At 48.0% G+C, this 72,089-nt stretch overlaps 1 pseudogene; it reads left to right on the plus strand.

The window, feature by feature from the left end:
• The first annotated feature begins 957 nt into the window (after window positions 1-957).
• Window positions 958-41,716, plus strand: LOC146186891 (sperm-specific sodium:proton exchanger-like; annotated as a pseudogene).
• The last annotated feature ends 30,373 nt before the right edge of the window (window positions 41,717-72,089 follow it).

Consider the following 72,089-nt stretch of genomic DNA (forward strand, 5'->3'; position numbering starts at 1 on the left):
GGCGCCCCGATTATCCCTAGCGAGCGCCCTCACGCGGCGGGCCGAGGAGGCCGTCACGTGGTAGCTGCCGTGCCGAGCGAAGGAACGACTACGGCCAAAGAGACGAGTTGGGGCCCCTGCTCTCCTCTGTTCGTGACGTCACGCTGTCACGTGGTAGCCGGAGCGAAGGAACGACCTCAACCGACAGCAGAAAAGTGCTAGCAGTATAGCTCTGGCAATAAAACCAAACCACATAAAGGCGTTCAGCCCCGCCGGGTGGTGCAGTGGTAAGACGCCCGACTACAGTACCGGAGTTCCCGGGTTCGAACCCGACCACGGTGGCGGCGTTTCAATGGAGGTGAAACGAAGTGGAGTCCATGTGCTGTGCGATGTCAGCGCACGTTAAGATCCCCAGATGGTCGAAATTACTCCGTAGCCCTCCACTACAGCACCCCTTTCTATGTTTCCACTTTCATTCCCACCTTCCTCCCTTTCCTTACGGCGCGGTTCAGGTGTCCACAGAGCAAGTGGGACAGATACTGCGCCTTTCCCTTCCTGTGAAGCAATTACTTACTAAAGGCGTTCAGCACTTTGCCAAACTTCGTGCAGCCGCTCAGTGCTTCATTAGTTTAAGGTTAAGTTAACCATGGCGAAGTTTACCTTTGCGCACAGCGTAAAAGCCTCTCGTTTTATTCGCGATGAAGTCATGCTGTCTACGCAAAGCGCCTGCAAAACGTGTGGCCCTTCCATTACTCAGCATGGCTTCACACCATCTCTAACTCGGCCGATATAACACTATACATAACCTTTCTGCCCAAGGACAACAGTGCTGAGCTGTGTTGATCGCTGACAAAGCCGAAGGGTGTATGATGAGCATCGAGTGTGTGCATTTTTTGCGCAGGCATCACGCTGGCCGTCTCCTTCATGTACGTAACGAACAAAGTCGCCGACGACACGTGGTCGATCCGCCAGACCTTGCTGTTCAGTCTATACATGGCCTGCGTCGAGCGACTGCCCATGACCGATGAACTCTTCGAAGAAGGTTAGCAGTCACCAACATCCGATTCTTCCCTCTCATGTATAACATATTTCTTCAATCACGACTACAGTTCTTAAAAAGTTAAAGCACGATGATGTAGGCGAATTAAATGGGAGAATTAGTTCAGGGTCTCGGAGGACCATTCTATCATATCGTGGTTCTCATTCAAATTTCCCCTGGCCACTTCCTAGGTAGTCAAAGCAGAAAAATGGCTAGTTGGTGTGTCATCATAAATAAAAAGACTAGTGCAAATAACACAGACACAGACAAGCGTTTGTGTTATTCGCTGAAGTGTTTTGCAAAAAACACATCGGCGGCTAATAAAAAGGACTTGAAAATTTTCTTCACCGCTCGGTTTAAACTCATGTCGTTTATACTGTCGACGCCAGGTTTCCGCCGTTTTGAATTGAATGGTGTTTTTACATGGCCTCCGAGATCCGTCCGAGATGTTGGGCGTCGACCATACCATTTACTTGCGAAATGCCCCACGTCTGGCGACACGCGTATTTCGAAATATTTTACTTCTCTGTTTTACAAAAACTTCGTTTTAAATTGGAGAGCTTAACTTCACGTCGTCTTCAAGGTCCTTCTAAGTACCTTACGCCAATGCGTGAGTTTTCTCAGAACACAAACGAAGCAAGAATAATTTGGTTAAAGCGCTTGAACCCTGAACGAAGATATGCGGTTTCGATCCTCACCGCGGCGTCGAGTTTTACATGGTGGCGAAACGTAAAGCGTCCACGTACTGTGCGATGCAAGTGTAAGTATAAAGCTCCGTGGTAGTCTAAATTATCCTGAGCCCTCCAATGCGGGCTATCTCATAGTCTTAGTCGTTCTGGGACGCTATACCCTATAAACCAAAACAAACTGCGTAGCGATTGCAGATAAGGTAAAGTTTGTAAAGGTTCACTGCATAACACGTATTCTAAGCATTCCTGAGGAAGTTTCCAGAACGGTTTGAAATCATTCCGGAAAAATAAGAAACGTGAAATGGTGTACGGGAGTGGCGGAAGCAAAGTTTTGGGGGGAAAGCAGCCATGCAGCTTACTTGTAGTCACCGAAGGCAAAACATTACCTATTGAAATGGGACAAGATTATGAATCTTGATATAGACAGTGAAGCCTAATTTCGACGTTATCAGTGGCCAGGAAGAGCAGCAGTTAGAGGATAAACTAAGACTTTTCGTACACAGGTAAAAGCTGAGACAAAACACCAAGACCTCGAATTAACATTCTCCTGATAAATAAGCAAATGAAGCTCAAAGCGCACAGCTTGAAGCAATGAATTGAAAGTTAGGAAAATTATACGCAGTTACTAGGTGGATATAGTAGCAAAAGTCCGCTGTACAGTAACCAAGACGATAGGTCGCACAAATTCCAGATGCCTTTAGCGGTAACCTCAGTTTTCTGTTGATAGAAATGCAATCTTTGAAGAACATACTGAGAGGTTATGAGGAGGAGCCTGGAGTACTAGGTAAATTGCAAAACTTCTTCATGAAGCGTGTTAGGTTAAATTTTCTCCGACTGTTTTTAGTCCTAGCTGGAATCGTTAGGGAGGAGAGGGTGCATTTCTGGACATTTAAAAGAGGTGTGACAACACTAAAAGCTCCCAGTGATGCGAAATTTTCACAGTAAGCATTGTGCCTGGCGAAAATGTATTATTTTAGAGCACAGCTTTATGGCGCCCGTTCCTGCGTTTCTTGGCGTCACCGTCGGCGTAGTCCCTCGTAAGCAGGTTCCGCACTGCGCATGCACGTGCTGCAGCGGAGAGCTGACCGAGTGGAGCAAGAAAGCCCGATATAGCGTTATGTCGTTGTTGCGACTGTAGGAAGATGAAAACAAAAATGCACGGGCCTGCTACTGGCTCTGCCGCTGAGCCACCTCACCTGCCTCATGCGGTCAGAGGAGAAAATAAAGAAGAAAGAAAAAGAAGAGAGAGAGAAAGAGACAGACAAGCTTCTCAACAGCCGTCGTCCGCGACCACAGTGGCGCAAGTGCAATGACGGCCTACGACAGGTACAAGCACTGGGGGCAGGCGAGCCATTCCCAGCCCCGTAGGGACAGAAGCCGGCATAAAAGTGGATTCTGTCTAGAACACCGATGAACTTTGATGCGTTCAACTGAACGTAGTTTTGTTCGATGCAACGCTAGGTAGCCCGCACCGCCCGAGCAAAACGCGTAGCCGCCGCCATTCGCCACTGCGAACCGCCTGCTTACATAAATCGTTTATTCTCTGCCAGTTCTTTCTAAGCCATGAGCGAGGCAGCCGGCTGAAATTCTTCATCTGCCGTGGCGTGCACAGTTACTCCGTCCAGCGCCACCGCCGCCTTTCCTGTTGTAGTGCAGGCCACATATGCGTTTCGATCAAGAATTGTTAGTGGAGTGTTTCTTGAAGAACCAATATGTGCGAAAAATAAGAAGTTGTCTGTAATTGTATATAGATATGTTGCTCGAATTCTTTGCTTCGATCTATCGAAAACCTGAAAAATCTGATGAGCTGCGCTCAGATTTCGCATTAGAAAGTAACGCAATCGTCGGCAATTTTTTAATGGTTTTCAAAACGACTTTAGTTATTTGATGGAAACAGAATGTCGCCAAGGACAGTGTTCTGTAATTCTGTAAAGGCATGCCTTCATTAAATGAATGTATAAGTTCGAGAGGAGGCAGTTCTCAACGTTTGCGTATTTTGTTAGTTCTCTGGGGAATCGAGCGTAATCTGCAGTTGTCTGCACCTCCAACAGCTGACGTTATTGCTCGCAGGTCGATACCCCGTGATGACCACCATGGTGCAATCCGAGTCGCTTATCAACGCAGTCTTGACATGGGGCATCTTCGGCTACTACCGCTGTCACGAAGGTATGGGCAAAGTATAGAATTACTTTATTCAACAAGCGCTAACTTTGTAAAGATCGATTGCCCGTGCTATGGCCTGCTCCTAAAGGGGAAATATTAATGTCTGTGAATGGAGTGCAATTCGTTGTTCTCTAACGCTCATTTTGTTGCAGCTTTTTTGAAGCGTCGAAGCAAGTGAATTTTATTCGGGTGTATCAGATTGTTTTGTGGTTATGCCGTCGTCATTGTAGAGAAGTATATTTTGCTATATCTCCCCGGCAGTGTGTCAGAAGATATAACAAGAAAACTATCCGTGGTCTTCAAATTGTGCCTTGCGTTTTTCCTGACTTCAGGAGGTGATACCGACCTGATGTTTCCCTTGCACAACCCATGCTCGGCGATAGCCGTGGGTTTCTTCACGGGCGCGGTCACCATCTTCCTCCTGAGCAACATGTCGGTCATCGGTGGAAACTCTGCTGTCACCGTAGTCGTAGCAGGCACCTACCTTACCTACTACATGCTGGAGAACATGAGCAGCTCTGGTGTTACCGGCGTTGTTGTCTACTCCATGGCGGTCAACTTACACCGTTCCGTCGCCTGTACCGAACTTGCCCGTGCCCTGGAGGAGTGAGCATCCGTGTTATTTCCGCTTAGACTTGCATTTCAGTTGTCCTCTGTTCGGCTCAAAACTGGCCGCGAATATTCGCTTGAAAAATACTTCCATCGCAAAATCTTCTGATATGTTGGGGTCATGATTGCGGATGCAGCTCACGCGCCCTTAACTATTTACCAAAGGGAGACGCACTATCACGTAGAATAAACTCTGCATGCTTTAGGGCACTAGATAAAAGGCACAATGTTGTGTTGGTCAAGAATATATTGTCCTCTCTTGCTGTCATTACCAGAATCCACGCACCGATAGATTGAGTAATATTGGACAGAAGGGAGCGCGGGGTTAGCTACATGGTCGCACCGCTAAACTAAGCTTGAGATAGGGGCAGCAGAACCAAAATAGCAATTGTCGCAGTTTGCAGTTCATAAATAAATGTTTTATCAAGCACAGTCATTGAAGCATCAAATTCGCCAGTGTAATTTATCTTCAAACAACAAACGCATCCTGGTATTTTTCTCAGTCTTTCGCTCCTTGGAACTATTAATATGTCATCTTAATATTACAAACCACAGAGGGCTATCCCGATAAAGCACTGTCCTTGCATCTGACCGCCCTATCGGGTTTCTTATTTCCCTTCGTTTCGCAGGTACTGGGACTTGATGTACGACGTGACGGAAACCTTGGCTTCTTGCCTGTCAGCCGCGTACACTGCTTTCCTGCTCATCCAGTACGCTTCCACCCTTGGCTGGAATCTCTTGTGGAACTGCTTCGTCGTCGAATGCGCCATAAGGTAAATGCATTTTGTTTGCTATGGCGCCGCTGAAACGTGTTTGCAATTTCGTATCGCTCGTGCTGTGTCACTGCCAAAACATACGACGAAATCCTTACCTGCTTACCTGTATAAGAAAGTAGCTAATGCTTCAAAGCATCTTACTATATTGGGGTCCATTTTCCCTAGATACGAGCCTGCTGCAAGCCAAACTATGTTTAAAAACCTCTCTGTGCGGGATGGAAGCTCTCCTTGTTAGGCGCACATTTCGGAGACTCCTTCCACCGCGTTATTCTTATGGCAGCACAAACCATCCTCCCAGTATCAGTATTGAATTGGCAATGTCTGACCCTGCATAGGTCAACACACTTGAAATTAATTAAATTGCGTTTGACTTAGTTCGGCTAAGACCGGTTATACTTGGTAATGCTGCGTTAAGCGAGGTTAGACTCATAGGCCTGAACTTAATTTAGAGAGTGGAAGCTCTTTTAAGCATGGTCAGGTACTGTTTGATGTGGTTTTTACTCCTCCATGATGGTCCGCGAAGCTGGACACCACAGCGGGATCCAGATGACACGAAGCTGTCGAGGGAATTTCGAAGGGTTAGGTCGCAGCAGGTGAGTCAGATGGGCAGCGATGAAGGTGGAGTGTAAGGGTAAGCAGAAGACTGGAAGGCTGTGGGCCACTGCGTCATTCAATGTTCTGTAATTGTGAAGATATCTGCCAGTACGAAAAACGTTGGTCAAGTGTTTGAATAATAAGCAACGTGTGTGCGAAGTAGAAGCGAAACAGAAGAAAAAGAAGCCAGTACAGCCAAAGACCTTCACTCAACGAGACAATATTCAATATTTCGCTTTTAAATAGCATGGTGTTTTCTTAAGTCTGGGCCACTTTTCGTTCGGGCGCCTATTGAAAAGCGGTAGCTTCAAAGCTCTATACGAAGTGCTGTATTGATTTTAGTTTTTCAGCTTGGTCACTTTTGAACCTCTTCTCTGTTCTCCGACCACAGGTGTATGGCGGTGGTGCTTCTATATCCCGCGATCGGGCACTTCGGCTACCAGGTCACTGTGCGCCAAGCGATGGTGCTCTCTTGGGCGGGCATTAAGGGAACCTACCTCAGTTCCCTCGCCACTGCTCAGTTCCTGAGGAACGAGAACATCTACACAGAGAGCATCACGAAGGTCTCCTTCTCGACCACTGAAGTGCTTAAAAAATTCAAGGGTTCAGATTTTTTTTTGCTGCTGAAGCCTGTATTGAATCGCTTCCTCGAAGAACTCGTATAGATTACGCGGGCAACCTTTGTATTAAGCAAAACTAAAAAAAAAACAAAGCATTTTGTAACGAGACGCCCTTTTCACAATAGTTTTGTAGTTTTTAACAAAGCAATGGAAATGTTTCATTCTCGAATAAAAGTTAAAATAATTTACATCTCGCGCTTAATAATTTGTTTTGGCCAGCTTTTCATTTTAATAACAAGGAAGGCTTTGAAGGCCTGATATTTTTGTCATCGGCTAAAACTATGTGAAAGTCATGAATGAAGTCACATTTTTGAGGGAACAAAAGTTATATTCCACAAACAATTCGTAGTGCGGCTTGCAGAATATAATTCCCAAGACAGCGCTCATTTCACGCTACGAAGACGAAGCGAGAATTACTAGTACGCATCGCACAAAGGAAAGCCGAAAGTTTGTCTGAATGTGTAATAATAGCGTCGATCACGTATGTATAAACGGCAGTCATTCTAAAATATCAGCCTATAGTACGAAAAATTTGACGCTTATTTATTTTTTTTTTATTCCAGTCGTACCTGTACGTCTTCGGCGACATGGTTCTCACGCAGCTCATTAACGTCACCCTATTGCAGGTGGTCCTCGGCAGCCTAGGTGCGTCCAGCAGAAGGCCTCTCCTTTTTAGCTCCTCCTAAGCCTCACCCTGTGCGCAGGCATGCTCGAGGTGTCGGACGTGGAGCTACGCGCCATGCGTGACGCGGTGCATCACCTCAAGGAGGCTGCGGACTCGGCTCGTGCCCTCTACATGAGGGATGACTCATTCTTGCTGGCAGACTGGCACTGGGTGGCACGGAACACGCTCATTCGGAACCCGCTCGAGGCCGGCTTCCGACTACAGACAGCCTTCGTGAGCCCTTTCCTTTCCCGCCAGACACTGGCAATTTTGTTTTTGAATCTGCTACCCTAAATGTAAATCATTCCGCTTCTAGACACCTTTTGTGATTCAGGTTATACCGGGAAAGCGCAAACGTACTATCGTAAATGCCGTTCAGCTTCCTACAGTAGCCTTGTCACAACATTCAAAGGATCTATAATCACAAATATGCGCTTTTACCTGGTTCGGTATGTTAGCATGCGCTTCAGCTTGCACCGACGCCACCTTGATGACGGTACCTTCTTTCTGTCTGCAGAGGGCTGGATGCATTGTACGACTTCGAAAGGTTTCCAGGCACATCGACACATTGGCAGTCGAAAACGTCCTCAGAATTGAGCAGGCACGTTACCGGGTCTTCAGTAATCATAAGCCAATTGACTTAGCCAGTTTGCAGAAACACGGTATTGAAAATTAGCTTTCCTACTTATAATTACGAAAGAAATCAAGATCTATAAAGGGACCACAGCGAATTGCATTAGCATGAAATATTGACCATTTTCTGTGTGCTATAACTAAAGTGTCCGTTTCGTTCATGTCCTCGGCCTTACTGCTGACACAGTAGGACGCAGAAAAATCAGTTTTTTCTCTCAGTCACGAAGTCTCTATGATAAAAAAACTTAATAACCTCATAATTACGGTTATACACAAAAACTATATCCCTCGCGTGCTCTCCCGCAGGATCGGTGGTCCTGCAAAAGCAAATGAAGTCACGATATAATAGAACAAGCATATTCTAAACACTCCATAACAACATAAGCAATAGACTACAGTGAGAGCTAGGTCTCCTGCACACTTTTTCTTTATTATTGCTCTGCGGAGGGAGCATTTAGCCCTTTGTAAAGCCGTGGTAGAGCTCTTTGTTAATATCTCCAGAACCCTTTAAGAAGCTTTGTAAAAATCTTTTTTTTTTTGAAGGTCAGCTATGCTCGTCAGTACCGCCAAGGAATAATTCAGCAAAGGACCAAAATGACGTTAATTGCTGCTTTTCAGTACCCATTTGACAAGAAAGTGTAAGTGGAACTTTGTCCTTCTTCCCAGACACGCTGTATATGTTTAAAGAACACTAAACGGGAATGTGAAGTCTAGCTAGAAAATGATATTTATGTCCAAATGTTGTTATTTCGGCATTTTTTCTGACAACTCTGCTATTGTGAGCCAAAACTTTCTGCACATGTTTAAGGCACACAGCTATACCCCCGCGTATTTCGGGTAGCTGACTTTTACACAACTTGCTATCGGTAAGATACCGGTTTAGGTTAAATGAAATTCCTATTACACAGCTTGAGCTCAAGCATGCTTAGGGTACCCGTAATCCTAAGGAGAAAGCGCCTGTTTCGTGTACGGAAACAATTTTGGAGGTTCGGGGTGCTTCTTCGTTATTTCAATTAACTTGCGCTGAGGTGGCTCATCCGGTTGGATAAAAGCGAGCTCCTTTGTCAGTGCTTCTATGCCTTAGATTGTTCCTTCCGGACCACCGGGAGAGTCTTGTTTGGTACTCTTTCATGTGTCAGAAACTCATGGATACACGTCAAAGCTCTGCAACATAATGGATTTAATTGATTCTCCAGCACCTCCGCAAAGTTTGCACTTCATGTCGTATTAGGTTATCTCCACCATCTGCAACACTATTTCGCCTGGCAGCTACCGCCTATACAGAACAAAGGCTGCGTCCAATCCTGACTGATTGCGAAGCAATGCTCCCTCCGCATACAGTCCGCTTTGTCTGTTCAAAGGCGACACGAGCAGCAATTCCGGAGCATTACAAAGCGTAAGCTGTCAGTTCAGGCCGAAAAATATGTGAAAAACAAAAATACTCGGACTATTAAACAGTAGCTCCATCTTTCCGAAATAGACGCACCTTACATACAGCTATTTGATCAGCGGTCAGGGGCAGTTTTTCCCCTAACGACCCGCCTAATCTGTCTCGGCCTTCCTGTAAGAGCAGTAAAAACCATGCTGTAAAACCCAAACGCAAATGGGGAAACAAAATGACTTCTATTCCGATTTTTCAGAAGCACGGTCATGATTTCAGCGTTGAAACCGACCAAATTGTTAACAGTCCCCGGAGGTGTAATTTTCCTCTTAGATAGCCTTGCATTACAGTTTCTCTTTAAAGTATCGTGTAAACACTTGACAATATCAGGTTCTAGGTCCCTCTGCTGAACCAACCTCATCATAAGATATTCCTTAATCATCGAAGTCACATTCCAGCCTGCACAGCGGAATATCAGCAGCCAATGCGCTTATTTCTTTTTCATACCACGCAACTTGTATTTCATATGTAGGCAAGAAATTGAAGACAGACGTACTCAGATCGTTATGACGAGGTTCTTTTTTGAATATAATTACCACCTAAAGGCTGCTTCAGTGGTACCAAAAAAATGCACCAGGCCGGCCAAGCTAGAAGCACATATTTTATAAATACACGCAAATGACGAGATGATAGTGAGACTAAAAAATAAGATGAAGACAAATAGTGAGAACTGACCAGGTGCTAGAGGATGAGAGAGGAGTCGGTGCAGACGCCCGATGTCTGGTGGACAAGATTGGCGAGGTACGCCCAGTGTCGAGGTGAATCTGGGTAAGTCCAGCATGCGGCTAGAGCGCTGGAGGGGGCCCGGTTCAGGCGAGAGGCTTCAAGCTGTCGTCCAACGGCAGAAGCGACAGGCATCCTGGGCGTCTGAGTCCAGCACGGCGCCGAATGCGTGCGTAGACTATATTCCCCAAATAGGGAGCAATGCACGAGTAGGCCGCTCGCAGGGCTGGAGACAGCAGGCAGGCCCCAGATCTGGTCACTGCATGGTGTAGCAAGTCTGGTGGAACGCAATTTGCCGTAGTTATGGGGCCGTCCGTCCTCCAGGTACGCTGCTCCCTCGTTCTGATTTCCTCGTTTCTCGCTCCTAGCGCCGTTCGAGCAGCCAGCCTGCACGTTCTCTTATAATTCCTCTTTTTCAGACGTAGCTTTTTTTCATCCTGGTTTCTTGGATGTTGGTTCTTGCACGCACTGGTTTTTCAATCACGTCTTTGAACTGTGTTTTCGAGAGGCAGCTTGTTGAAGATGATCCCAAATGGAAACGTATTTCGAGTTTCAACTGGCCACCTAGAGCAAGGAATTTTCATCAACAAACCGAGGAGCTGTTTCAGTGCGAGGTTTGAATTTGTATCTTGAATTATGATTGGACCACGCCGGTATGGTCCTTATACTTCCAAGGCTATTGCTGATACGCGGATATGGAGAGCCCTCAGGATGGTCGACAGAAGCTCATTACGTGGGGAATGTGCGAGCAATCTCAACCAGTTCAATCGGAGACCCAGAGCGCTCTCCCAATACGCAATAGTGCAAAATGTTGAGGAGAGAAATAGCTCACGATGAGATACAACTCATACATTGAAGTAGTTCTCCGGTGTCGTGAAATAACTAAAGTTGGTACAAGCCACCGATTGTGGTCGCCCTTTACTAGTATAATAGCTCTACCGAGCAAAGCAGGAAGCCGCCGCCATTATACCACCATTCACCACGAAAGAGAAAAGTAAGAAAATTTACTTCTATTATTCTCTCCGCAGCAGTCGCGCTAGGTTGACGCCATCTGTACAGCAATTTTATTTTCCACAAGCGTTTATTCCTAAAGCAGCGAAAATAAATAACTCCGAATGAAAAGCTACCGTTCGCGACATATTTACTTAAAGCTAATCGTAGTGCAGTTAAAAAATAACAAAAATGATAAAATGAAACGCAAAAATAGTCTGCGGAGTATCGCTAAAACATTGGTCTAAATAAGCCACAGAATACATCTGAAGGGAATTCAGCGTGTGCCTTGTAAAACACGGAAAAAGTTAGGTATGGACATTTAAGACTGCTTATTGTGAAAACGCGAAAGCATGAGCAATACCGTTAAAGCCACAGAAGCATCATCGCAGTAAAACCCACTGCGCCGCTGCCGCGACTCTCGTGCTCATGCAAGCACTCGTGCTCTGGAATCCACTCACACCCGTCGCGCTCGCGCAGATGTTAGAGCGCTCGACTACTGTGCCCAAGATGCGGGATTGAATTCCGACCACGGCGGCCGCTTTTCGATGGAGGCAATAAGAAAGGTATCAGTGGGCTGTGTGTGCGATTGGTGCAAGTTAAAGAACCTCAGGTGCTGAAATTTCCGGAGCTCTCCACTACTGCGTATCTCATAGTCTGATCGCCTTGGGACCAAACCAATCCACTCACAAAGCTTGTTCGCCGGCGCGTAACTCTGGCGTCACGTACTGCGAGCTGCCTCTAACTGAACACCCGCGGTTGCCGACGGAATTCAGACTTGTTCTAAGAACGCACACTTTTCTTTAAAACATGACACGTGTCGACCCGGCGTTGAGGCTATAGAGGACGCGCGCTCCGCGGATGAATTAACGCCACAGCCTCCAGAGAACGCGAGGGAAAGACGCCCGTCCACAAGCCTAGCAAATATGAGTGGGCCATTCTCTATTTATATACTGAAGCGTGAATGCGAGCAGCAACAAGTAAGCGCATAAAGGGTTCCTTGTCGCGACCTCCGGACAAAGCCCTTACACTCGTCACTAATCCCATCACACGCGTGTTTTTCATGGCCACATTTCTACCTTTCTGCATGCTCCTGCTCTGTTCATACTGATGCCGACAAACATATGGGTATTGGTGCCGATTAATATGGCTAGTAATAACAATTTAGCATTATATTCCAGCCCTCCTTATCTGTACTTCTGCGTGTAATACTCGCCTGCATTCTGTCCGTCTTAAAGCCTCAAGGCACTGACTTCCAGTTCCAGATTCTAGTAAACTTAATTTGATTCTACGAAGTGCCTGTAGGGAGATTCGGCGACGAAGTGAACACATGTCCTCATGTTATCATTACTAACGCCCGCATTGGATATTTTCAGATACTTGGACATGGACACCATTGGGTCGATACTGGCAATACCACAGTGGGTTATTTGGCTGGTAAGTTAGACCTTTTGACCCTTTAACACATTTTAAAATACAACCGGTGTATATACGACGGCTGGTACGCAACCAGTGAAGAAGTTAGTAACTCTGCTTCTACGTCCTCTCCAGAAGGAGAACGTCGGCAGCGCTCACGAGGAAGGACTCACGGAGGACAGCGCCATAGACGTGATCCAGAGGCCTTTACGCGAGCGTGTGGTCGAGCTGTTCGAGCACTCCTACTACGAGACGGTCGTCACAAGCTCTACTCTAGCCATAGTCTTCGTGCTGGCCGGGCTCTTGCGCATCTTGTTGGTGACGGCTCGCAGCAGCGCCTTCATCGCCGCAATCAGCGTCGAAGCCATCTACCTCACCATGTTCACCACATAGGTTACCGTCATGGTAAGTCACGTTTCTTTGATTTACTTTAGCTGTCGCAGGTAGGCGTCCTTCAACGTAATACTGTGAACTTTAATCAATGTTCAACGGTGAACTACAGTACTGCTGTTTCCTTAATAAAACATACTATACGAACAATTATATACTGGTTTCTGGTTTTGCGCATATATTAGCATGATAGAATATATTTGTACATATGCGCACACACACCCAAACTACACGTCTTCTACAAAACTTCATATTCTGTGCTGAAAATTGGTGCTTTTCACTAAATCTTCCGTACACCCAAGCGGCTGTCTGAATTTCTCGAACAGCGAACAGATCGAACAGATCGAACAGCGCCGTTTTCATTTCAATTTCAGATATCGGCGTATGGCCAGCGCATCGTGAATATGGACAACTACAACCGCCTAGATCTGGTGCTAGTGGCCGTGTGTATGCTAATATTCACCCTGCTGTGCGGCCTCTTCCTTATGCAGCAGAACGACCTGGTCAACAGCGCACTCATCGTGTGCTTCATCGCCGCCATCTCGCTGTGCTTCCTGCACGCCGCAAAGTACGCCGAGGTGGGTTTCCCTTTCTTTATTCGCGGTCATGTGTGCATAGTACGATAAAAGCCAGCTGTAGAATAGGTAGCATCCTTGGTTGCTATTAAGGTATCCTGTGCCGCATTGCCGTAACTGGTGGCAACGTAACTGCCCTAAGTACATTGGTTGAAGGAGAAGTATATTGTTAGGGTTTATTTACAGAGTGATTCTGCACCTTAGCCTGATGTGCTAACTAACAGATGGTGAGCTTCTTCTTCTTCTTCCTCTATTCCGGAGAGCCTCTTTTTGCACTTCCTTCTCCTCTTCTGTGCGCATGCCTGACATTTCCCCCTTCGCAGACGAAGCCCCTGGGCTGTCAGAGTCCCGAGCGAGAGTGGCAGTGCTTCATTCTTTCGATATGAACTACCTGTGTTTTCCGAGAGGACGACCGTGGGAACATTGGCGAGACACGACGTAGTTCAACTCATTGATGCGTTTGAGCACAATAAATGGGCCTGTGTAGTGCGACAACAGCTTCTGGGACAAACCACGCTTGTGGAGAGGTGTCCAGAGCAACACTAAGTCGCCGGGAAGGTAGGAGACATCCTGATGCCGACGATCGTAGTGCTGCTTGGAGCGGTCCTGCGAGGCCAGAGTGCGTAATCGGGTGACCCGACGAGCCTCTTCAGCGTGGCAGAGGTGCTCGAAACAGACGGCTCGGTGTCGAGAGAGAACGGCAAAATGGTGTCAAAAGAACGTCGAGGCGGACGGGCGTAGAGGAGGAAAAATGGAGTATAAGAAGTTGTCTCATGCTTCGAGGTGTTATAGGTGTAAGTAATGAAAGGAAGCACGTCATTCCAGTTCTTGTGCCACGAGTCATACATCGCAAGCATGTTTGTCAGTGTCCAGTTTGTACGTTCGACGAGGCCATTTGTCTGGGGATGGTACGGCTTAGAGTGACGCAACTGGCAAGTACAATAGCGCAGAAGCTGTTCCACAACATCTGCCGTAAACTGGCGGCATCGGTCACTGATAATTACACGAGGAGGCCCATGACGGAGGACGACAGCGTGAAGAAGAAAGAACGAGACGTCAGCGGCGGTGGCGGAAGGGATGGCGGCAGTTTCACAGTAACGCGTGAGATGATCAACGCACACGATGACCCAGCAATTGCATTTCGACGAGCGGGGAAACGGGCCTATGAGGTCAACACCCACTTTCTCATATGGTGTGGTCGGTGGTGTCACCGGATGTAAGTGGCCCGGCGGAGAAGTCGTGGGGAGCTTGAACCGCTGGCACTGCACGCAGGAGTTCACGTAACGCTGAGTCGTTCGATGCATATTTGGCCATTAGAAACGTTCCTTAATGCGCGTAAGAGTCCTGGCAAACACCAAGTGGCCAGCTCTAACGTCATCGTGCAGAGTGTAGAACAGAGGAGTAGAGGCTAGCCGGAACGACTAGCAGAAAGCGTGCACCGCCAGACGAGTAATTTGTTTGGATACAGCAAACCATCGCGAATGCAGAAAGGGTTCGAAGATGCCGGATCACGAGCTTTTTCAAAAAGTGATACCAAGTCTTGATCTTTTCGTTGTTCTCGCTGGAAAGTGGCAAGATGAGGAAATTGTACGGAAACGGCGGCGAAATAGTCGTCAAAGTTGTCATCGCAGAGGGTAGTTGCGAGAGGCAGCCGCGAGAGGCAGTCAGCGTCAGCGTGTTGGCGGCCACTTTTGTACGACACTGTAAAGGAAGGACACTGTAAAAGGAAGAACTCCTGAAGGCGTAATGCCCAGCGGGCCAACCGACTGCCGGGGTCGCGTAGATTCACCAGCCAGCAAAGTGAATGATGATAGGTGATGACTGTAAAGAAATGTCCATAAAGGTACCAGCGAAACCGCTGTACGCCAAAAGCGACGGCAAGGCACTCTTGCTCCGTCACGGTATAGTTGCGTTCAGACTTGCTGAGGGTGCACTTGCGTAGGCGACAACGTGTTGATTTCCGTCATGCCGTTGTATGAGCACAGCACCCACGCCGACGCCACTTGCGTCAGTGTGGAGTTCAGTGGGAGCTGTCGGGCTGAAATGACGCAGTATGGGCCGCGAGGTAAGAAGAAACTTGAGCTGGCGAAACGCAGAAACACATCCAGGAATCCATTTCACAGGAATATCTTTCTGCAAGAGGCATGTGAGGGCGTAAGCTACGTAAGCAAACTTAGGGATGAAGCGTCGATAGTAAGAGCAAAGTCACAGACTTGAGCTCTTTGACGCAGCTGACAGCTTCAATCTTCTGTGGGTCAGGCCTAACACCGTCTTTGTCAACCAAATGCCCAAGCACAACAATCTAGCGTTCACCGAAGCGGCACTTATTAGAGTTCAGCACGAGACCCGCTTTCTCCATGCAGTTAAAGACCACAGCTAAACGGCTGTTATGCTAGGCGAAGGTCCTCCCAAAAATCACTACGTCATCTAGGTAACACATGCAAATTTGCCACTTCAGACCACGCAAAAGATTGTCCATAAATCTTTCAAAGGTAGCTGGAGCGTTGCATAGGCCGAAAGGCATCACGCTAAATTCATATAACCAATCGGGAGTCACGAATGCCGTCTTCTCCTTGTCTTTCGGATGTATCGGTATCTGCCAGTATCCGGACCGTAAATCAACAGATGAAAAGTAGGAAGCTGAATAGAGGCAGTCAATGGCATCATCAACACGCGGGAGCGGGTAAACATCCTTCTTGGTCACAGTATTGAGGCGGCGATAGTCGACACAAAATCGCCAGGTGCCATCCTTCTTTTTCACAAGAATCACAGGGGCGGCCCATGGGCTTGATGATTCCTGAATGATTCCTCTTTGCATCATATCACGGACCTGTTCTTCAATTATCTTACGTTCTGAAGGAGAAACACGGTATGGTGTCTGTCTAATCGAGTATGCAGATCCAGTGTCAATCATGTGATGGGTGCGGGAAGGCGGAATCGGTGGTGGATGATTTCGAGCAAAGTCGAACACGTCCGCATGTTTCATAAGAACCTCCATCAATATTCGCCGGTCGTTGGTGGGCAGCGATTCATTTATCATAGACAAACTGGAAATCAGCATGATCGGGACGTCTAGTTGAACGAGCAACGCCGTCACTGAACGCGGCGATGTGCATAGAAAGGCGTTCTTCAAAGTCGGCGAGTTTCAAACCACGCGGCAATACGGCAGGTTCATTGGTATGGTTGGCAGTCCAAAGCGTGGCACGGCCCTCGTTGACTCGAACAACGCTGCGGGGCACCAACACACTCTTTTTGGCACCGGAAAGAGACGCGGATTCCACCAGAGCGTCGAAGGCATTGGGAACCGCACCCGAAGACACAACTGGGACGAAGATGGCGGACATCGCCGGAACGATGGTATCGTCGAAGACAGAGAATACTTGGACCGCCCGCGGCGATTCCTCCATGAGGGCCGATCGAAGGCTGGGGCTTATGGATATCTCGCCACTGTTGAAGTCGAAAGTTGCGCCACACTGCTGTAAAAAGTGAACTCCTAGCATAACGTCGTGCGTAGAGCAAGGGAGCACCGTAAATTCAGTTCTAAACTCGTGTCCAGCCATCGCTACATTTGCATAACAAATACCAAGCGGAACCAACGATTCTCCCCCTACACCTCGAAATATGACAGGTCTATCCCAGCCCAAATTAATTTTGCGGCCAAGACGGTTCTTAAAATCTAAGCTCATCACGGAAACTCTAGCACCCGTATCCACTAAGGCCATAACACGAACACCATCCACTAACACTTCCAAGCGGTTCTTCAGCATAACGACCCGTAGAGGAATTGGCAAAATCGATGACCTGGCGACCGCACCTCTATCGGCTGCACACGCTAGTTTCCCGGTGGCGGAGAAGAACGGTGGGGAGAAGGCGATTGTCGGGAGCGGCGGGCAGGAGGAGTCAGGCTGCGATCAGAAACTGGTGAGTCGTTGCGTGGTGGTACGTGGCGGTAGGAGCCCGAAGGAGGGGGATAGGTCGGGTCACGGACTTCTGGACTCACGGTAGAACGGCGATTTGTCCATTGGCGCTGGTAGCGTGGTGCCGGGTTCCGGCGGCGGCAGCATCTGGATATGTGGCCAAGCATACCACAGCGGTAACAGACGGGTGGTTCGCGAGCACGGTCCAAATAATAGTCCTCGGTAACAAGATCGCAGCGATCAGCAAAGTCCAGCCGCTGGGGTTGTTGCGGAGGAGGTGGCGTCCTGTAGTGGGAACGAGCTAGGGGAGCAGGGCCATATGAGTCGTTTCGGTGGTCACGGACGGGAGGAGGAGCGGTAGAACACCAGAAAGCGCGCTGGATGGGAGCCGCCTGCAGGGAGCAGCTATCACAGGGGATTGCACTGCGGTTCACATCTTGATGGCGGGAGAGCTCATCACGGAAAGTTGGGCGAATCATGTCGGCCAAATGCGGAGGCTCATGTGAATGCTTGTTAGAATCCACGCTTGCAACAGTGGTCACGTTAGGCAGATGGCCGAATTTCGGGGTTATGCGACGCAGCTTTAAAGTTTCGAACGTACGACTGTGTTTGATCACGGCCGCGGGAGAATCTAAGTTTTCTTTTGTAATTACAAAGTTATACACGTCTACCGCGATGCCCTTTAAGAGGTGGCCAACTCTGTCTTCGTCAGACATGTTCGGTTTCACCGCTTTGCAGAGTTTTAGGACCTCTTCTATGTACATTGTGCATGTTTCACCAGGCCCTTGGGCTCTCTGGAATAAAGTCTGCTCAGCGCATTTCCGTTTTGCCGTGGTATCTCCGAAACAATTTCGAATCTCCTCTTCAAAACGATCCCAGCTCGTTCGAGACGCTTCGTGGTTCTCAAACCATGTCAGGGCTGCGGAGTCCAAGAAAAAAACATTTGCCAGCATTACAGTGGCATCCCAGCGATTGTACTTGCTCACCCGCTGGTAATTGGTGAGCCACTCATCCACGTCTTCGCCAGCCTTGCCAGAAAAGGTCCGCGGCTCACGGTAATGCTGCCATGCGGGTGCCGCTGGACCTGACTGCCCTGCGTCGTCGTCTTGGATCATTCTGGTGGTCAAAAGGGGAAGCCCAGCGAGTCGTCGGCTCGAACGGGGTAGAGAAAAATCCGTGGTGATCTTTGCAGCACCTTACACCACACTGTTAGGGTTTACTTACAGAGTGATTCTGGACCTTAGCCTGATGTGCTAACTAACAGATGGTGAGCTTCTTCTTCTTCTTCCTCTATTCCGGAGAGCCTCTTTTTGCACTTCCTTCTCCTCTTCTGTGCGCATGCCTGACGGTAACTTCACTGTCATAGGGGTAGTGTGACAGTGAATATCTTCACTGTCACACTATCCCAGTCATCCTCCCTTCCTTTTATCCCCCTCTTCCTTCCCACTATCCCAGTCATCCTCCCTTCCTTTCACCCCCTCCCCCTTAATTCGGCGCAACGGCGGTGATCCCTCATACCTGAGGAGACAGTTGAACGTGCCGATCCCCCTTTTCTTCCCCAATAAAGAACCACTTGTCTCTTTTCACTGTAATCATAGCCGTAAATACGCCGGAGCACACTCATGGGCACGACCACCGCATGGTGAGATTTTTCTGCGTGCAGAAATTACAGAGCATAAAGTGAGGCATAAAGAGAAAATCCCACACCACTGATGTATGTCTAGCAGAGTTGCAGGCAAAACCGATTTGTTTTACGAATATTCTCGCGGCTTTGTGTAAATATTGACAGTCTCCATAAATATTGGCGAGCTTCGCAGCTATGTCGGAATCCACTATCCCAATTGTCGGATGCGCGCTGAATGCTCGAAATAACCCAGTGATACCAAATACTGAAGTGGCGTAACAGTGCGTAGCAGTCCGAAATAGCACGGCAAACAAGTACTGCATGCAGACGGCCAAAGTGTCTTAGTGTGAAACGGGGCAAACTGCGAATGGGCGCTTTAATTTCCCAGACACCAGAAAAGATCCAGGATTTTATCTAAACTGAACACACCCGTAGGACTTTTCAGAACGGTTTCCGCTTTTGCAGCTATAAAGTTATTTCTATCTATACATCTGGCGTCAACATCTGTGAGTCGTCGTCACTACATATGCGCTGTATATTTGCGTTTTCTCCTCCAGTCATCATTTCTTCGGCTGTGATAACTGTTACAAATAGCTACCTCTTTTCCTATTCTGTCTTCTGGTTTCTGTTGTCACAGGTCATCAGAACGAACTCTTTCGCAAATTAAGAATTTTTGTGAAGGAAAACGTTCAATTTAGCCAGAAACCGTCTTTTCCAAGATTCTCCTCCGATCGTAGCCTCACGCTTTTTATACTTCTCGCATTTTCACAGCATGTACTGGAACGGGTGGCCGCATACGTGCATCGCTACCTGGACGCTAAGATTTACGACGCTTACCAGATCGGCCATGCCATCGTTACCGGCGAGGAAGAAGTTCAGCAGAATGTCTGGAAGTTCGTCAGTAACAGCAACACCATTGCAGAGATCCGTGGTCGAGCCACGCTGAACCGCCTGCTCGTGTTGCGACGACTCGTCGAGATTCAGGTGTGCCTTGGGCTGCCTTTTGATACACGGCATTACGTTCTCTTCCCAGAAGTGCAGATGGGCGGCGAATCGGGCTACTGGGTGCACGTTTGATATTTTTTCAAAAGCGCTGAAACAATATAGACGGAGAATAAACAGACACGAATGAGCGCTCGTCTCTGTCTCGTTCTTCTCCGTCCATATTGTTTCAGCGCTTTCGAAAAATGTCAACAAAAAAGTGCATGTCGGTGACGGCAGCAATTTCCCTAAACACGACCTAGGGAGGGAAGGGGGGTTTACGCACCACCTTGTTTTCCCCGAATGCACTTCATTCATAACGAACATTTGTGTTTTGCCCATTGCGGGAGTTTCGCCTAAAGTGCCGGAAGACAGGCATGTACGCGAAGGGACATATTACCATAGCTTGCTTGTGGTGGAACATGACCCCGACACCCACTTCAATGTACCAATTCTTGCGTAGCAGCCGTAAATAAACATCTAAATGTGTCAGGGTCATGCAACTCGTATGGCCGATATCAAGGCTGTAAAATACACGTTCAGAGTGCGCAATGGATTCGAATTTCTATGCTGTGTGCGTGTGTATTGTTCTAGTATGCCATTGTGCAAAGTCGCACGTTTTTTACAGCATTGTTTCCAAGTCTATGTACGCATGGGGTGTTCAACAGCAACTTTTTGTATGAGGTTTATTGCTAGTAGCCGGGAGTGTAATGTAGTTTACCGACAATTTATATATTCTTGTTGTTTCTTGTTCTGAAATACGCATTTTGTCTTTGTGTAAAGTGAAGTAACTCTTCGCAATTTTTCGCATGAGTGTTAATCCTTGGCATCACATCGACGACAAATTAAAAATTTCGGGAGCACATTGGAATATATACTGCACAAATGCAAAAGCCAGGTCTTTTCTGCTGAACACGGTGCATAATATTTGCTCTCATTACCATTATCAAAGAAATGCACGGTCATTATCATTGCAAATGTCATCATTATCATTATCACTAACTGCAGTGTCTTTGTCATTGCTACTATCATTCACAACGTAGACAGAGGGAATTAAGATGTCCGTTCCACAATCCCGGTTGTGGCGTAATTGGTTAAAGCTCTCGGCTGGAGATCTGAGAGAGACAGTTTTATTTTTGTTATGACGTCATCGGGATGATTGGCAATTGACTATCAGCGCACAAATAAGGTGCCCATATCTGACGCACAGATACCACTCACGGCATTTCGTTCCATAAGCCTAGAAAGGTTTTCGCCTTAAAAATATGAATGACCACCGCTCCTCATCTACCGCCCCCCCCCCACCCGCGTCCCCTAAAAATAAGGCACCCCATGCTAATTTGGATTCTTGAGTAAACCCCTGGTGGGCCGCATTTCGTGAAATTATCCACATATACGGTTGTAGCAGTTGTTTAAATGAAAAACACATCGGCTTTATTCCTACACCGCACGCGCATTAGCAGCAGAGTGTTAATTTCACGACGTTTTTCAAGGGAAGCATTTTTTTCCCTTAGGGCACATAAAGTTCGTTTTAGCCATGTTCTGATTAGGCGGAGAGTACAAAGCTCATAATAAATGGGCGACACTTAAAACAACCTCACATTTTTTCTAGACGTTTTAATTATGCCGCACGGGGTTCTACTCTTCATATGTTATTTCCTGCCGCCATTCAGAGGTGGGCATCGAGGCAAACATCCCCAAATTACACGTAATATGGCCGCATACTTGTATTGTGCACGAAAAAACAGTGCGCAAATTTTCTTTTTTTTTTACAAGCAAAGCTGAAAAGCAATAGATATTTACTGCTAAATAAGTGAGCAATCTTTGAACGCCTTTCTGCTACTTGTTCATATGAGCGAGGCAAAATTGAAAGCATTGCTGTGTGTTGGAGCTAACAAAATTCATCACGGTCAATGAGATGAAAGCAGCAGTACATATGTGGCTCCGAGGTCAGCATAAAGAATTTATTTTACGCATGCGGAATCTGTTGAAACGTTCGACCTCCCACGGCAGTCGTATTTTTTATGCCCAAGAAGGAAAAATTAGATTTTTCATCGCACTACAGTTTTTGACAAAGATTATTAAGTCAACTGTCTCAGTAATATTACCCATGACTTACGGAGATTGATGACGTGGCATTTGACGCTCGATTTCTGCGATGCTTGAAAATTGGACCAGCTTGACTTCATTGCGATGGAACTCTGTTTATTTCAGTCTCGTTTCCCGGGAGTGATGGTAGCCTTTCGTAGTCGCCAGGCGAGCACTGCTATCTTGGACGACGTCGCCAGGAACATCGACGACCACCAGTCTGAGGGACTACTAGACGCGGAAGCAGCTCAGGAGCTCTGCGTGGTGAGGCCACAGGTTGGGGCGATAACATGTGCAAGCACGTTATCCGCGCAGCCGCTGTCTGCTCCGAAAGAACCTACAGTTAAAAACCTATTCATTATTCTTTGAAAGAAAAATTGTGCCATAGACGCCTGCGATGGGTTCGAGGAAGACCTGCAAAGAACGAGCGAAGGTTGACTATTTTTCAAAAACATTGAGAGCACTGGAGACACCTACATAGGAGAAAAGGGAAAGCGTGTGCTTTGGATGCTCTTTGGTATATTCTAGAGCGTCATGACTCAACACTTTTAGCACTTTTCAATGTCATAAAATCAGCAGTTTTGAGTGACATCACTAAGCACTTTTGAGAATCATGACTAGACACTAGTAATTGTCATGACCATTACTGAGTTACGAAAGTCATGGACTCCATTGGATCTTCGATCTGACTGCCTTATGGCAACAGACTATGCTTCCACGTTTTGCGGATACGTTTTCAAAAACGTAGCCAAGGAAGGCTTTCGCCTTAATAAAAAAGCCTACCGAAGTGTAAATATTGCTACGGGGATGTACTTAATGTAAAGGCATTGCGATAGCCTGAACTCGACGCTAAGACTTCAGTAGCCGTGCAGTATCCACTCTGTTGGCGTCGTCCTCTTTCTCAACGCTTCGTCGTGCCCGGATTTCTCGGTCGTCGTCTTTGTCAGTGATCACATCACTTTATTCCCGCGTTACCCGGTAACACTACCCCCCTCAGCAAAAGTCAACGTCCCGGTGCGTATTAGGCGTGCGGTGCGGAGGGGGAGTAATTTGGCTTGAGGCGGGCGACATTTACGATTTCGGAAGTGGGTGTAGCAGTCGGTGACTTTGGGTGGAGCGGTACAATCTCATAGGTCACGTCGGTCACTGGGCGTAGTACACGGTAAGGACCTGTGTAGTGGGGCAGAAGTTTTTGACACAACCCCACACGACGGCACGGAAGCCAGAGCAACACCAGAGATCCGGGAGGATAGTGCACATCGCGGTGGTGAGCGTCGTAGCGGCGTTTTTGAGCTTCTTGAGAGATGGTGAGATTGTGACGAGCAATCTGGCGACCAGCGTCGGCTCGGGCGATGGTATCGCGTGCATAGGTTGTGACGGGGCCAGCGGCGGGAAGCAAAGTGTCGAAGGGCAGTAAGGGGTCTCTTCCAATGAGAAGATAGAATGGAGAGTACCCAGCAGTGTCATGACGCGAAGAGTTATATGCAAAGTTGACAAATGGCAGACTAATATCCCAGTCTCGATGACTGTCGGATACGTACATTGCGAGCGTCTCGGTGAGTGTGCGGTTAATACGCTCCGTAAGGCCGTTCGTCTGAGGGTGATACGCAGTGGTGAACTTTTGCTGAATGGAGCAAGAACGAAGTATTTCCTCACCAACTCGGGCAAGGAAACAGCGGCCACGATCGGTAAGTAGTGGACGGGGAGCACCATGGTGAAGTATGACGTCGTACAAAAGGAAGTCAGCAACGTCTGTGGCGCAGCTAGTTGGAATGGCGCGAGTGATCACGTACCGCGTGGCATAATCGGTGGCCACAGCGATCCATTTGTTTCCTGACAAGCACTCGCGGAAGGGCCCTAGGAGGTCAAGGCCAACACGAGCAAATGGTTCAGTCTGGATAGCAAGCGGCTGCAGGCGTCCAGGTGGTAGCACAGGGGCTTTCTTCCGCCGTTGACAGAGGTCGCAAGCGGCTACATAACGTTTGACAGAGCGGTAGAGTCCAGGCCAGAAGAAACGCCAGCGCACGCGGTCGTATGTGCGTGAGAGGCCAAGATGACCAGCTGTAGGGGCGTCGTAGGTGTTGGGGAACGACCAGCAAGCGCTCAGCGCCATCAGGTCGCATGTTGCGGCGGTATAGCGTATTCCCATGAAGCAAGAATAGGGCGAGGGAACAGTCACGGCTGTGTGTGCGGGGGCGGTCGATAAGATAACTGAGGGTTGGGTCCAAGCGCTGTTCGTCGGCTATGTGGGAAAAGTCCGATATAGAGAAGACACAGGGGTCCGACTCGTGGTCAGTAGAGGAAGCGGGATCGACGGGATAACGGGACAGACAGTCTGCATCCTGGTGGAGCCGACCCTATTTGTATACAAATGAAAAGGTATACTCCTGCAAGCGCAGTGTCCAGCGGCCAAGGCGGCCAGCAGGATCCTTGAGAGAAGAGAGCCAACATAAGGCGTGGTGATCGGTAATTACAGCGAAGGGTCGGCCAAACAAGTAGGGTCTGAATTTTCCAACGTCCCAAACGAGAGCCAGGCACTCCCGTTCCGTAATCGAATAGTTCTGTTCCGTTGAGGACAGGAGACGACTGGCGTAGACAATCACGCAGTGTTGGCCGCGTTGTCGCTGTGCAAGAATGGCACGAATCCCGTGGCACTGGCGTCGGTGCGAAGTTCCGTCGGGGCAGACGGGTTGAAGCGGGCCAACACAGGAGGATTGGTGAGCACAGCGATGAGGGTGGAGAATGCGTTAGCCTGCTCTGGTCCCCATGAGAAAGGAACGCCTTTCTTCAGCAGAATGGTGAGAGGACGAGCAACAGCGGCAAAGTTTGAGACGAACCGGCGAAAAGAGCACAGTCCTATGAAGCTGCGGACGTCACGGGGTGAACGGGGAGATGGAAAAACACTGACGGCGCGAACTTTGTCGGGATCAGGTTGCACGCCGGTGGCATTCACCAAATGGCCAAGCACTTTAAGTTCGCGGTGACCTAAACTGCGCTTCTTTGAGTTCAGTCGCAGTCCGGCACGCCGGAAAAGTGCGAAGATGGAAGAAAGGCGACGAAGATGGCTTTCAAACGATGGCGAGAAGACAATTACCATCCAAGTAACGTAGACAAGTCGTTCATTTGAAGCCGCGGAGTAAGGAGTCCATAATTCGTTTAAAATTAGCAGGGGCGCTGCAAAGTCCAAAACGCATAACCTTAAATTGGTAAAGTCCATCGGGTGTGACAAAAGCTGTCACCTCGCGGTCTTGTTCGTCAACAGAGATCTGCCAGTAGCCGCTACGAAGGTCGACGGAGGAAAAGTAGCGGGCTCCATGTAAACAGTCCAAGGCATCGTCTATTCGCGGCAGCGGGTAAAAATCTTTCCTTGTAATCTTGTTCAGATGTTGATAGTCGACGCAAAAGCGCCAACTGTTTTTCTTTCTTACGAGCACGACAGGAGATGCCTAGGGGCTGTTCGAAGGTTCGATGATATCGTTGCCAAACATCTTGTCGACCTCCTGCTGGATGACTTGGCGCTCAGAAAGGGACACACGATAAGGCCTCCGATGTACAGGTTTTGCATCGCCGGTGTCAATGCGGTGAAGTCACAACTGATGTTTGGCCCAGACAACCGGCAGCAGAGTCAAAAATGTCGGAGAAGGATAATAAAAGTTTGTACAGGTCCTGAGCGTTTTCGGGGCTGAGTTCAGAGGCAAGCATTGCGGAAATAGGGTCGGTAATTGTGGTGGGGAGTATGGCTGTTGGAAAGACGCTTGAATGTGGGCAAGGAGTGAGTGCACAAATGGTACAGTCTGTGAGAGGGGACAAGGTAGAGAGGGATATTCCTTCGGGGAGAACTTGGGGTGACAGACTGAAGTTCAGGATAGGAAGGTAGGCGCTGTTCTGTGTAACGCGTACGATGAGATGAAGAAAGACGTTGCGGTCAAGAAAGACTTCGGTGACAGGGCAAGCAACATAGTCACCGTCAGGTACAGGCAGGAAAGGTGACAGAGATATGTAAACAGCAGATTCAGGGGGCAGGCGAGCGAGCTTGGTGGAGCGAAGGCGGGGTGTAGATGGAGGATGTTCTGAGCAGACAGGTAGGTCCAAACGAAGAAGGCCTCTGGAGCAGTCGATAAGGGCAGAGTGGGCCGTTAAAAAGTCAAGGCCGAGGATCACATTGTAAGGGCACTGATTGAGAACGGTGAATAAAACAGGGATGTGATGACCGGCAAGGGTGGCTCGGGCAGTGCACAGCCCAGTGACGGCAGCAGTACTGTCATCGGCAACACGAACAGTGGGCGAAGCGGCGCTCTGTACTTTCTTGAGGCGGCGGCAAAACCATCAGCTCATGATCGAGACTTGGGCACCAGCGTCAATGAGGGCAGAGACGGGAACACCATCCACGAACAGGGAGAGGAGGTTACAGGGCGAAGAAATGGGCAGTAGAGGATTTCTAGGTCGGGGTACCAATGCAGCGTCACCTCCGCGAGCTGCATTGGCTAGTTTCCCGTGAAGAGGCCGGCAGAGGACGGCGAGGAGCTGCGGCTAGGACGAGGTGAACGGGAACGGCGGGCTGGCGGTGAAGGAGAGCGACTGGACACAGGAGGAGGCGGAGTAGTATCGGTGCGGGGCGGCTCACAACGAGGCGTCAAACGGCGGTGACCGTAATCGGAGCAGCGGTCAACATTAGGAAAACGTCGAGGTGGTGATGTCCAGCGATTGCGGCAGTGGCGAGAGATGTGGCCAATACGTGCGCACGTGAGCAGATCGGCCTGTCGTCAGGGGGGCGCCACTCATCAGGATTGCGGTATCGGTAGCGTGGCGTGTAGGTGTTGCGGGGCGTAGCGGTGGCGACCATGGGAGACACGAGGCTCGAACTGTGGGGTTCCATGGTGTGGCTATAGGGGACGCCCAAGTTGGCAACCTCTTGACGAACGACGCCTTGAATAAGGGATATCGTCGCTAGGTTGCTGTCCGAGGCGGGTGGGTTGGAAGCAGCAGGAGCGAGCGCTTCCAGTTCACGACGCACGATTCGGGTCACATTTTCAGTGTTGGAAGGTTGCCATAGGGTCGGCAGATCCTCGCACGTGGCGCTAGGGGCAGTGTTGGGGAGCCGATCGAAGCGATGAGCAATGCGTCTTTGTTTGGCCTGTTCGAAATGTCGACAAACCTGCGGAACGGAGTCAACCGTAGAACAATCAACCGACACAGTTGAAGATTGAAGGCATCGTCGGCTATGCCTTTGAGGATGTGCCCCACCTTATCAGGTTCTGTCATGTCTTTATCAAATTTTCGACAGAGGGCCAGAACGTCTTTTATATACGTAATATAAGGCTCGGTAGATGTCCGGGCACGTGTGGAGAGGTCCCTCTTGGCGGCGAGTTGACGGCCAACAGGTTTTCCGAACAGGTCACGGATCTTTTGTTTGCAAACATCCCAGTAGGGTATATCTGCTTCATGTGTTTCAAACCACACGCGTGCCGTGCCAGTAAGGTAGAAGATGACATTGGCCTGCATCAGCGTGGCGTCCCACCTGTTGTGCCGGCTAACACGCTCATAAAGCGAAAGCCAGTCCTCGACATCGACCTTATCTGTTCCGCAGAATGGACCAGGGTCACGGGGGTGGGCTACCACGACAGTTGGAGTTGCGGAGGTAGATGGAGCCGCGTTGGTTGTCATCGTGACGGTTCCGAGGTGAAGGCCACTGCGGAGATCCAGCGTCAGATTGTGTCGAATCCGCGACCTCCACCAAGATGTTACGGGGATGTACTTAATGTAACGGCACTGCGATGGGCTCAACTCGACGCTAAGACTTCAGTAGCCGTGCAGTATCCACTCTGTTAGCGTCGTCCTCTTTCTCAACGCTTCGTCGTGCCCGCGTTCCTCGGTCGTCGTCTTTGTCAGTGAGCACATCACTTTGGTCCCGCGTTTCCCGGTAACAATATGAATCGTTGGGCGTTATTCGTCCGAAAGGCAACTAACAGCTCCGCTAAACATGAGATGCGGCCATAGTACCTAACCTATTCGCAGCGACTTCACATTGTGCACTTCCGTGGCTCGCAGACACTAAAGGCTCGCCGCATGCGTGTCATCGGCGGACCCTGCAGTCTTCCGACCAGCTACAAGCCCATCGCCATGCTCCGCGTCATCCCCTGGATAGACTCCGGCAGTGTGCGGCAGTTCCTCGCTGTAAGTTAGCTGCTGTTTATGCTCGGACAAACGAAAAGCACAAAAAAGCACTGTACAAACGTCACATTATGTGGCTGTCTTAGAGATTTGAGTACCTTGGTAAGCGCAGGTTGGTGAAGTGAATGTTGTTTACTAAATCTATACAGTGTACCGAGATGGGAAGAAGTATAGAGTCCGGTTGACTCTGCCTGCAATCTATATGCCAAGCTGATTTAGACAGTGGTCTACTCTTGCCATTCGGTAAGAAATGGAAAACATTAGTGTACCCAATATCTCCTTGACGATCAACGCGCCAAGAAAAACAGCTTTATGTTATTTCGCTCTAGAAATCCGTATTGTCAGCATTGTTAGTCTACTGCATAAATATAATTACGGCAATAATGATTTGACTCAGCTATTCCTATTACGCAACAACACTGGGCTGATGCAGTGTAGTTTTCTTTCAGATACATGGCTGATTCAGCGCACATTTCTGCATTTAGCACCATTATAACAAAACATGCCTTTTTATGATCGCTACAGTAGTCTGAATTCTCGAAGTCAATATAGGCCGCGAAGTATACAGGCAGTCATGCTTGTCCAGAACAGCCACACGTGTTCATTGTTATGCGACGGGCATAAACACAATGTCAGGATTCTTGTACATATGTGCGGTCCGTGCACATACAGTGCGGTTCTTGTACATAATTCACGTCCTAAATGACTGAGGATAGTCTCAGACACTCTAGGCAATCTCGACTCGAGGAGTAATCGCATAACGCATAACTCTTCTCTTTATCAGATACAAATCCGTCCCATTGTCTTCTCGCCCGAGGACGTCATCGTGGAGCGAGGGCAAGAGAATCCGATTTTGCTCACCTACTCCGGAATTCTCAAGGTAGGTGCCACGTTAGCGTCGGTCTCCGATGTCAGCGGCCTTGAAACTCTGAGCCCAGACTGCGAGAACACACTGCATTACACGGAACAAAGGGTGGGGCTCCACAGTACTGATTTTATTTATTGGTTGCGTGCAGATCGAAGGCGAGTTCGAGAACCCTGGTGACGGATCGCTTCCCAACTCGGCGTCGCATCTGTTCTTCTACAACGAGGGCTATTTCCGGGACTACGTGAGCGCACCCGCCTGTATCGCCGTGTTGGGACTCGTCACCGACGAGCCTTCCATCACTCGAGTGGTAGCCGAAACGCAGATAAATGTGAGACCTGCACTTTGCACTTCGGTAACCTTCACCTCAATGTTTTTTTTCGTTTTTTTTTTGAGTGGGAACAAGAAAGGGGTGGGGGAGAAGTGAGAGGGACAGCTTAGCCAGTTCATGCCTTGTGACCAATTTATGTTGAGAGCTTGTGCAAATTATTGGCTGTCTGGCTCTTTGTCGCGAAAGTGTCAAATAGCAGAATATAGTCGTTTAAAATAGCTTTTCTATTCTCTCCGTGGGCTGCGCAGGCGTACGTGGTTCCACGAGAACGCGTCATGGACGCCATTCAAATATTCACTCGGCCTCCAAGCCTTCTTTACCAGATTTGGTCCTACATCGCCAGGATCATTGGCTTCATGGTACTACAGGCACACCCGAAATACCAGGTGAGAGGTTTTGCGGTATAGTCCGTTTTCCCGGCGAGGAGGAAAATAGCCTCGAACCGCAGTGCACGGCACCGTTCCTCCTCTCTGGTATGTAAGGACGCGGTGATAGCAGCGGGGGATCCATGACATTCTACGGAGAAAGCGCATGCGGTCCTAGTCTTTTGCACACAAAGTGTCTTTAATAGACGACAAGTGTCTAAGCTGGTTAGATGATGCGAGCGATGCAGTATCTTTAGGCTTCTTTATACTTTGTACCCTTTTACATACCCCATCCCTGTTTTTGTTTTGGTCCTTTCTTCCGCCGGTCGCAGTTCAGCTGCTAAGAGGTGCCGCGGCTAACAAAATCTTTTTCTCTATTCAGTTGTTCGAATTTGTATGAAGAGAGCAGCCTCTGATTTTCAACGCCCAATCGACTGTTTTTTGCCTTAGCAGCCTTTCGTACGCGTTCGGAACACTGTGTTTGTAGAGAAGGGACCGGAAAAACTGAATATCAGTGCAGCAACGGTAGCCTTTTGGGTGGTATTCCTTGCGGCACAAGCATTTCCGAGATGTCACCTGGGAAAGATAAACAATTTCTATGCAGCCACCTGAGGTTCATGATGGTATGAAAGAACGTGTCCCACTTGAAGAGAACGATGCTTAATAAATTAGTTGTGAACATTATTTAGTGAAACAGCGCAAAATGTTTTAAAATACGCATTTCATAAGCTTTTGCTGCCGATAATTAATCGAAATATAGTCATAGGAACAGCAGCGATTTCTTGAAGTAAGGAAATTTCTCGACGACAAATGGGATATAATTGTTGATAAAAGCAATTTTTGCTGAGGTCATTATGGGGCATAATTTAACGTCACTATTCTATAAGTATTCCAGCTTCCGTTTAATCTGGATGACAGCATGACGACCGCCTCAGACAAACTCAGGTAGCGGCCAGTCAAAGAAATTGCAGGACAGCAGGTCCCGCCATCGACAATTCATCGCCACTCTACGCACATACTGGCAAACCGGTGGTTGAGTCATGTAGTAACGCTGAAATCCGACTAATTTATTTTAGTTGCTGTACCTTCAGGGCCAATGGCATTACGGAGGGGAGTAGGCTACATAGCATACTACAGTACATAAAATACAGTGAATGTTATAAGAGCGCAAACTCAATTTTCTTCAGAATAAACAAAATTAGCTAATGCATCGCGAAAACGCTAGTTATCTTCAATGGCTGCAATGTTGGATGGAAGACTGGTTCCACTTAACAATGTCCGGGGAAAGTAAGACTGAAAAAACGCTTTGGTACAGCATTTAGCGGTTCGAACCTTGTAACGGCGATCGATGCGACGGGAAACGTATTCAGGTGGGGACATGAAGTCGTCATGTAGCGTGTCATGATGTTATATTTTGTGAAATAGAGTTAAGCGTTTGATTTTCCTTCGAGGTTATAAGGATAGAAGGGAGAGATTAGCTTTCATGGCTGTGATGCTCGCGGTACTGTTATAATTTGAAAAACTGCCTGGTTGTGGGTGCTTGAACGCCCTCGGCTTTATCACCCTGCAAAAGTAGCCTAGGGAAAAGTAAATGGATCCGAAATTGATAATGGATCGTTAAGAATAGAACCCCAGTAGAGATGTGAGAACTGCCGCACAGCCACTCAAGCAGTTGACAGTATATGGACGAACGGCTGACGAAACAAATGTAACGCGATTAGAATTACTTCTCCATACGACATGAAACGGCGACATTCGCTTGCTTTTATTCCTCAAAAGTGTACGGTAGCTCGTCTCTAGAAATCATTTAAGGATCAAAAAGAGTTTGGAAGGCCCTGCCTTGCTTCCTTTACAGTCGTTGCAGCCAGTGGTGCGCCACCGCCTCTCTGTTCCACATAAAAGTTACACACTAATTGTAATCAGGTTTGTAGCCTTCAGCTGAGCTGATCAGGAGCATAAATATTGGTAATTTCTTAACGAATGACTTTGCTGCTGTTGAAAAACATAGATGCGAAAGCTCCGAGAGGCCGATGGGCGCAACTGTGTGTTCCGCAGATGGGACCGCACATACCAGCATGGCGGTTGTACTCAACGTGGCTGCTAGATGGCGCCAGATACACAAATTGGCATACATTGAAAAGCATGAGCAATCACTTAAGGCCTAAGGGCGAAGAAATGCCGGGATAATGAAGCATAAGGCATTGTGGGGATAAAATAGATATGAGGTTTTGAGGGGTATTTGGAAAGGAATTATGGTGCCCGGACTTACTTTCGGAAATGCGGTTTTGTGCCTGAAATAAGAGGTACAGTCGACTTAGAAATAAATCAGAGATCCGCTGGACGATTAGCACTAGGTGCCCACGGCAAAACCACAAATCAGGCGGTACAGATATGGGCTGGGCATCTTTCGAAGTACGGGAAGCTCAGAGTAAAATATATGAGGAACGCCTGAGGAATTGGACAGTAACAGATGGGCAGCTAAAGTATTTAAAATACCTACACCTAAAAAGCGTTGACTCACAATGGAGGAAAAGAACTAGAAAACTAACCAGTAAGTATGCTGATCACAAGCACGGAGATATAAAGAGCGTTAAGCAACAGGTGAAAAACACAGAATGTAAAAATTGGATAAATTGGATGGAAAAGAAACGGAGTGTGGAATTAAACCGAAAGTGGAAAAGGAAGATCAGGAAGGAAGCTTTTGTTGATAACTCAAGAGGCAGTGCCCTACTTTTGAAAGCTAGATCAGGGTGCCTTAGAACACGTAGCTACAAAAAGAAATTTAACAATGAAGATGACGCATGTGCTGTATGTGGTAACTCCAGTGAAACCATTGATCATATTATACTCCAATGTAATGGTATCCATCCAGAAGTTGATGCAGGCGCAGTCACTGTTCCTGAAGCTCTGGGGTTTAGAGATGCCAGTGGCCGGGTGAATAAACCGGCGGTGGAAACTAGCAAAAAACGACTGGAAGATTCGTGGCTTAAAAGCAGAGAAGTGACATAATATTAGTAATGTAGAAACAAAAATTTAATAAATTTCTCGATGGGTTAGTTAACCAATCTAAATCAATAATTAAGATATAGGTAGAAACATGAGCATAATAGCTACTGCTACCACCCCGTTTCAAAGGGGAAGCTCATATATTCCATCCATCCATCCATCCAGCAGCGCCCATGATAAAACGGTCTATAGCTACTCAGGAAAAGGCACTTCGCGGATCTGTAAAATTGTTTGCAGTTGGATTGAAATACCGCATAAAATTTCAAGAAACTCCAAGAACTGTTTGCTTCGCTCCATATACATATATATGTATATATGCATATACAGGGTCTTGAATATTTGGGGGCCAAGTTTAAAAAATGTCTATGCAAAATTTACTACCCCATTCGGGCTGAAATAACATTCCCAAAGTAGCAAAACGTAGTCTACGTTATCTGATTAGTGATTCAACATCGGTACTTGCCCAGATTTTCCGAAATCAAGGAAAAAGTGATCTCGGTGGCGTGTACAATTTTCGCAGAAGAGAGTCAAAAAGCTGCTTTGACATGGTACGTCATCTGTCGAGCAGTGAGGCAAGCGCCATCCCGGCTGTTGGCGCGCTTGCCTCGCCGCCCGACAGATGAGGCACCATGACAAAACAGCTTTTTGACTCTCTTCTGCGAAAATTGTGCACACCACCGAGATCAGTTTTTCCTCGATTTCGGAATATCTGTTCAAGTACCGATGTTTAATCACTTATCAGATAACGTAGATTATGTTTTGCTACGTTGTGAATGTTATTTCAGCTCGAATGGGGTAGGAGATTTTGCATAGACATTTTCTAAAACCTGGCCCTCAAATATTCAAGACCCTGTATATATGAATTAGCATGCACTCATTAGGTTTAATGAAGCAGAGTAAATTTCAAGCGTCCGAATGGTTCTCTAAAGCGCTTTGAAACATTAGAATTTTCGCGCCATATTAGTCAAAACATGTTCCGGAACATGCACATTCCGTACAAAGCAGTAAATGTGTACTGCATTTTCGAGCTCATTCTTGCCAACAATTTAAACTGGAAACTTAATTTGTTTGGGGTTTATGTCATATTTTGATGTAGATTTATAATGTTAGGCAAAACATCAAGAGCTTCAAATACAACCCACGTTTTGGAAATTACTTTGTTCATTTCTCCGAATACAAATTCTTCTTGAGACTTTCGGTTAGTGCAAAATAGACAAACCAGCAGCATTGTCATTCAAATATCAGACTATATTCTCAAAACTTCTTCTCAAAAATCTCCAGATTCTTTCAAAACTTCTTTTTCACTGCCTTCAAAAATGTTTAAGTCAGGAATCTCCCTAAAAGCCGTCTAACAAAACGCACCTTTGAAGTAATGTTTTATCAATCGATATTACACTGTACCAAGTATGCGTGTCGTGTGCTATGCGATTGGGATATTCTTATTGATAGCGGCAGCCGTAGCGGCCTTTGCCACGGCGAAGGTTGAAGTGTAATTTGGGGGATTTGAGTGTTCACCAATGCACGTGCCAGTCATAAAGAACTGCTGCGCAGTATGTTATACCTGAAATGCCAAGTTCATGCGTTCCATTCTTACGTTGCTAGCTGTATCGGGGAGCAGCACCTGCAAAAAGGGAAATGGTACCTTCTACAACTGAGCCGATTCATATTCCCTATTTGCTTGCATTGCGCAACTGAGCCGATTCATATTCCCTATTTGCTTGCATTGCGCACCAGACATGGCCGCTGGATAAAATCAACCGACGGCTGGAATCCTTCCTACTTCCCGACTTGGAACGTTGCTCGAAATTCAACCTGACGGCGGACATAGAAGACGCAATTTTGATACATGGCACCGCCATGGATCCGGAAACGCAAGAATACTTCGTCGCTCCAGCCTGTCTGCCGCCGCAGACGATGAAGATTGCCTTCCCGGTAAAATACCTCCTCCACATCTGCTCACATATAGCTTTTCTCGAAATTTAGCTTACAACGGAAGACCTATAGCCGAATTTTATATACGACGTGTTTTAACGAGAAAACCTACAACACGGGCAGAGGAAACGACAAATTTACACTACGATGAGTAACTGTGAGGTCGTGGGCAACCTGTAAATGTACACTATGAGCATCTATTGCACCTTTTGACACCTGTGTCACCTAGGTGTGCTTCACCCGGAGAAGTGGTCGTCTCCCGCGTCCATTCGTCTCCGATGTAGCGCCGATTATATGCGTCAGCGTTGACAGCGCGGAAATTCAGAGCTGACCAGATTTAATAAAAAACAAAAAAAAAACATGCGTAGCACAAGACTACGGGTAAATTGAGAGAGACAAAACTAGAGGAACAGAAGACGTCTGATAAATTTAACCTATGGACCCGTAATCTAAATCAGGCGGGCGCTGGTCAGAACGCTTTAGGGATGAGAGGCGTGTATCTTACTAAAATTCGCAGGTGGATCGCACGAAAATCGGTAACATACATGGAGTAGCCGTCCTTTGCTATGACCTGAGAAGGGCCTGCTACAAGCATGCAGCCCCAACTGGCTCCCTTCTTGGTTTAAGAGAACTAAGACTTGAGCTTGTCGACAGCGTATCATTGCCATGTCGTTATAACAGGAAAACTTCAGAGATAAATTCTTACTGATGGTAATCCGCTTGTTACTGTTGATGCCAAAGAAAAACAGCATAATCTCACCAGACTTTATTCGTCCAGAATGACCAGAAACGTTCCATGAGAATGGGATATCAATCCATGTATGCCGTACACGTTCACCACGAGTTCAATTTCCGTCTGTATTGCGGGCTTTTTTCTAGCATTGCATCTGCACGTACCGCTGGACTTCGTAGCTCCGGCTAATTGTGTGCTCATTGTTTCTGAATTCATTTAAAGCTTAACCGTTTCGACTTCGGAGTCGCGCCGATTCCACAATTTTTTCTCGGCACTTGCGATGCGTGTGTTGCTGTATTATGTTTGTACCGCGGTCAGCACGGGCTTTAAAAAAACATTCGGCAACGGGACTACCACTTACGCTAGTGCCCATCAGCTTCGTCTGCTGGGACTCAGTGTGTCAGCATCTGTTTTGACTGCAGTTCAATTTTGCTTCTTCCACCTGGGTCTAATCGACTGTGGGAGCACGCGCTTTGGGCGGCCTTGTTTGCCGCATTTCGATCGTGTGTCGATCTCATATGCGCACAGGGGACCCAACATGACTTGCTGCAGCTCGCACGCCTCACGTGTTGCACCTGACAGCTGCCGCTTTGAAGAGACCAAGATTAAAAAGGCAGAGCCTACACCGGCTCAGGATGTTTGTATGGCAAATAAATAAGTTATTCCGATTCTTTGTTTCGCCACTGACAGTGGGCATCTGGGTGTCTTCCTGAGTTATGTACAACATATTGCTTTGTCCACGCTGCTCTGAATTTCATTGTCATACACTTTGGCGGGCCGGGCAGAAAATCGTCTTCTAAGCAAGAAACACGCGTGGATTGGATTTAAATTTTCAACCAAGTTTTTGTTATCTTGTTAACATGTTGAATCGCTATAGATGTGTCCTCTTGAATAAGAAACTGGCTTCTGGAGTCTAGCCTTATATCCAAGCTATCGGGAGGGAGTTAGCTGCTGAAAAGACCATAGGTTAACAACTCGACACTTCCTTAGACTCTTGGTGACTTAAGCATCGAGTTGCTGATTTCATTCTCAATAGAATATTTGACACTTGAAGAGCGGCAAGGTGAAGAGGGCGAAGATACATGCACAAAGTGCAAAAAGGTTGTCCCATATTAAAGTCTACATTGAGAATACAACGCACACATCACGAGTACAGCCCAGAGCATGTTCTGTGTAAAAATCTGTCTCCACGATGAAACGTGTGAAAAATTGGAAACGAAAACTTTGAAACCCTACTCGCCCTATTGTTTAGTAATGTTCAAAATATCCAGAAATCGCACAGCTCCTTGTAGACCACCCAGATTCAGTTTCTTTCCAGCTTTCTTACAATTTAATCTGATTCATTTTCAGCCTGACTATACCCACTGCAAGACGAAGGCCTCTTTCATATTTCTTATAACACGGTCCTGTGCTATCTGCATCCACTTGACCCTGCGAACTTCTTAACTTCATCCGCCAAACTAACTTTCTGCCGCACCCTGCTGCGTTTTCCTTCGCTTGAAATCCAGTTTGTTACCACAAGCGACCGTCGGTTATCCTCTCGTTGCCCTACATGTCCTGTCCATGCCCATTCCTTCTTCTTGATTTCCAGTAGAATGTCAGTAACTTGAGTTATTTCTCTGACCCATTATGCGATCTTCCCATCTCCTAATGCTACAGTTGCCATTTTTGTTCCATAGCCCTCTGCGTTGTCTTCAACTTAAGCAGAACCCTCATTTTAATTAGCGTCCAACTTTCAGCCCCATAGGTGAGTACAGAGAGGATGCAGCTGTTCTATAGATGTCGTTAAGCTGCTAGTCGCAGTATTCGAGCGTTTGCCAAATGCGCTCCGTGCCAATAGCATTCTCCTTGGTATTTCTCTTTAATGGTCCGGAGCTGCGGTTACTACCAGTCCTAAGTAAACATTTTCGCCTACTACTTCCAGTGTTTCGCTACCTAACGTAAACTGCTGTTCTTTCCCAAGGCTGCTGAACATTACCTTAGTCTTCTGTATATTCATTTTCAAGCCAACCTTTCTACCTTTCCTTTCTAGATCATCAATCATTCTTTACAGTTCACCCACGAGCTTCTTCTTCTTCATCATCATCATCAGCCTGCCTATACCCACTGCAGGGCGAAGGTCGCTCCCATATTTTTTTCAATTAACCCAGTTCTGTGCTAGCTGCATCCACTTGACCCCTGCGAACGTCTTAACCTCCTCCGCCCACCTAAATTTCTCCCGTCCCCTGCTACGCTTTCTTTCCCTTGGATTCCAGTTTGTTACCTTAAGCGACTATCGGTTATCCTCTCTTCGCACAACATGTCCTGCCCATGCCCATTTCTTCTTGAATTCCACTAGAATGTCAGTAACTTGAGTTATTTTTCTAAACAATCTGCAGGCTTCCTATCTCTTAATGGTACCCCTACCATTTTTTGTTCCATAGCCCTCTGCGCTGTCCTCAAATTAAGTAGAACCCTATTCGTTAGCCTCCACGTTTCAGCCCCATAGGTGAGTGCAGGTAAGTTGCAACTGTTGTATACTTTCCTCTTGAGCGATACCGGTAAGCTGCTAGTCATAATCTGCGAGTGCTTGCCAAATGCGCTCCATTCCAATCTTATTCTTGTTATTTCCTTTTCACGGTCCGGATCTGCGGGTACTACCTGTCCTAAATAGACATATTCGCCTACTACTTCCAGTGCTTCGCTACCTAACGTAAACTGCTGTTCCTTTCCGAGGCTGTTAAACATTACTTTAGTCTCCTGCATAGTGATTTTCAAGCCTACCTTTCTACTTTTTCCCTCTAGGTCATCAATCATTAATTGCAGATCACCCCCGAGTTGCTTAGCAAGGCAATGTCATCAGCAAATCGCAGATTACTGAGGTATTCTCCATCTACCCTTATCCCTAACTGCTCCCATTCCAAGTCTTTGAATACTTCTCCTAGGCAAGCTGTGAATAGTACTGGGGAGATCGTGTCTCTTTGCCTAACACCTTTTTTTAGAGCAATTTTTTACTTTCTTTACGCATAACTATGGTTGATGCGCAGCCAATATATTTATATAATGCCGCGAAACCTTCAAAACTGTATTTGGTGTTTTTTAGCAGCCGGCGGCATACAGGCTTATCACTCTGATTCTGGACGCGTATCAGTTCCGTAATCTTTGTTAATGCTCGATGTCGCGAGTGACACCTTTATCAGTTTCGTTGTAGCGCAAGATGCACCGAGATCTGTCTCGAAGGTTCCGGTCACTCGGGTGTCTTTCCACAATGTTTCAGCCCGTGCTGGTAGCTGCTTGCGACGTTATCTAGATTGTTCTGTGCAGCCTTTAAATCGAGCGTTGACGAGTGTGACAGGTATTCTTTGTTCGACGATCGACGAGCGCGTTTGTTTCTATCGCCGCCGCCGAGTTGCTTAGTTTTTTTTTGCGGGCGCAAGTCAGCCCAAATAAAGAGTTTCTTTAGTGCAATCATCGACCCTTCATTTGTGTCGTCGACCTCGTCACCACTACGTGACATCTGGGGGAGGTGCTACCTTTGATCCTTCAAGCGAAGACCCAAGCCGTGTTCCTGTCGCCCTGGAAGACCAAACTACAGGTCACCGAGCCAGCCGCCGACTTCAACGCCTACAACCCGAACGCGGTCTACTGCCTGACCCCATTCGATCTCGGAAGGCATCGACGCTGACAATGGCCCAGCCTACAGCACTGGTTGTTTTCATCCAACCCCGTGAGCCCCCCTGCTTCCATGGACGACCAGATGAAGATGCTGGAAACTGGATGGACCTTTACGACCGTGTGGCAGAATTCAACGACTGGAACGACGCTGGAAGCTCAGGCAGGTCTACTTTGTTCTTCAAGGACATGCCCGAGTTTGGTTCGAAAATGATGAGGCAGCTATGAAGGATTGGGACATTTTCAAGGAAGCGTTTTTGACTGCCTTTTCAAGCGTCGTCCGAAAGTAAAGAGCCCTGGCCCTCCTTCAGTCAAGACTTCAACTTCCTAACGAGCCTGTCCTGGCGTACGTTGAAGAAATGAAGCGCCTCTTTCGCCGCGCCGACCCTAACATGACTGAAGTTGAGAGAGTCAAATTTTTAATGCGAGGCGTGAAAGAATCGCTTTTTGCACATCTTGTCCGAAATCCGCCAAGAACCGTGGCGGAATTTGAAACGGAAGCGTCTGCCATCCAGAAGACGTTGTACACCCGCATGCGCCATTACAAGCGAACACTTCAGCCAGACTACGCAAGCCACTACCCCAGCGCATCTGCAAGTGGAGAGAACCTTCGGGACCTCATCCGGGAGATCGTGCGAGGGGAGCTCCGCCGATTGATGCCATCATCGCAACAACCCCAGGTGGCGACACTCGCGGACGTCGTCCGTGAAGAAGTCCAGCAGACGCTGGGTGTTCCTCAAGCGACGGCTGCGACGGTTCCAGCACCAGAGGCAACAGCAATGAACTACGCTGGTGCATTACGTCGCCCTGCACCCCGACGTGATGACTTTCCGAGCCCTCACCGCTACAGTCCTGTTCCTGAAAACCGCCCTTGGCCCCCGCCCGCCAAGCCTACCAACGACCCCCAAACCCCAGGAAGTGCGACGCCTGGAGGACTGCAAACCCCCGGCCATTATGCTTCCACTGCGGTGAGGCCGGCCACATTCTGCGCCACTGCCCGTACGGACGAATAGGTCTCCGCGGATTTGCAGTCGACGCTCCACGACCACGCCCAGATGAACGACCACAAGAAATTGACAACTATCATGCGTAACGGTGAGATTGCGCAACCAAGCCGTCGGTTCAGATCTAATCGGCGTACAGGGCCCGCTTTGCGTCGCCAGGCCCTACCTATGATGAGAGTATGCGCGGAAGGTCCCCAAGCCCACGCAGGGGAAACTAAACAGAGCAACATTTGGAGGTGAGGTTGCTCAACGGCGAAAAGACGAACATCCTCCGCCGCAGACGACCACTAATGACGACGCAGCCATTTCACCGCCGCTCCACACGACGTCATCGACAACACGACCAGAGTGCAAGCAGACACCGCCGCCCAGCGAAGTAACAACGGTATGCCCCGACCATGACCTGAAGAAACGACGGAGCCGAGATCTGACACTAAGGCCCACGTGCAATGCGAGGACGCGAACAAGTGACCTTGGATTTGATGTCGATGGTCGCAGAGTCACTGCCCTAGTAGACACCGTACCTGACTATTCAGTCATTAGTGCACCGTTAGCCTCTCAGCTCAGAAAAGTTAACCACCGCTTGGGATGGCCCGCGGATTCGCACCGCAGGCGGCAACCTGATTACTCCATCGGGACGATGCATTGCAAGAATAACCGTAAATGACCGTACTTACCCCACCATCTTTGTGGTCTTGTTTTAGATTATACAGCATTAAACGGTCAAGATCACATTCACCACGTTGCGGGATCGCCATTCAACTCCAACCATCATTGATAATTCATAATAAATTGTAAATTGGTGTTGATAATAAATAACAACCAAGTTTTACATGTGCCGGAAAGCTAACCCTTTGTGATGCCGCGGCCGAAATCGTTCCAGTTTTGATTCATAGCGGCAGCGAAAGAAGGAAGCTGCCGTCATGAATCAACAGTGTGACCAACTTACCCAAAACCTTATTTTTCTCAAAGGTGTCCCACTTCATTCAAGAAACAACGTACAACATGCACCTACGTACAATATCTTAGCATGTTCAATACTACCGAACTATCAAACAAACCGTTCAACTCTTTTCATCTTTCGCTAATAGGCCTACACGATGTGGGGTTTTTACATACATTGGGGCGCAGTGGGACGAGATTCATTTCGTCGCGAAAAAATTGCAACTATTGAGTTTGTGATATTTTTCAGCTAGGTAACTGCTCCTTAATACTTCTCAAAGTAATGTAATTCCAATGCAAATTTTAGTTGACATATAACTCACTTAGTTACTGACAGGTACCCTGTATTAGGTATTTTACCAAGAGATTATTGGTACAAATCTGTAAGCGTTTTCCTATAAATCCATACCTTTAAATGAATAAAACATGTAACATTCACATTTTAGAGGCAATTTCAGTGCAATTTTCTCACCATAAAACGCTGCGTCCAACTCAATATGCCGTTTTCCATTCGTGCAGTTTCACCAGAACCGACTGCGTCCGGTGATGGTGATAATCGCCAGCAAGACGTACAGGCTTCCACCGGAGGTAGACTGGCTGCAGACTCGGGTGGACGACGAGAAGCAGGCCGAATATGAGGACAATTTCAAAATGGTGGGAATCCGCGGCCGTGCCAGCACAGAATTCGAGATTGGCAGTTTCTAAATCGCATTTTGTGCTCAGTAGTTCCCTTTTTTTTCAGGAACGAGTTGACGATTTAACCGACATGGCCATGTCGCATCGTCAGAGTGTGGATCTGTACTGAGAGCGGCTGTGGTCCGTACAAGATAGCGCTCCGTTCTTTTCGCTGCGAGCGCCAAATACCGTTCGTTCATGAAATTTAAATAAACAAGACTGTTTCGCCGTCGGCATGGTTTTTCTTTTCCATGGCAGCATCGCGCGCTCTTGATGGAGCGGTGCTTCCTGACAGAAGCGGAGACTCTTATTAAGGCGCCATGCCATTGACGCTCGCACGTCGGATGCCACTAAGAAAAGGTGACAGGCGGCACCAATGGGGAGTATGGAACGAAGCAAATGATCTGGGTGGTCGCGTATCGGAATTCTCAGCTTTAGCGTTCTCTCCAAACTTCCCTGCAGGAAATTTCCCTGCGAACTTCTGCATGGCGCACAGCTAACTACATTTTTTGGCCACAAGGTGATGCATCTGTCAGGCGCTGTAACTTTCCAGTCTAACAGCATGTTCACTGACAAAGAAGCGAAAGTACTCCCAGCAACCAAACGAACGGCTGCATATGAACATGCACTAAACAATATCTTAAAAAAAGGTCACCTTCATTTTTACAGTAGCGCTCTACTTGATCAGCCATTAGATGTTGCCCAGAAGTTTCGACACGAATATGACGCCTGTCGCAACACCATCTACTGAACGCAAGGACTCTACTAATGTTTTCGTCATCTTTGCAACAAGAACAACCAAAGTGGTATTTGCCGACACAAGATCTTGTGTTCTAGTTATGGGCAATGCTACAGCGCACCTCTTCCAGTTTCGGCTCACAGCTCGCCTGAAAACTATTCTGATCACGAAGCTTCCTCAAAAGCATGTCATAATGATACCTAAAATTTAATGTACACCACGAGGGGAATGATAACCTTTAGCGTAGAGGCAATCCTTCAGTTTCAGAAAGTCTCTAATGTCATTGCTGCCTTTTGACATCTACTTCTTCATGGACGAAGTAACACCCATGCTTATATCATAATTCCTGACAAAAGAGCACTTACCGGTTGCTACTGCTACAAACAAGGCATTGCTAAATGATGTAGAGTACAGCATAAAGACTGGACGCGGGGAAACAACCTTGTCATCTTAAGCACTTCCCTACTTTAACGCGTACGAAAAACTCTCCGATGTAGATGTAGTAGATTGAGGAAAATAAATTGCAATCTACGATGAGGTTAAAGCCAGGTATGTCACTTCTGAAAAGCTGTGTGGCCTCTATATTATGGCTCCGACTAAACTAACGAGTTGATGCAATAAGTCCGTGCCACATTTATCACACGCTTGTCATGTCTGCTATTGCATCATTCGCGCCTTTGCAGCCCATGACATCACCAGAAAAACCATGGAAAAATCTCGCAGTAGGCATTGCATGCATAGGACGTCTTTAATGGGCACCTTCCAACTACAAATACATAGTACACTTTTCTCACTGCCATTTGAGTGGCCTAAAGTTTCCACTTCATTATTAGTCACGTCGCACACTGCCGTCGATGTTCTGCAACTGGTATTCAACCGCGAGGGTTTTTCCTGGCGATATTGTAAGAAGCAATGGACCGTAATTCAGATCCCCAATGCTCAATGAATTCTTGCGTGCGTGTACTAGTATACTATCTTGTATCTTCAGTACACTACCTGCATAGAAACGGTGTAATCAAATTATTCAAAAGCACGCTCAAATATTAGCGAAATTGTAAAAACGCCCTTTCAGGACTTCCTTAGTCTTATCTCGACGCCATAAGCAACAAGTGGCGTATCTACTGCATGGCTCCTACACTGTCGTCATTGCAGGGCACAACTCGGTATTACTTGAATGCCTTCTGAGGACAACGCACACTCCACGGCAGAGCCGAAATCACTTCGCACGTTTGTCTAAGCCAAGTAGTCATACACCGAAGTCTACGTGAATAATAGGTGCGGTGCTATGTCTGCAGCATTTCGAAAAGGTTACCTCGTTCGGGTAAGAATTCTCACCGCTAGAGAAAACCGTTTTCGTACACAGGTCCTTTAAAAATAGCCAGAACGAGAGGCTGGAAGTCCTTAGGTTTAAGTGATGGCCACTGCTGGAAGTCTTTCGCATACGAGAAAATAGATCCCACTAGGCTCCGCCCTAGGCACTGCCTCAAAGCAACAGGCCACAACCAGTTTCAACTCCTCCTCAGAGCAAGACGCACGATAACAGCTGCGTTGATGTGCCAGAGAACGTGACCCATCTGACAGACGTCGATACTGGCCGTTCTATGTCCGTTCGTGCGGATAATACTGTGCCCAATCGCAAGTATCGCTTTTTTTTTTAGAACGAACAGTGGTGTATTCAGCTCAAATTTCAGTTTTGCTTTCCCAGTGGCCCGTGCTAACACCGGCAGCACTTCTTTCTTTTCCCTCGAACACAAACCATTGCCAATCAACGGTCCATTCTGGGCTGCTGTCTGCGCCTGTTCTTTCCCTCCGTCCCGGTACCGGACAGCAGTCTCCCGAAGGGAATGATAACTTGCGTCCCATTAACGGTACGATAATAAATAAGAAATTGAGAAGTGGAAAATTGTTGGTTTGTTTATGTCTTTGAAAAGCCCGACACTAATCCATTGGTCCATGAAAACAGCGCGAAAGCCAAAATATGTCGGTGTTCAACATTAACGGTAACACACATGGTAATGGTTTCAAAGTGTGGAAAAAATGTGCGGAAAATGATTTTGAATTCATGGCTCAAGCATCAATTGCATCTCCAAAGCGTCACTGAATGAACCCAAAGAAAATACGCCTGCACCCGACTCCCATAAAAGGATAAACAATTTTCTTGCTGCTAGTGCTTACTTAAGCGTTTCTTGCAGTTTGAGCCAACGCTTCGATAAGTGGACTTGTCTTCGTCTGAGCAGGCTATCCCGGTTTCATGGGGGCTTCATATGTTGCCCAAACTGGTCGCGGAATTAATGACCGGCTGTGGGAGCATGCCAAAAAAGTAGAAAATAATGAACACCACTGGCAATCTCGTGAGGTGTCTTGTTTCGTTTGACAGACAGCACGGGTAGGGCAAGATTTGAGATGGCGACGATTCTGAGATTTTGTGAGATTTCAAGTGGTTTGATTATTTTCTATATTTTTGGCATGGTCCCATATAGCCGGTCATTAATGCCGCGACCAGTTTGGCCAACATAGGAAGCCTCACATGAGAGCGGGATGCAGTATGTTATTCCTATATCACAGTAAAACAAGGTGTAGTGATGTTGGCCAACCTGGCTGCTTTATTCATTACCGGCTACGGGACCATGCCAAAAATGTAGAAATATTGGCACTATAATTTAGATCTCGTGCGATACTTTGCTTCGTGTGACAGGACGTGTAAAGCGTACGGCAAGGTTTGAGAACAAATATCTGGCCTAGAGGGGTAACAGTGAGGCTGGGCTTCTGTTAGGGGCTTATCTTATTTAAGTTGTCCGATGGTTGTGTAAACAAAGGAGCGGCTACCGGAGAGCGAGAACTAGGAATAGGTTTCCTTGTAAATAAGTATATAGCAAGTGTTATAGATGAATTCTATGGTATTAATGTGAGGGTGGCAGGCATCGCAATTAGGCCTTAACAAGCGGTATAAACTGAAGGTTGTACAGACCTATGCACCTACATGTGGTTATAATGACCATGCAATTGAAAGCTTCTGAGAAGATGCAGAATCGGCAATTCGAAAATTAAAGACGCAGTATACTCTACTAATGGCCGATTTCAATGCCAAGGTAGGAAAAATGCAGGCAGGAGACCAGGCAGTAGGTGACTATGGCATTGATTCTAGAAACAGCAGGGGGGAGGTACTAGTTGAGTTTACAGAGCGCAATAACTTAAGAATTATTAATACCTTCTTCAGCAAACGGAAGAACCGGAAATGGACATGGAAAAGTCATAAAGGGGAAATTAAAAATGAAGTTGGCTTCATACTACATTCAACCCCTGCCATAATGCAAGATGTAGTGGTAATCGGGAAAGTACAATGCAGTGACCACAGGATGATGAGGTTAATAATTAGTCTAGATCCGAAGAAAGAACGCAGCAGATTAGTGAGAAAGAAGTCCATCAACGAATTAGCGGTGAGGGGGAGGGCAGAAGAGTTCAGGGTCTCGCTACAGAATAAATATTCAGCTCCAATCGAGGATGGCGACATTACCCTAGAAGCAATAAACAATAATTTCAGAGATATCATTACTGAGTGCACTGTAGAAGTAGGCGGTTGGAGAGTTAGAGGGGATACCGGTGCGCTGTCTAAGGAGACGAAATATTTGAATAAGAAACACCAGAGTATGAAAGCTTCCAATCCAACAGACGAGATAGAATTGGCAGAGATATCAAAGCTAATAAGTAAGCGCAAAGTTGCCGACATAAGGAAATATAACATGGAGAAAATTGAGCATGCTCTAAAGGACGGGGGAAGGCTTAAAGCGGCGAAGAAAAAATTGGGCATAGGAAAAAAACCAGATGTATGCGCTAAGGGACACGGCGGGCAACGTCATCACGGGTATGAACAAGATAGTCTAAGCATCCGAGGAGTTCTATACTGATCTCGATAGTAGCCAAAGTAGTCTGGACCGTAATGAGATTGGCCGTAGGAAAAAGTCAGATGTTCCACCAGTGACGAAGGACGAGGTTAAAAAAGCAATAGAGATTATGAAAAGAGGACAAGCAGCTGGAGAGGATCCAATAACTATAGATGTTTGTTGAAGGATGGAGGAGATATCGTGCTAGAAAAACTGGCCACCCTGTGTACGCTGTGCCTGGTGTCATCGACGGTACCGGAACCATGGAAGAATGCAAACATTATTCTCATTCATAAGAAAGGGGACTCTAAGGACCTTAAAAATTACAGACCAATCAGCGTACTGTCTGTTACGTATAAAGTATTTACTAAGGTAATCGCTAATAAAATCGGAAAACTTTAGACAATAATCAAAGCAAAGGATCAAGCAGGGTTTCGGAAACGTATTCTACTATCGATCATATCCATACCATCTACCAGGTGGTAGAAAAATGTTCAGAATATAACCAGCCTTTTTATATAGCATTCATTGATTACGAAAAAGCTTTTGACTCAGTAGAAACCTCGGGGTTCATTCAGGCATTGTGAAATCAGGGGGTAGACGAGCCGTACATGAAAGTGCTGGAAGATATATATAGTGGCTGCACAGCAACCATTGTTCTGCATAAAGAAAGTAACAAAATTTCCATAAAGAAAGGTGTTAAGCAAGGAGACATGATTTTCCTAGTACTATTCACAGCTTTATTAGAGGAAGTATTCAGAGAATTGGAATGTTAGCAGTTAGGGATAAGGGTAGATGGAGAATACCTCAGTAATTTGCGATTTGCTGATCACATTGCCTTGCTATGTAACTCAGGAGAGGAACTGTGAAGAATGATTGAGGACCTACGGTAATATTCAATAGCCTCGGGAAGGAACAGCAGTTTACGTTAGGTAGCGAAGCACTGGAAGTAGTAGGCTAATATGTCTACTTAGGACGGGTAGTAACCGGAGATGCGGATCATAACAAGGAAATTTCAAGAAGAATAAGGTTAGGAGGAGCGGATTTGGCAAGCACTCGCAGATTATGACTAGCAGCTTACCGGTATCGCTCAAGAGGAAAGTATACAACAGTTTCATCTTACCTGTACTCACCTATGCGGCTGAAACATGGAACGAAAAATGGTAGGGGTAACATTAAGAGATAGGAAGCGTGCAGAGTAGGTCAGAGAAATATTTCAAGTTACTGACATTCTAGGGGAAATTATGAAGAAATGGGCATGGACAGGACATGTAGTGCGAAGAGAGGATAACCGATGGTCGCTTAGGATAACAAACTGGATTCCAAGGGAAGGAAAGTGGAGCAGGGGCGTCAGAAAGTTAGTTGGGCGGATGAGGTTAAGAAGTTCGCAGGGGTCAAGAGGATGCAACTAGCACAGAACCGGGTTAATAGGAGAAATATGGGAGGGGCCTTCGCCCTGGAGTGGGTATTGTCAGGCTTGTGATGATGATGATGATGATGTGTAAGTTTTACGTCTGCACATGTATGTTCTGCTGAGTGTGATTTTTAGATTCGTTTTTGAAGCAGAAGATTCCCTTAGCCAGCCAGCTCCAGCCTTCAGCGTCAGCGACGCGGTGGTTGCCTGAAAGAGCGCAAACTCGGGCCTCTCGTTTCATGTGGGAAGGTGGCATTAGAACCAGCTTTCCATGATATTCAAATTCACTTTACTCCTATTCCCCGCAGCTGCTCATAACAGGCATGACAATGGGTTCTGAATAGAACGCCGGTGAACTGTGAGGCGTTAAACGGAACATGTGTTCGACGCAGCGCTAGGTCGCCCGCAGCCAAAGCTTTCGCTCCACGTTCGGTTCAGAAGCGTTGAACGCCTCTAATATTTTTTCAATAACTCGATCGCTGAATGACTTCAGTGTCTTTTATTGTGTTCTCTTCTCGCATACTCGAATTTTCCTTCTTATATGTCCTGGATACATCCCGAATAAACAGTTGCTAGTAGCGCTCGTGAATGTCCTGTGAGTCTTGCGTTTTGTCTTTAAATAGGCCCTTATCCCAGATTGGACGAAATAGTGGCAAAAGTTTGACTCACTTTATAACACATCCATTACTGAGCAGGGTTACCCAGCATGGTCTCAACAACTGCTGACACACCTTCGCTCACACGAAACGCAGATCCAACTCTCAGAAGCAGTCGCGGATGTGGATAACCACCTTCTACACCTCTTGGAAGCCAGATGCAGCCTCGTCAGCAGTTGGCGACGCCAGAAACACAACAGAAAGCTTAAAGCTCAAATTGCCGAGTTCACCTAGAAAGCATCTGGGTACACGGACCATCTCGTTGACTCCAATTGGGTGTATATATGCAACACGGCCGCGTGACGAATATCAAGCCTCAACACATGACGCCTCTTTCAAGCCCTCATCGACCCAACCCAAACACGAACCGAAACACAGAAACATTTGCAGAGAGCCATGCATGCTTTCTCTGGCAACACGACTCAGCTGGAACAGAAACTCCGGGACCAGTATCTGCGTACAGTCCAAGACTCCCGTGGATCAGCATACTCTTATGCAGGCCGAGAGAACACAGAGCTGGATCAACGTTTCCAGCTCCATGATCTGCGGGCTGCTCTTGCCAAAATGAAATGGGGCACTGCCCCGGGAAGGGATAAGGTTACCTTATCTCCACCTACGGAAACAACAGGAGGATGCCCTTGACGTCATCCTTCGATAATTTTTGAAGCGTGCCCTGGAATTCCCCATCACTACTTCAAACAGCAGTCTTATGACCCTCGGGATGGTGAATACGTTCTGGGAACTCCGGGAACGCACCTTACAAACCACTACATGCGTTTATCGCAAACGGAGACGGATCGCCGTCTTCTTGCTCGACTCCGCATGGATCACACCACTCTCTTTGTTTCTCATCCCAGAATTGTTTGCGACCTCTGCCAGCCAATATGTCACACGAAGATCATAATCGGCTTTGCATGGCACGAGCGGAAGCCCTAGCCCGACTTTATGGCAACAAGACAGGTTTATACTACGTGGACGCCTCCGGCCATCATCACGGGAAATGGTACACGGCCACTGTAGCTCACAAGAGCAAAACGATTAATGGTCTCACCTTCAGAACCCACAGTACTACACGCGCAGAAGAGGCGGCGATTGTTCTCGCGGCCTCACATTCCGATTCAGAATACATAATTACCGACTCGAGAGGGGCCTGTCGAAACTTCGAACAAGGCTGGACTTCCTTCCTAGTCTATCAAATCTACTTAAATTGCATACGGGATACGCATTCCGCGCACCGTTACCTTATATATAGGCCGCTGCTCATCAGGGTTTGGCTGGAAACGAGGAAGCAGACGAAGCAGCCGGCGCGCTCTCTCACCGGGCTGTTTCCTCCTCCCATGCGATCAGGAACCCGATTTTAATCCGGTCTACACCTTCAAAGACATCACGATCCGTACTATCAAAATATCATCGCCTTTACCTTAACACATGTAAAGGCCTCAAAACGAGGGAAGAGCGGCTCCTTCTCTGCTGTTTCACCAATACATTGCTGTGCCCGGCAGGCCTGAAACATTTTGACGCCACCTTTAGCGGCAGCTGCCCATACTGTGGAGGGGTGTCTTCTCACGCTGTATAAGGATATCATCTGTCGGTCTTCAACGCTTAAGATTCTTTCTCGCGCGGCGCCTTAAACGAAGCGATGCACTCGTTAGGCGCCATGTCAAAGCAAAACAGGTCACTGCAATGAAAACAACTTATTCAAAACGCTCAGAAATCGTATATTCGCGTTTCTGTTTGGAATACCACAGCTACTGAAGCATGCGACCGCTGACCTCTTCATAACAGAATAAAGTTTGAAAGGCTTCTTTTTGCCTTCTGTATGCACGATAAAGTTGTTGAAGTATTTCTTCTCTTTCTCCTTGCCTTATGCATTTATTTAGCAAATGCTGCCGGCCTCTATTACAGGCCTTAGGTAGGAATGAGGAGAGACATATTTACAAAACGAGAAGTACATTGCAACAGTAGCAAGCGAACAGTGTCAAACCCAGAACACAAAGCAAAGTACAATCTGGAGTAGAAAAGCAGAGAATTGACAGGATCGAACTTGGCAACGAATGGAGGCTTCGAACGTGGCCCAAAACAGGCATGCATGTCAGTCCTAAGCCCTGCCTGGAGAGCTTGTAAAAATAAATTCACAGATTCACAATTCTCAACACATGCGGGTAGACCTTTTCACTCAGCGACAGTATAGGGAAGGGACGAATATTTAAAAACGTTATTCTACATGTAAACGCGGCAACATTTTTATAATGACACGAATATGTAAGGCGGCGAATAATGGATACAACCTAAATTTATTCCTCTATTTTATTTTATTGGGGTAAAATAAGTAGAATAACCTTAATCTTTCGTGATGACGACGTATGTCCAGCTGTTCAAGTCCTGCAGTTTGCAGTAGGGTTGTTGAGGAATTGTTCCAACTGTAACTATTAAAGATAGACATGGCTGCTTTGCGATGGACACTCTTTTTTAAGGGAATGTAGATGTTTCATGTTAAACCTCGGTCGTGGTGTCTCAGTGGTAGGGCGCTCGACTGCTGAGTTCGAGAATGGGGAAGGTTAAATCGCAGCCGTTTCGCAAGGCACTCCTCTGCTAGGAGAATTTGACAGCACGTTAAACAACCCCAGGTCGTCAACGACACCGGAGCCCGACGCAACATAATCCGTCATAGCCGATGTCACTTAGGCGTGTTTGACACATTTTTTTTTACAGTGGAAGGCTTCTGCGCGCCTGTAAAATGGGCAGTGAGTAAATGTTGCTTTGGAAATTGCTCAAACGTATTAGAAACATATCTTCCTAGTACCTAATCGTTGCACTCAATATACCTAATGCACCTACATCAACATAGTTCATTTGTAGCCCATTAAAATCTCTTTTCGTCTACGTGCTACTGCTGTCTCCCGCGCAGCCTCTTAGTTTCTGACAAGGGGAGTAAAATAGATCTATATACTTCACTTGTAGCCCATTAAAATTTCTTTTCCTCCAAGAACTACTGCTGTCTCCCGCGCAGTCTCTTCGTTTCTGACAAGGGGAGTAAAGTAGCTTCATATGAGGTTAACTATTGAAGTTTAGTTTGGGAATAAATACCTCCTTATAATCGGATGATAAGATGAACTTCATTTCATTTGAAATTTGTTTCCGGTACCTGCTTTGCAAGTTATCCTAATTTTTGCTTCGTATAACATTGATCACTATTGAATGATTACAGCGATAAAGAAATATTCAGCCTTTCAAAATTCCTTACCAAATGATAGTGCCCATGCAGCGGCATTAAGATAGCTTCGCTACAACTGATTCGTAGCTTCCACTTTAACGTTATTGAAAATTAATTGCTGGTAGTCTTAAATTCCATCAAGTGTTTAAGCCTTCTCTTACACAGTGAAATGTATTGGCAGTGTAAAATTATAACGGTAGTAATTTACAATTTCAAAACTACACACATAAGAAATTCTTTATACTGTCACGTGGTGGTGACAAGGTCGATGACAAATGAAGAGTCGGTGATTGCACTTAAGAAACTCTTTCTTGGGCTGACTTACGCCCGCAAAAGAACTAAGCAACTCGGCCGCGGCGATAGCAAAGAGAAGTTTATTTGGAACCTTGAACGTACATTTGAAAACACAGACGATCGTGGGTGCGATGTTTATACAGTAGTCAATAATACACGCTATTCACTGTGCTCAAACAAAGGGTAATAATAACCACTGCCAAAGCTGTCCGTATGGCCTCTCTTCCCTTAAGGGAAATAAAACTCAGACGCACATCAAGGTGTGGAAACTATCCCCCAAAGAAAGAGCAGTTTGACAGGGCGACCGATTATATCACATAAAGGCGCAATATAAGCTTAATACTGCGCTTACTCAAGACCTCGGGTACAAGCTTAAGAAAGGGGGGAGGCTCGCAGGCTAGTGAAGCAATGCCGGCATCTTAGCCTGTTGTCACCTACAACAAAGAAGCGCGTATGCCAACGCCGCAGAAACCGCGTCTCACCACCTCTTTCTAGCTGATCAGACAAGTACTTCCAGATGACGAGGCGCAGAGTCCGACGTGCCTCAGCGAGGCAGCGACGCCGCCACAGTACATACATGGTGGCGGCGACAACTAAACGTGGAAAAAGGCCACGCTGGCGTCTTGTGCCAGGGCCTACGCGAACTCTAAACATGCGCTGCACGAGGCGCCACATCGTGCGTGCAACAACACATTCAAAGAAAACATGCTGCAACGTTTCTACGCCACCACAATTGGCGCATCTATCGTTGGGTACCACGCCCCACCTGGCGAGGCGCTGGCGCGTGGGAAGAACCCCCCAGCGCCTGTTCCACTCAAAATCTACAACTTCATTGGACATTCGGCCTGTCGCCAACGCCCGCCATTTGGAGATGGTTGTCATCCGGACTTCATCCGGTGTAAGGCGTGCACACGCGATTTGTTCGCTAATCTGAATGGATGGCGTGTCTGTAAGCCTCGCATCAGGTAAGTCGGCGTCTAACGCCTCTTTCATTCCCGCGACAGCGCGATAGAAAGAGGACGGCCTCTCCGCTTGGGGGCCTACAGGTGTTCCAGGGCTGAAAGCCCGACGTGCCGTGCTTAACCAGTAGAACAGTAGTGAGCGTCCTGGGTAAGGCTCCCTTGTGAGAAGGGAACACACTAACCTCACTGCCAGCACCCGCGACACAGTAGGGATGCACGGCAATCCAAGGCCCCCCGGTTTGTCGGCAGTGTTAACAAGTGACGGGGCAACCAACGCAGTCCGGCCGTCCCACACAAAGGCGCCTACAAGAGACGCGAGGCGGCCCGCTGTACGGCGCGGAATTATTGCGACGCGTGCCACATAAAAAGCGAAAGCGCACACACGAGGTTTCACAACCGTGGCTTTTGCCCTTAGTGAAAGGCTGAAAACGGCGGCCTCCGAAAGAGCGCGTGTTGCTCGCAACACAACCTCTTCCCAAGTACGGGAAGAAATTCCACTTGTTTCGAGCCATATCCCCAAAACACGGACTGCGGCCACAAAGTTCACCGCCACAGGCAGTGGATCTCTGAAAGACCCAAAACGCAGCGCCTGGCTTTTACTAGGGTTGAGCTGTGCACCTGACAGAAGAGCGTATTGGTCAAAGGTGGATAGGAAGACTCGGAAGCTCTCGCTGTCGCGAACAAAAACACAGATATCATCATCATCCGCATACGCGGAAACCACTAGCGCTTCCTGTCCTACCATTGGGAAGCCCCGAATTCGTTTGTCGGCGACTACTTTACGCAGAAAAGGATCCAGAGCAAGCACGAAAAGGGTCGGTGAGAGCGGCCACCCTTGTCTTACCCCTCGTGTTACCGCAAAACTGTCTGCGATGGTGCCATTGAGGACGAGTTGGCTGGTTAAACCATTATATAGTGATCTTATGAGTCGTACAAATTCAGTCGGTAAGCCAAAGCAACTAAGCACATTAAAGAGATAGCTGTGATCTACGTTATCAAAAGCCTTCGCCTGGTCTAAAGCAAGGAATATACCACTGACATTTTTGGCATTTGCATAAGCGAATACATCTCTCGTTAACGTAAGGGAGGCAAACACCGACCTACCAGGTACCGCGCAGGACTGGTAAGGGCTTACCAGGTCCTCTAAATAGGCTCGCAGCCTTCTGACAAGTAGAGTGGCAATCAGTTTATAATCAGTGTTCAGGAGGGTAACTGGTCTCCAAGACGCTGGGCTTGATGGTGTCAAGCCATCCTTTAGGAGCAAGACGATGCGCCCAGCGCTAAACGAGGGTGGTTTCGTGCCATTTTAAAGAAAGCCGTTTACAAGTTTAAGAAGCAAACCTCCGATGATGTCGAAAAAGGTGGTGTAAAAACCTGCCACTATCCCATCTGGACCAGGCGCAGTTGACTGATTCATGGCCCCTACAGCGTCGCGCACCTTCTCCATAGTAGCTGGAGATGTAAGTGCTACGCGTGCCTCTTCAGGAACCTGAGGGAGGGGCCCGCAGAAGGAGCTGACAGCTTCTTCATAGCCTTCGCGTTGGCCGACACCCTGGGAAGAAAACAGGGCAGCAAAATGACCGCAAAAGATGCGATTGATATCGGCTTCATCTGAAGAGGGAGTAACATCTTCCAAGATTACTTCATCCACTTGCGGTGGCCGAACTTTAGACTGACCTTGCTAGCGCGCGTAACCAACGCCAGCAGTGTCAACGAGGGGAATGCGTGAACCTGCTGCCATACGTGATGAGCGGGAGCTGTTCTCAAGGATGCGATGATACCGAGTGCGCAGTGTCAAGATACTCTCTCACTGCGAAAGTTAACTCGCCGCCATCGCGTACAATCCGCATACGTCTGAGGACGTCGTTAAGCGCCGTAGTAACACGGACGCGCCGCGCTTTCCCCGTGAGCAAAATAACGTCTCGCCATCGTGACTTGAGGATATCCCAGCCTGTGGGAGTCAAGTCAGTCACATCCGCTACCAATGCCCGTAGTTCCGCGCGAATCGTAGTAATGCACTCATCGTCATGCAGTATGGATGCATCCATTCGCCACATTAGTGGGCTGTTGGAGCGTCCAGGCGCCTCCTGTAGAGTGACCATTACTGGGAGATGGTCGCTAATATTTCCGACCGCTGCAGGAAAGGGCAGCACCTCACACTCCAGAAAATTGGCCAGCAGGGTAGAGGGGACATAAACTCGGTCTAGCCGGCTAGCACTCCGATTCCTAGTGCGCGTTGCCACAAAATTGTCCCCATGTAGTGCGACCCATGTGTCCTGAAGGCACAGGGAGCGGACAAGCTTCCCCAGTTCTTTTGCATGACAATGTGACGCGCCCTGTCCGGGCCCCCTGATGTCGCGCCATGAGTCCAAAACACGGTAAACGTCTCCAAGCAGGACGTGTGGAACATCATCCAAAAAATGTGGTGCAATGGCTTTGAAGAACTCATTCGTCAAACTACGCGAGACCGGCGCGTAAACGTTGACGAAACGAGTTCTCCGGCCATCCAAAAAAACGTCCACCGCAATCAAGCGACCGTCGAGACCGAATGTGCAGTGAGCACTCGATCTGAATGCAGGGTTAAGAAAAATGACACCCATGCCGCAAAACCGCGAGTCCGTCAAAAAAAAAGGCATCCACATTAAAATAAGAACGAAATGAAATGACATCTGCAGGTGTACGGAAATTGCATTCCTGCAAAAACAAAGCATCAACTTGATACAAACGTGCAAGGTGTAGCACTTGCCGCTGCTTATCGGGATTACGAAACCCTTGCACGTTAAAAGTAAGAAAGCGAAACCTAGCCATCATAACAAATGAGTGAATGAAACCAAAACAGCAAAGAAACGCAGCTGGAGAACAAACAAAACGGCGAAGGACTCACGATATAGTTCTGCGAACCAAGTTTGCGAGTGCACCCTGCGTCGGCGCCATGGAAAGGCATGACGGTGTCCCACAGGTCCCCGCTGAGGTTCCGGCTGTTAGCTCGACGACGACGCGGCAGCGGCGATACGGCGGCGAAAACGTCCCGTCAGAGCGAGTGGCTATGGAGGAAAGCACACAGTCACACTCGAACCAACACACACTGCACCGCACGCACCGTCCATCGTTCACCACCGGCGCCGGCGAAGCCGTAGCACCGATAAGATAGAAGTGGCTGGTGTGGAACGCCAAGGTAGCGGCGCTTCGGCCACCGCAAAGCGGGAAAGGATGAGGTTGGCTGTCACGGCTTGTCACCTTGAAGAGTGGCGCCATAGCGCTCACGTCTCGGAAAACGAGACATCCATCGGTGCGTCCTTTTCAGCGGTCTTCGGCTTCTTTTTTGGAGCCGAGGGCGTCGTCGCGCTCACTCCACGATCTGATGCCGAGTTCTGGCGCTTTGTTTCGTCAGCGCCATCCAAAAGCAATGTTTTCCGCACACTTGGGCGTTGGGTCTTGGGAGCACTAGCGCCCAACGCGCGCAACGACTCGGGCAGGAGACTAGGTGTTCTGGGAAGCCGGGATTCATGACTGTAGTCTTCCGATTGGGCATACACGGTAGCTCCAGGGGAGGGGAAAGCCGCCGACACCGAATAGGCCTCGGGCACAGCGCTCTCCTTCGTAATGGGTGCGCTCAGAGCCGCACCCTCGTATGTCGGTGTGGCGGGAAGGTGCGACGCGTCCGAGTCAGTCACTGACGAGGACACACGCGACGACTCGCCGTCGGACGTAACTTCCGAGCTCCTGACATCGGATTCCGGCGACTGGGCGGTGGTGGACGCCCTGTCCAGTTCGCCCTCCGAATGTGTAGTGGGGGTTTTACTGGACACTACCGAGGGCTCATTGAGGACTGCCACGGCGGCGTTTCCACCTTGGTGCGACATGGTATCAGGCGTCGCATACGAGCGCGGCATCACGCAGTCCTTGGCCGCACCGTTTACACGCTGCTTGGCACACCTCTGTCTCGTGGCCGTACGTGGAGCAGCGGCCACGACGTGCCGCGGTGCAGGAAGCACCAAAATGGCCCTCTGCGCCGCACTTGGAGCACACTCGCTTCATCCCACGATACTCAAGCATCGCACGGTGCCCAGCGACAGTGATGAAGTTGGGTGGTGCCCGGAGCATGTCTAGCTTTACCAGCCTCGCTCCGTTACGCACATGACTCTTTCCCATGAAAACATGCTCGGTAACAACGCGGACCTTGCCGTACGGCGGCGAGGGAGTCGTCGTTCACTGACGGGGGTAGACGAAACACCGTCACGTAAGCCACTGGAGCAGCCATTTGCGCCGTGGTACTTGCTTTCCATCGACGAGGATTGTGCCCGCCGCTACCATCTTAGTTGCTTGGGCCATCGACGAGACGGCAGCTAGGAACTTTGTTCCGCCGAGGTGCTGCAGGTACTGCAGGCCCCCGACACCGACGACCGCCTCGAGTGCATCAATTAGGTCGTCCGCCGGAGCAGGCTCCGGTAGGGTGAACTGAAAGCATTGCGCCTTAGTAGGACGCTGGACTGGTGGCGGCAGGTCCATGGCTGCCCTAGCCCCGGACACCAGAGCTGGAAGCGTGGCGCCTGGGCCCTGTATCTGGCAGCGGGGACTCCGAGGACGAGTTGGATCCGGGGGCCGCCGGAGTAGGCGTCACTGAAGGCAGTTCGACGGCGGCGATAGCAACAAACGTGCTCGTCGATCGTCGAACAAAGAATGCCCGTCACACTCGTCAACGCTCAATTTAAAGGCTGCTCAGAATAATCTAGATAACGTCGCAAACTGCTACTAGCACAACCTCGTACATTGTAGAAACATACCGAAGTGATCAGAATTTTCGAGACAGATCTCGATGCATCGTTCGCTACAAAGAAAATGATAACGCGTCTTATCGCGACAATAAGCATGAACAAACACGGTATACAGAATTGATAAGCATTATAGAATCACAGTGATAAGGCTGCATGCCAGCGGCTGTTAAAAAACAATAAATACAGTTTTGAAGGTTTCGCGGCATTACTCCCCCCTTAAAGAACATCGCCTTGAGGTTCCAAAACAAAGCAACTTAAACATAAACACTACAAAATTTAAACACCACATATTCCTTAACGCGCGCAATACGGCTTCAGTCGTACAACATGTACAATTTTTGGGAGTGCGCGTCGCCGTTGTGATGCTGACGTTCCGTCGGGAATGACTTTATAGTCCAGTGGTCCGACGCGACGAATGATTTTGTACGGCCCAAAGTTTGCTCAATAAACTAGACAGGTATGGCATACGTGGCACAGCCTACTCTTTAATATCTTCCTACATAGCCAATAGGACACAATATGTTGAAATAAATGGTTTCTCCTCTACAATCAAGCCAGTCATCTCGGGAGTTCCACAAGGCAGTCTTTTAGGCCCCCTTCTTTTTATTCTCTACATCAATGATCTTGTTTCCATAGGCTCATCTGCAAAACACATTATATACGCTGATGATACAAGTCTGTCTTTCTCTGGCCACTCAGGCATAGAGCTATCCAGTCGGGCTAACATAACCTTGGAAAAAATTGAAAACTGGGCGTGTCAAAACAGTTTAAAACTCAATGTCAGTAAAACAAAAGCCGTTCTCTTCCATCCCAGAAACAAAGCATTTGAGCTGCCTTCTCTTGTACTCAGTGGCACGAAAATAGAAATTGCTCACTCTGTAAAAACGTTGGGCGTGTAGTTCTTAGAACACATGACATGGGACGTTCACATAGAATATTTAGTCAACAAATTATCACGCACAATAGGTTCTCTACACCGACATTTTCGTGTATTTCCACTTACTATTAAAATTATACTTTATAATTCACTGTTTTCGTCTATTCTGAACTACTCCTTGCTAGTATGAACAACAACAACAGCAGAAAACATTACAAAGTTACTACTCCTTCAAAAACGTGCAATAAGAAATATTACTAAAGCTTCTTACCTCGAACATACAGAACCAACATTTAAGCAGCTAAAAATAGTTAAAGTAACATCTTTGTATAACTACAGGCTTTTGCGATTATATAAACAAGGCATCAGTAATAAGGACAACACACTAACACTCATAGCAGCGCCTCAAGACAACGTAAACACATACGACACCCGTAACCCGGAGCATTGGCACGTTACAGCGTGCCGGACGAACTATGGCACGCAGATGCTTCGCTTCAGGCTTCCTACCATATTAAATCAATATTTTGCTAATAGTGGTCAAGATTTCTCTCTTCCTCCCATTAAATTAATCCGCGAAATATTTCTATAAATACATATATTTAAGTTAGGTGTTCTGTCTTGCGGCATTTCTGTTTTATCTTCATGTATTTTTCCTGATTTACCTAGTGCTTTTTTGTGGTCTAATTATTTCTCCATTGACTGTTTATTCACTGTGTGGGCGTGACTTTCTCTGCTGTGAAATGCCGTCATATGCAGGGGCAGCCTTCCCGTCAAGCTGCTCTTCGAAGCAGGTTTTTGGCGGCTGCTCCTTTCCTTTCCTTGTAGTAAAGGAAAAATGAAGTATTATTATTATTATTATTATTATTATTATTATTATTATTATTATTATTATTATTATTATTATTATTATTATTATTATTATTATTATTATTATTATTATCGACGCAACAACTTTTCCCTTAGTCCGCGATGGCTAATTGGTGTCCAAACCCACACTTGGTCTCCTGGGTTTACTGTGCGTGGTGACGTCGTAAGTTGTATCGTCGGCTGTCGGTGCGCTGTTGGTCTTTAATACACAGCCGTGCAAGTTGTCGGGCTTCCTCTGCACACTGCAGGTAGGCGGCGACGTCAAGGTTGTCCTCGTTGGTTACGTGCGGCAGCAATGCGTCGAGCGTCGTCGTGAGCTTCCTGCCGTACACAAGCTTGAACGGGATCGCTCTGGTCGTCTCCTGGACTGCCGTGTTATACGCGAAGATCACGTACAGCAAGATGGCGTCCCAGGTCTTATGTTCAGCGTCGACGTACCGCGATCATGTCCACGATCGTTTTGGTCATGCGCTTCGAAAGGCCATTGGTCTGGTGATGGTACGCAGCTGTTCGTCGATGGCTTGTATGACTGTATTTAAGGGTGACTTGCGTCAACTCTGCTGTAAACGCCGTTCCCCTGTCCGTGATGAGCACTTCTGAGGCGCCGTGTCGCAAGAGAATTTGTTCGACAAAACGTTTGGCGACTTCTGCCGCGGTACCATTGGGCAGTGCTCTTGCTTCGTCGTAGCGGGTAAGGTAGTCAGTGGCCACGATGATCAACTTGTTACCCATAGACGAAGCTGGAAAGGGGCCGAGGAGATCCATCCCAATTTGTTGAAAGGGCAGGTCTGCGGGCGGAATCGGGTTTAGTAGTACTGCTGGTCTGATAGGCGGCGTCTTGCGTCGTTGGCACTCACGACATGTCTTCACGTAGTGGTCAACTTCGGCAGGCAGTCGCGGCCAGTAGTACTTCTCCTGGATTCGACGCAACGTGCGCGAAAATCCGAGATGGCCTGCTGTGGGGTCATCGTGCAACGCATGGAGGAATTCCTGCCGGAGGTTTTTAGGCACTGCAAGAAGCTGCGCAGTCCTGCTGGGTGCGAAGTTCTTCACGAGGAGGCCATTGCTCAACGCGAACGATGATAAATGTCGCCTGAACACACCTGGAGGGGAAGCGGTCTTTCCTTCTAAGTAATCGGCTAGCGCTTTCAGCTCAGGGTCTGATCGCTGTTCTTCTGCGAAACTGCTGGCGCTTATCGGTCCCAAAAAAGCGTCGTCGTCATCGTCCTTCGGGGGAGCGTGGACGGGAGCGCGTGATAAGCAGTCTGCGTCGGAATGCTTCCGGCCCGACTTATAGGCTACAGTCAAGTCAAATTCTTGAAGTCGTATGCTCCATCTAGCAAGGCGGCCGGAGGGATCTTTCAAATTAGCCAGCCAGCAGAGAGCGTGATGGTCGCTTACCCCCTTGAATATTCGGCCGTATAGGTATGGACAAAACTTAGAAGTGGCCCAGATGATCGCAAGGCACTCCTCCTCGGTCATCGAGTAATTGACCTCGGCTTTTGGGAGGGACCTGCTAGCGCAAGCGATTACTTTCTCCTGTCCGGCACTCTTCTGGACGTGAACGGCTCCTATGTCCACACTGCTCGCGTCGGCGTCAATTTCAGTCTCGGAGTTGTCATCAAAGTGGCCAAGTACAGGAGGGCACTGCAGGCGGCACTTAAATTCTTCGAAGGCTGCTCCTTTCGGCGCTTCCCATTTAAAAGGTACGTCAGCCTTTGTAAGCTGCGTCAACGGTTCGGCGATGCGCGGAAAATGTTTGACAAATTGTCGATAATAAGCGCATAGCCCAAGTAACCAGCGCACGGCTTTCTTGTCAGCATGCGGTGGAAAGTGAGCGATTGCAGCTGTTTTCTCCGGGTCTGCCCGAACGATATGACCTAGGAACCATAGTTCCTCGTAGGCGAAGTGGCACTTCTCTGGTTTTAACGTTAGTCCCGATGATTTGATGGCTTCCAACACTGCCTGCAGCCATTTCAGGTGGTCTTCAAAGTTTGACGAGAAGACAACGACATCATCCAAGTATACCAGCCAAGTCTGCCGCTTCAAGCCCGCCAGCACTGTGTCCATTACTCGTTGAAACGTCGCTGGTGCGTAGCAGAGGCCAAATGGCATCACCTTGAACTCGAAAATGCCGTTCTGTGGGATGAATGCGGTCTTCCTGCAATCGCTTTCGTCGACCTCAATTTGCCAATATCCGCTCTTCAGGTCCATCGACGAGAAGTACCGTGCTTTGCAGAGCCGGGCCAGTGTGTCGTCGATGCGGAGAAGTGGGTAGACATCCTTCTTAGTTATGGTATTCAAGCGGCCGTAATCGACGCAGAAGCGAAGTGTGTCGTCTTTCTTCTTCACCAAAACGACTGGTGCCGCCCAGGGGCTGTTGGATGGCTCGTTCACGTCATCACGCAACATTTCCACAACTAGATCGCGTATTGCCTGGCGTTCTTGTGGCGATACACGGCGGGGGCTTTGACGTAGCGGTCGAGTGGTTTCGTCCGTGACGATCTGATAATTTGCCAACGGAGTATGACGCAGCTTCGACGCTGACGATAAGCACTCGCTGTAGTTTTCAAGAAGAGTGCGAATCCGGTCTTGTCTGTCTCGGGGGAGCGCTGGGTTAATGTCGAAATGGGCTGCTTGGCTCGGTTGGGTGCATCGTCTTCAAGTTGGCTGGGGATGAAGAAGAGTTCTTGGGTTCCCGCTAGCTTGTAAAGGAAAGCAATCGTCATGCCCTTGTTAAGAGGCCGGTATTCGTCGGTGAAGTTCGTGACGAGCACATCAGCTTGTCCATGACAGAAACTGACGATGCCTCTCGCTGTGCCAAGTCCTCTATCGAGTAACAACTGAGTATTTCCTTCGAGAACCCCTTCCATGATTTCGACTTCTGTTGTAACCACAGGGACGATGACGCTTGATCGAGACGGCACAGTCAATTCTCCGTCGAGGACGTTTAGAGCGACGTGTTGCATCGAAGTCGCCGTAGCAGGTATGGCTTTGTCTGGAGAGAGCTTGATGAGCTTGGATCGGAGGTCGATCATAGCCCCATGTTCATTTAGGAAGTCCATGCCTAAAATCACGTATCGGGAGCACAGCTTCAATACCACAAAGCTGGTGGGATAAGTACGCCTATTTACGGTTATTCTTGCAGTGCATTGTCCCGATGGAGTAATCAGGTTGCCACTTCAGTGCGAATCAGCGGGCCATCCCAAGCCGTAATCACTTTCCTGAGCTGGAAGGCTAGCGGTCCACGGATGACTGAATAGACAGCTCCGGTGTCTGCTAGGGCCGTAACTCTGCGACCATCGACATCAACTTCAAGGTCACTTGTTCGCGTCCTCGCATTGCACGTGGGCCGTGGTGTTTGATCTCGGCTCCGTCGTTTCTTCAGGTCATGACCGGGGCATACCGTTGTTACATATCGCTGGGCGGCGGTGTCGGCTTGCACTCTGGTCGTGTTGTCGTCGATGTCGTCGTGTGGAGCGGCGGTGAAATGGCTGCGTCGTCGTTAGTGGCAGTCGGCGGCGAAGGATCTTCCTCTTCTCGCCGTTGAGCAACCTCACGTCCAAAGGTTGCTGCCTTTAGTTTCCCCTACGGGGGCTAGCAGACCGTCCTTGCAAGTAACCGCGGCCCGGCAACGCAAATCGGGCATTGTATGGCGATAGGGAGCGTGACAGACGCCTTTTCGACGAGTGCTCTCCGCTGCGCAGGAAGTCGTTGATTTCCTATGGTTGCTAGCCAGGATGGGGTCGTGGGCCGTCGACAGCGAAACCACGGAGGCCGATCCGCCTGTACGGGCAGTGACGGAGGATGTGTCCTCCCTCCCCACAATGGAAGCAGAGCGATCGGTTGTTAGATGTCCTCCAGGCGTCGCATTTGCTTGGGCTTGGAGATCGTTGGTAGACTTGGCGGGCGGGGGCCAAGGGGCGACTTTCGGGGCAGGAGGGTAGCGACGAGGGCTTGGGAGGTCACGACGGAGTGAAGGACGACGTAATGCAGCAGCATAGTTCATCGCTTCTGATTCATGCACTGGAGCCGTTGGCGTCGTCGCTTGATGAGCACCCAGTGCCTGCTGGACTTCTTGACGTAGGACGTCCGCGAGCGTCGCCACCTGGATTGTTGAGATTATGGCAGCAATCGGCGGAGATCCTCTAGCACGATCTCCCGGATGAGGTCCCGAAGATTGTCCCCGCTTGCAGATACGCTGGGGTAGTGGTCCGATTTAAGTGATCGCTTGTAGTGGCGCATCAGGCTGTCCAACGTCGTCTCGATGGTAGACGCTTCCGTTTCAAATTCCACCGCAGTTTTTGGCGGATTTCGAAAACCTGCAAAAAGCGATTGTTTAACGCCTCGCATTAAACATTTGACTCTCTCACCTTCGGTCATGTTGGGATCGGCGTGGCGAAAGAGGCGCTTCATCTCCACAACGTACGCGAATACACGCTCGTTAGGGAGTTGAAGTCTTGACTGAAGGAGGGCCTGAGCTCTTTCCTTTCGGACGACGCTTGAAAAGGCAGTCAAAAGCGCTTCCTTGAAAATCTTTCAATCCTTCATAGCTGCCTCATGATTTTCGAACCAAACTCGGGCATGTCCTTGAAGAACAAAGTATACTTGCCTGATTTTCGCGGCGTCGTTCCTGCCGTTGAATTCTTCCACACGGTCGAAAAGGTCCATCCAGTCTTCCGCATCTTCACTGGCCAATCCTTTGAAGATGGGGGACTCCCTGGGCTGCACGAAGGCGACGGGGGCTGTTGACTGGGTCATTTATAAAGTTGATGCCTTCCGGAGTCGAACGGGGTCAGACAGCAGACCGTGTTCGGGTTGTAGGCCTTGGAGTCGGCGGCTGGCTCGGTGACCTGTAGGCTGGTCTTCCAGGGCGACAGGAACAAGGCTGAGGTCTTCGCTTGAAGGATCAAGGGGAGCACCTCCACCAGATGTCACGTGGTGGTGAGAAGGTCGATGACACAAATGAAGAGTCGGTGATTGCACTAAAGAAACTCTTTATTGGGTTGACTTGCGCCCGCAAAAGAACTAAGCAACTAGGCGGCGGCGATAGCAACAAACGTGCTCGTCGATCGTTGAACAAAGAATGCTCGTCACACTCGTCAACGCTCAATTTAAAGGCTGCTCAGAACAATCTAGATAACGTCGCAAACTGCTACTAACACAAGCTGGTACATTGTAGAAGCATACGCAAGTGATCGGAATCTTCGAAGCAGATCTCGACGCATCGTTCGCAACAAAGTAAATGATAACGCGTCGTATGGAGACAACGAGCATGAACAAACAAGGGATACAGAATTGATACGCGTTACAGAATAAGAGTGATACGGCCGCATGCAGCCGGCTGTTAAAAAACAACATATACAGTTTTGAAGGTTTCACGGCAATACTGAGGAAATCGTTTAGAGCTTTTGAAGCAGTGCTACAGTATCAGATTATCTGACATTAATCGCAAGAAGCATTTGCTTCGTTGTGAGCTAGGCAAACTCAACCCACCAGTACTCTACATGTGAACAGTCAACTTTCCTAAGCGGCGAGATGTCCTCATTTTTGGAGAATACTTTTGTCTGTCTGTCCAGAGTTGATGGGCACTCAGTATATGGCAACCCGCTGGGCAGTAGGCTGTCGGTGCTATATTTAGAAGCTTAATTAGGTATGGTATGTATTTAGGTATGGTATAATAATTCAGGCAGTGTCTCGACTCATTCTAAAGTACTGCAGGTCAGAGCAGGAACTTTGCATCTTGATGGGTTGAAACTACATTTGACTTTCCAATAGTAGTGTCAGACACTTGAACGGTTGAAACGGCGATAAGAAAAACAAACCTCTCATTAGGCAAGTGATACAGAGCAGAAATGTCAGGTCCATAAGTGCGGTACAACGCTAAAGGCGTGGAAAACAAAGCCATTAAGTCTCAATAATGACCGGGTGTAGCTCGCGTAGTTTTCGAAAAATTTGCGCTTTTTTTCCACAGCATTGGCCATTTACACGGGTTTGCCTCGGCAATATTGGAACACTCTAACAAAAATTAAATAGTACTGCAGGATCTGCATTGCAGTAATGAGAAAGCCCGGATGCTGCTGTTGGTGGCTTGTAGTTGCTTAATTCAATTCTTGTTTGCCCATTTTAGTCATTGGTGCTTTCAAATTGCGTGCCAATCTCTTCCCATGCCGTTTCTCGGCTCTAATTCCAGTTCCGTGACGTCACATCTCTACCTCACATTAGCTTTCTTCTTACGTAAAAAGTTTAGCGCAAAAATAGAACACAAAGGACAAAGAAGAACACATAAGACGTTTGACAAGCGGAAAAAATTTTTACTTAATGAATCACCAACTAGCCCGGCAACATAATCTCCTCAACTGTAATTCACTTCTTGTTTACCCATTTTAGGCTTTGGTACTTTCAAATTGCACGCATCCCTTCCTATGTCCTTTTTCGGCTCCCGTCTGGTTGCGTGACGTGACTTCCTTGACGTCATATCCACTACGGCACCCCTTTCCGCTTTTCCGCTTTCACTCCCACCTTACTCTCTTCCCTTACGGCGCGGTTTAGGTGCCCACATAACAATTGAAGCAGATACTGCGCCTTTCCTTTCCTGTGAACCAGTTATTCGAATAATTACGTAATAAACTTGCCCTAAATATTTTTTCGGACACAACATTACGTCACATTCTATCAATTGACACCACTCATTCACCTCTATCACTTCTCAATTACAACTGCTGCGGACACAATTTTGCGGACACGTTCTGCGGACTCATTCTGCGGACACGGACTGCGGACACGATATGCTGACAGAAATCTGTAAACGCAGCGAAGTAATGCTTTCGCATTAATAAATTGCTAATGCATTGCAGAAGGCACGTTTTATTCGCCAACAAACACACAGTAAGCTTAAAAAGAACGCCGCCTTCGTTCCAGCGAGAAGCGCCGCCAGCCGATCCACACTATAGGGGCGATGGTGGAGCAATCTCTAGGTAAATCTCAGGGCGAATGTAGCAAGAACTATTGTATCAGGTTTATGCTGGATAAAAAAAATACGACGGAAGCACAGACATGCTGCGGCACGTCAAAGGGATATTACTGGCTGCTTTCAAAAATTTTAATTGCTCACCACTACCGAAGTGCTGTGTATATTGAGGAGAAAATGTTCTCTAATATTTTACTTCACGTCAGTGTTAGCGAATCGTGGTAGCGCATGTTGAGTGGACACTGCTTCAGTACACTTCCGAATAAGAAATCTCCAGGATGACCTGTAACTCAACAAAGTAACGGTATGTCGACGTATGTAACGCTTGAGAAATATCGAGGACTACTTCGCACTCGGCATCACAAGCGATGACTGCAACGCGCATTGCCAAAGCGGTTAAAACATTAGGCACCGAGCAGAGTCGCATAAAATGCGCCTAAATTATAATTTTTATGCTAGTGAATTTATTCGAACAGAATAAATGACGGCTAATTAGGTTCAGGGTACAAACGAAACAAAGAGAAACACACAGGCAGTGTTCACAGCAGCAGACGAGCCTTAGTCACACACAACCGTATGTACATCTATTCCAGTCTTGCTGGCTCGTTCCCCGGAGCTGTGTATTGTACAGGCCATTGCTCGAGGCGGATGTCCATGCCTATCGATATCCTGTAAAAAGGTAACACTCACACGCCATGTACGTACCCCTAGCAGACCAAGTAATTACCCGACAGAAGCGATACTGTGCTTGAACATGGTGCTTGAAAAGGAATACGAGTTACTATCCGTTCTAAGAATATTAAGTCACTCATCTACTTTTCACCCCTAGTAAGGGGCAAAATAATTAATATAAGTGTGATTAATAACAATCCCCATAATTAACGACCTACACTGGCAGTAGTAGAAATATTATGACGAAACACTCGTGTAAATATATCTGCTAACAGTCAGCGCTATTGTCATGCCTTGAAATCAGTGCGTATCTTCGTTTTCGGTTCTGACCATTCGCACCGACCCTGTACGGCTTGCCGTCCGGTACTCAGTTTCAGAACTTCTGGCTCGCTCCCGCTTGCCACGTCGCCGCGCAACCCTAAAAGGCGAGCTAAGAATCCACTTTTCCGCCGCCATTTCCCGCATCGTATTGGCCGGTTGCAGCTTCGTCGTCTCCGGAAGCGCCAACGCGTTCAGCCCAAATAAAAGCAACATCGCGGCCGCTACGGCGTACAGCAGACCCTTCCCGTTCGCCGACTGTTTCTGCTTAAGGAACGATGCCATGAAGGCGCCCATGCGACCGCAGGTGTAGCAGAAGGAGAAGCCTGCTCCCCGGACCACCGTCGGATACAGCTCTGCAGGCAGGATGAACACAGCCATGAGGCAGGCTTGGAAGACCAGCATCCACAGCACGACGATGGCCGCAAGAACGGCGCTCGGGGCATGGACCGCGTTTACAATAGCCAGTGCACCAGCGACCACGGCCAGGGTTATCATGCTTATGGCGAGCGTCATCCGCCGCCCGGCGTGCGTGATGATAAGAACGTTCAAGGGGATTCCGGGCAGCTGGAGCAGAGCCAGCCCAGTGCTTGCCCCGTGGACGGAGCTGACGAGCTGGCCCGTTGCGAGATCATAGTAGACGGCGAACACGATGAAGCAGCACCCGAAGAGAACCAGGGACTGATTGCGCAGGGCCTGATTCCGGATAAGCACCATAGCGTCCACATCTGCAATGAGGAAAAAAGTGAGAGGAGTTAGAGAAGCAAGTAAAAAAACAGTTTTCGTCCACTCCAAAGAACGGTTGGCCATGCTTCGCAAACAATGCCGGTGATGCCTTTGAAGTTGTTCAAGGCCTGCTAAACTGCGACTTAAACGTGGATGGAAATCAGTTTTTCAATCGCTCCACCGTGATTAAATAACATTTGTATAAACATCATTGATCTTAGTTGCTTTGAATATGCGAATCCTGCTTTTGAACATGCACACGCCAGCAGCGAACAGCGCCTTGCAAGTACTGGACGCATTGCAACTGGTTCTTGCAGCTTTACAGTAGACAGCACCATGGCTTTCTCGGGATTACCTTTTCATAAAAAGGTCAAGCAAGCATTCATCTTTCAGTGGAATGCCCGTGGGCTACAGTCCAAGATTTCAGATATTCGACGCTATGTTTACGAAAATAAGTTCCCTGTTCTCGTTACTTGCGAGCCGGATCTACCAAATACTTTGCGAATTTCCGGTTACGAGGCATTTCCTTCGCCAACACTCAACAGAACCAGCAAAGTCGTCGTCTACGTACGACGTAAACTAACATATGTGCTCCACTCTGTTTCCCCGAACAATGACAACCAGTATGTGTGCTTGACCGTGAAGTGTCGCGCCCTGACATTTACGCTAGTGGCTGCATACCTGGCACCATCAAGTCACTTCGACGATGACAGATTAAGTGATCTTATAGCCATCACTTCTGGACCATGGATAATCACAGGTGACTTTAATGCTCACCACCCCGTTTGGGGAGTCGTTCGGATGAACTCTAAAGGCAGAAAGCTTGTGTCCTTCGCCTCTGACAATGGTCTACTCTGCCTTAACGATGGAACGCCGACCTATATTAGAAGTGTTAATTACAGCAGCTGCTTGGACTTGACCTTCGTTTCACATTGCCTTACAAAACATGTCCGGTGGTTTACAGATATAGAAACTCATGGCAGCGACCATATCCCAACCTACCTCAACATTACCGGCCATTCGACATCTCTCACAGCGACACGTATGCGGCGTATTGATTGGACACTTTTTAAAACTATTATGGAAGATACTTGCACCCAAGACTTGTCCACAAGTCTCGAACAAAAAATTAAGGACGCTATGGAGAGTGCAACCTGTACCTTTAACCCTGTCGCAAACTACACAGATTTTGACTTTGAACTACAGCGACTACGATCGCTTCGGCGCAGGGCGGAACGTAGATACCGGCGCACAAAGTCTCGCCTAGACCTCACATACGCAAGGCGCATACAGAAAAAGATCCAGCGCAAAATTCAATCCCTGGAGTCTAACCACTGGAGGACATTTTGTGAAACTCTCGACCCACGGAAGTCATTGTCACGTATCTGGACTGTCATTCGCGGCCTTCGTACATCACCTCAACAACGACACCCTTTCAAATCAATCGCGCTTCACCAGAGATGCAGTGAGGTCGACGTAGCCGAAGAATTCTGCGCAAGAATAACAGGACCTTCAAACATACTCGCGCCACAGCAGTGTAGTGATGTTTCGCCATCGAGGGATTCACGGATGGATCTACTGTTCACACTGGAAGAACTTGACGCTGCTCTCGCTTGTTGTAAAAGGTCATCTTCGCCAGGGCCAGATGGTGTGACGTACTCTGAGCTTGCCAATCTAGGCCAAGAGGCTCGACAGGCTCCCTTGCAGACATACAACAGGTCATGGAGCGACGGCAAAGTTCCTAGTGAATGGAAGACAAGTCGTATCATTCCACTCCTAAAACCCGGAAAATCACCGCTCGATATTAATTCATACCGCCCCATTGCGCTCTCCAGCTGCGTCGGCAAAGTAATGGAAAGGATGCTATTAACACGCATTGAGTGGTACTTGGAATGACACGAAAAATATCCAGATTTCATGTCTGGGTTTCGACGCGGCCTTTCCTCTATAGATAATGTCGTAGACCTGGTTACGTCAGTCAATGTCCAAAAGAATCTGAAAAGATTGACTGCGGCATTGTTTTTAGACATTAAATGTGCCTACGACAATGTAACGGATGAAGCCATCCTAGATGCACTGGAAACTGCTGATATCGGAGGACGAACTTATAGCTGGATACGCAGTTATTTGTCAGACAGGTCACTGTTCATCGAGACAGAGGACGGACGAACATCCTCACATAGAACTTCTCGCGGAGTTCCGCAGGGTGGGGTACTGAGCCCTCTCTATTCAATCTTGTGTTCATCGGCCTAGTCGACCTGCTGCCTCAGTCAGCTCAGATCTCCATATATGCGGATGATATTTGCATTTGGGCCTCAAGCGTGACTCGACCCCAAGTTCGTGCAAGACTACAAAAAACGGCATCGATTGTGACGTCATATCTTCGTGTACAGGGTCTTACTATCTAAACAGAGAAGTGTTCTGTGGTGGCCTTCACACGAAAATCAATTTCACAATACGCAGTATACATAAATGGCAAAGCTATTCCTTATGAAAAGAGTCATCGCTTCCTTGGAATCGTCATTGATAGGAACCTCTCGTGGAGTCCACATATCAATAGTATGAAGAAAAGACTGACGGCGATTGCCCATGTTCTCTCCTTTCTAGGAGGCATGTCCTGGGGCGCGTCAGTGCACTCTATGCTGCAACTATAATGTTCACTTTTCCTGGGTTACATGCGGTACAGCTTTCCAATATTCAATAGTATTAGGAAGACGAACATCGAGATCCTCCAAAGCGTGCAAGCTCAAGCTCTCCGCATCTGCCTTCGAGTGCCAAAATGCACATCAACGGGAGCAACGATTCTTCTCTCCCGCGAGCTACATATATTGCTACATATATTGATGTTGAAACCATGAGGACACATATACGACACCTCACCCGGGTTTCCCGTCACCACCTGGCAACTATCCCAACAATTAGACCACATACTGCATTTGCCAAAACCATAGCAGCTCATCGCATCTACCTTCCTTCACAGTTCACTCCAGCTTCAAGACCGAGTTTACCCATATGGAGCCTACATAAACCGAAAGTTTACCTATCTATTCCGGGAGTAAAAAAGAAAACGGGTGTACCATTGCCTGCCTTGAAGCAAATGACGTTGGGTCACCTGTATTCTATGCACAATAATCGTGAACACGTCTACACCGATGGCTCAGTTGCTTCAACAACTCCGCAGGGTCCATCGTGCTGAGGATCAAGACGACGTACCCCACCTCTTCAACTGGTGCAGAACTGGCTGCCTTACGTGCAGCTATTGAATACATCGGCCAGGAACTTCCAGGTGTCTGGTCCATTTTAAGGACACGAAAGCAGCGCTTCAAGGCGTTCAAGCTGCGCTACGTCGTGGATCACATGAACAACTAACTGCAGAGATCCGCGTGCTATACCACGACGCTACATCAAAAGGTCATGATATAATTTTCCAGTGGCTACCTGGACATTGCGGTATTGAGGGAAACCACCAGGCAGACCAAGTTGCCCGTTTTGCACACAACGACGGAACTACAGTGAACATTCCTATATCTAGAGTTGACGCAGCTTGTCGACTTCGTTCCTTAGCGGCGGAGCTAACGCTTTCAGCCTGGAACAAAGGAGAATTTTCCAATCGACGCCTCAGGGAACTAGACCCTGGGCTGCGCCTTCGTGTTCCCCCTAACAAAGGGCGGCGCGAAACAAAACTGATGTGTCGTATGTGGCTCGGTGTTGCATTCACCAAAAAATACGCTTATGTGGTGAGAATGGCGGATAGCCCTAACTGTGAAAGATGCGGCTGCGAAGAGACCACACAGCATCTCCTTTGCGAGTGCCCTGCTTTTTCAAGCGAAAGATATGCGCTGCGTTCGGCTCTGGACCATCCTGACAGCCGTCCTTTCACAGAAGAGAAAATTCTCGGCCCATGGCCACAGAAGGCGTCTAACGGCAAAGACTTCAAAGCACTTATGTGTTTTATGAGAGACACAAACTTGATTGAGAAACTGTGACTGTGCTCCTCGCCGCCTTACCTTTCCTATCATTCTCTTCTTTCTCCTTTAAACTCCTCATTCCCCTTCCCCAGTGCAGGGTAGCAAACCTGAAGCTTTCCTGGTTAACCTCTCTGCCTTCTCTCTTTCTCTCTCTCTCTTGATAGACC

Source organism: Amblyomma maculatum, chromosome 6, assembly GCF_055883805.1.
Source record: "Amblyomma maculatum isolate TAMU_Amacu chromosome 6, ASM5588380v1, whole genome shotgun sequence".
Taxonomy (NCBI): domain Eukaryota; kingdom Metazoa; phylum Arthropoda; class Arachnida; order Ixodida; family Ixodidae; genus Amblyomma; species Amblyomma maculatum.